The following is a 70735-nucleotide window of genomic DNA, read 5'->3' on the forward strand; positions in this document are numbered from 1 at the left end:
TGATTGTAATTATGAAGTAAATAAACCATAAAATGCATTTCATTGGATGACACAACCAGTATTTCAAGGAAGCACTTGAGTAAATTTTTAAAATTTTTAATCCGCACCTAAAATTATGTTAATAACATGCAAAATCACTGATCGACAACAAGGAGTATATGCGAAATACTTATGAATCAGCTCGGGCATGTAGTGCAGCAGAGGAGGCTCACTTGTCTTGTTAAATTATTAACATACAAACATTTTAAAAACATAGTCCTGCAGCATATTGTGCTCTTGTTGTGGAGACTGAGTCGAACATGTCTAATCTTTAATAAGTAATGACTGTTTATCTACTAGATCAGCAGTACAGGTGCTACGTGATGGTTGTGCAGTGCTGTGTTTCTGTAGAGGTTGTGGGCCAAAACTACAGCAGGTGGTAAATGACCTTTTTAGGGTGTTCCCTCAGACAAATATTTTACCAGCGATATCAGCTCTCAGTTTGCAGAGACTTGTGCAGGTGATACGGTGCACATTAGTGGGTGGTTTCTCAAGATTTTTTTCAAACTGTGCCTTATTGTCTTTTTGCAACAAACCTCCCAAATAAATATGTTATTATATAGTTATAAGGTACAACTCAATAATCCTGTTGACATGATGTTTAGTGAAGGTTGAATCAAAGCACCGGACTGGAATGTTGATTTTATTATGGGCAATGACTCAAAGATGAAGCACTTGTCACGTCTTTGCTTGTTATTGTGGACAAAGTACTTAAGACATTACTTCCTTATAGCCTATATTGCCCTGCAGCACTTTTAGTTAGTGTTGTTGCACTGGTCTGTTGATGTCTAGTTGCTGAACCATCCCTCTAGAGGAAGATATGATTTCCACATAAACAAAATGTTCTTGCTGCCTTCAAAGATGTTGTTCTGCAGGGTCTAACAAATGTCTGCACAGACAGAATGCAGGAGGAAATATGATAGCACAGATGGCGAAGTTACGTCTGTACTGTCTCTTGCATGCAGTATTTGACCTGGAAAGAGTCAGTTTGTGGCTGAAAAATGAATGAGGAAGTTAATATTTTATTGTTAAGAAACTGCTGTGTCTGGGGTTATCAACTGCAAAGGCATGGGGACAGACAGAGAAGGAGACAGAAACAGGACAAGTGAATATGATGACAGGGTATAGAATGACTGTGGGTCATTGTAGCACAAAGTTCACCGGAAAATTCATTGGATGTCCTTTATTGTTCTGTGATCTTGATTGGAATGAAGTCAAAACTGATACAAGATAAAAGACAATTTCTGGAGTTTCCATAATAATGTTAGAGAAGAGAATAATTATTTATTATCTGTTTGTAGAAAGCAATCATCTGATCAGATTTTATTTTAAAATGTCTAGAAATTGTGTGGAAATTGCCCCCCCCACAGTTACTTGGACTAATTATGGACTTTCTGATTATTACACAAAAGGAATCATTATTTTAACATTGGGGGAAATATGTTTGAATAGAGAGAATCAAAGGCCTGATGTGACCCCCAAAACATTAGTATTTTTTTCTTGTGGTTTTCTCATAATAATCCCAGTCAAAACACATAAAATCTCAGACTGTTTTCATTCAGTTGCCTCCATCAGACCCCTGTAAAGTGGGTGTGGCCCTGTCTGCACCAGTATTACGCAGAGCCCTCTCTCTATCTGCTGTTACGTATGTGCAGAATAAAAGGAGCTCATTGGCACAGCCGGAACCTACCATCTCCATCACTTCACAGGGGTGGGTGGTCTTTGTGCAGCATCCTTTTATACTGCATCAACTTCCCCATCCTGGGTTATTTTTTTATTATAACTACATGATGCATTATCTTTTTGTGCTTTGGCAAGGTCGGTGTGATCAGTATCAGCTTTTGTCACTCGCAGTTGAGATATTTCTTCCTCCTTCACCCCTCCTCCTCTTCCTCCCCTTATTTTCTTACCCGGTAGTCCAACGTGGCCAGGTGAACGGAGGCAGGCATGACGACAGATGGCCCTTACAGTCTGAGGGATTATATATTAACACCAAGCAGCTCAGATTCTCTTGCACACACAAACACAGGTGGATACACCCACTCACGTAGGCTGGTGGATACTGTTTTCGCATACACACAGGGAGGCAGAATGATGCCTGTGAGACAGCTGATTTGTCACAGCACAGCCAGCGCACAGTAGAAATAGGAGAAGAAGGAATTTAAACGATGGACGGAGAGATGGAGGGCAGTTTTTCTCCGGTTATCATGGAGGTGTGGAGCTCCTCTGCGTCCGAGGAGGAGGAAGAAGGAGAAGAGCACTTTCATTCTTGTGGATGAAGTAGTGGAAGAGGAGAGGAAATGCTTCAACAGCAATAATAATAACAATAACAACAACAGTGACAGCCTTTGCAGGGAGGTGACACAAGGTGAGATAAAGCAGCGCGTGATGTTTCAGGGGATAAGAGATGGCAGGTGGCATGCACCAGGAGAGATCAATGATCTGTAGAGCCCATGCTTAAAGGAGAAATTTTTTAAAAAATTAGATATAAAACAAGAGTTAGAAAGTGTCATTGTTAATCTGTTTATTGTATTCTGCAAGTCAAATATTGCTCTTTGGTGTGTGTGTGTGTGTAGTTGTATAGTGCACTGTTGAGGTCTTGGTTATCTGAAGTGCCTAAATACTTAATAGTGCAGTGCATGTACCGCAGGGCGCAGTGATGTCATTGAAGGTTCATCATGCAAATGATAATTACCGATCAACAGCATGTTTGCAGCTCTTCTCATTAGGATACTTTTAGTTCGATATGTAAGTGCCCTGAGATGTGTGGAGTTTTGTTACTGTATTCAGCCAGAATCTTTCCTCACTAGTGTGGTGAAGGTCACTGAGCCTGTGTGTGTGACCACACACTCTGCACCAACTCAATCAGTCCCTGTGTACATATAAGCAGTTGTTATTGGCAGAAATGTGCATCTTGGTTTTCTCTTGTACTGCTCTGTTTGATTCATGGAGGTCAGAGCTATAGATATAGGGACTAGTATTTTAACGCTGCAGTTTCAGTTTTTTCTTATTTCTTTCCCCTTGGCATAGTTAACTTAGTTTATTAATGTGTTTTATTTCATTTTATTGACTTAAGTGGGGACATTATGCTTTTATGCATAGTGAATTAAAAACAGTCAAATGAGACTACTTTGTGGTCTGTGGTTCAGAAGGACAAAGACTGCAGGTACATTAATTGTGCTGGTGCCCTAGTTTCAGTCCAGTATTGTCAAGCATCTCTCTGGTGCCAAAAATATGATTTTTCTAAAAGATTATTTGAGGGCATTGCTTGGTTTATGGCGTAGAACATGATTTAATCTTTTTACAGTATTTTTCAAATCGATGCATGTGCTTATAATGAAGAACATGGTCATAAATCTAAGATTACAAAGGCACTCACACTGATCTTTTGTCCTAACAGAGCAGTTCATGTGAGCAAGGATTCTTCTCTGTTCCTCCTCAATATGGGGAGTCCTTTGTCTAAATTGGCATGTGATAGGCACCCGCACCAATACTGCGACATGGGCACCCCTCCAGAAAGAGAGGACATTGTACACAAATTTGCGGCTTTTCTGTTATGCAACAGGATAATAAATTTGATTAAATTTCAGATGATTTAGCTTGTGCTATATATTTTGTGGATATGTTTATTACACTAAAATCCATCTTAATCAGTGATAAAAATGTATTATACATTTCTCTATGATGAAATGTGTATACACTTAAAACTGTTCTCTCTTTCACTGGTCTAAAAAAATGCCCAGGCAGCTTTATAATAAGAAGCTCTGTGAGACAAATTTTAGCCCCCTGCCAATCTTGTCAAGTGTGCCCCTTCAGAGATCAAAAGGTGATCAATGTGCATCTTGTTCTTGGAGCTCACTCATGCCTGTCTAATCCCCACAACATAACAGACGTCAGCGACGTTCATCCAGAGGGAACAGTGTTAACATAGCTGTTTAGGGTAGCTGCCTGGATTTAGCTCAGCCCAAACCCTAAAACCTCTCGCTGGCATAGCGGCATCTCTTTCCTTGATCAGCTCTGTGCTGTGGCAGTTGTGTCAAGAGGAAATAGATCAGGTATTTCAGCCAGTGAGATTGCCAATATACGGTTTAAGTGCTCGCTGAAGTATACATTCATTGATCTGAAGTTCACAATACATTCGAATTTTCAAGATGTAACATACACCAAACTAAGTAACTTAGCATTGGACTGGATATATTGTGTGTGTGGGACTGTAGATCAGTGCTCATTTACAGTACAGTATCTGGAACCTCTCCACAGTCCTGCTGATTTTGCTTTTAGCACATGTGCTGCAATCCACTTAAAGTACAATAGGATTTGAGTGGAACTGTTATCTTGAACATTATTCATTTATATAAAAGTATTTCACATCAATAACATAATTAACCATTTAGTGCTCAAGGAGTCTGAATTATGTGTAGTTTAGGCTGGACTGATATTGTTTATTTGCATGATTGTTTGGTCTGTGCTGTGATTGAAAGTTGACTAGTAATGGCAGATTCTGTCGGACATCCAGTGCTCTCATGGTTTTGCCCTTGTGCAATGTGCTTGCCTATTATACAGAGAGTTTCCAATATCATTTGTCACTTTTGTCACCTTGATGTCCCAGATTCATCTTTTCTTGGAGTGACAATGACACATGATGATGATTACCGTTAGCTGCCCACCTGACATTTTTCCTGCAAAAACCTTTTGTGATTTTTTTTTTTAGGACATAGGTTTAAGTGCTCTCGCTGTCACATGTTTTAAGCATTGTTGTTACTATATTTCTCCTTAGTATTCTTAGTGATCATGAAAACATTACCTCTACCACACTATAAATCACCTCACAGAGCTATAGATTTTATTAATGTTATTTAATTCATGGGCAGCTATAGTTTACAGTGCACTATTTCAGGCCAAGGTTAGTTTCTTTCCATTAGGCTGATTAGAAACTGATATAGCTATCCAGTCACTGTGTTTCCAGGCTGAATTCAAGTACCTCAATCTAATTAATTTACTGTATGGCAACTTCCCATGTCTTCAGTGCAGCTAAGCTCTCTACTGAAGTGAGATTACACAAGTGATTTTGATTTTGGTTTAAAGGTAATGTCGTTCAGGGATGCGCAGAAATCCAGTCAAATGTACTTCCTTAAACCAACATGAATCGGATGTTAAAAGATTGTATTCATCTTAAGTGAGTGACTCCTGTTCCAAAAGCATTTATCTCCTATTGCAGACAGTTTCCTAAATGTTACTGTTTATAATGTGAGTCCTGAATGATTACTTTTCAGTATTTGGCTCGTGTACAGTATATTAATAGGCTTTAATTAATAACCCTGGTACATCAATACCAGACCTGTTTGCACTGAGTACATGAATAATCTTTCACACCTCCTCACCCTTATTGTCATGGACATAAACAAACCATTCTCCAGGATGTAAACAAAGCTGCAGGTCAATAGCCAGTCACTGTTATCCCCTCCATACTGTACATGTCCTGCTGGTGTGAACTCTTTAGACCTGGCAGGTTCTCCTGTCGAGCTATATTGGTATCCAGAAGAACGAGGTCTTTATTAGTGTCTTATCTGGGCTAAAAAGGTTTAAGCTAAGAGGATCAGTATCTGGCTGACCACATGGAGATGTTGTGGCCTGTAGCTCTGGAAACTTTAGGGAGAAGTGTGCTCTATTTGAAGTCATTCATACAAACAGTACTGTCAGAGTTTTCGGCCTGGTTGTATTATTAGTGTTGTTACAGGTTAATATTGAATAATAATTATATGACAAAGGCATATTCAAGAGGGCAGCCTGTCTTTCCTTCTCTTGTTTACTTGATAATGTAATCTATGAATAATAATCCAGTTTTAAATACTTATTATCCATAATCCATTTTTATCAGAGGAGTACATCCAGAATTGCAACAGAAACCCTCCAGTTTTTTAAATAGTAAATCAAAGGGAAAGAGACTGAACAGCACTGGACAAGTGATTTGATGTGAAGTTAATTTTTTGAAAGTGAAGTAACCACTCAGAAGCAGTGTTATCAACAAACTTAAAACATAAAACATAAAAATCAGTTTTCAGTCTTTTGGTCATTTTATTTTTTAGTAATGTTGGCTTGTTCAGTAGCTGGTTTAAAAACAGAAACAGAGATAAGTCAAAGTCAAAAAGCTTCCCCGCTGGATTGTTATTATTGATCATATTATTATAGATACATTATTTATTATTATTAACTCCTATCCCATGAGAACCGTCTTGAAAGGCTGTGTTGTTGCAGTATCCTCTCTGTGCCGTCTACAGCTCTGTCTCTCCCTCCATTCATTAAATCCCTCTCTCCCTCCTCCCTTAGTGCTGTGCTCAGACAGAGTGGGCCAGGTCACCAAGACGTATCATGACATTAAGGCAGTCACCCACCTGCTTGAGGAGGTAAGAGAGAGACACTCAGCAGATGAACGGGATTAAAGAGGATTAAACTTATCCGACTCACTGACCATCACTGTTTGTTTTTTATCAGTCCAATCAGATTAGGTCAAAAAACATCACTGCAACTGTGATTTCCTCACTAAAGCTTTTATTGTGTAAAAAATAAAATTAATGTCCTATTAAAATGTCCAATAGATAGTGTTTAGTAGAATAAATGCTGTATTTTGTGTTACTTTGCAGAAAGAGCGGGATCTAGAGTTAGCAGCGCGGATCGGTCAGTCCCTCCTGAAGCAGAACCAAGAACTAACAGCACGCAATGAAATGCTGGATGAACAGCTTGAAATTGCAAAGGAGGAGGTATAACAAACCTCATAACACACACTCCACAGTCATACTGAATTACATGTGTAATGCTACACAGTTGTCTGCTGAGCTCAAGTTATCATGGCTTATTTTCTAGATTGCTCAACTCCGTCATGAGCTCTCAATGCGAGACGACCTCCTTCAGTTCTATGCGAGCACCGAGGAGATTGAGAACGCTGAATCTCACTCACCGTGAGTACAACGCACACATTTACTGTACATACACAGAGGCTGAGAAATGACCACTGGTAATATTTAGCATCATTACTTGTTGATATGTCATATAGTTCAACGTGGGTCTTTGACAAAATTTGTCAATATTTGCTCAATGAAGTTTTTCAAGCAACTTTGAAAAGATTTGCAAGGTCTAATCATTCCTATTTCCTTATTCCTCAAACATAAAATTGAAAGAAACACTTAATTTATGCTGCAGTGTAACACAGTGCCAACACAAAACAGGTGATAGGGTAGACATTCTGCAGTAGATACTGATGAAATAAAAGAGATCCCTAAATGTTCCTTAATGCCCATTCTGAAGAGAGTTGTGTCCATACTGCTGCTGCTCAGTACACTGAGTGTGTGTATAAGTAAACATACGTCAGAACATCTCCACTGATCCTCTCAAAGTTCCGGCTAAGCTTCCTACTAAACTCTTACCCATCAGCAGTTAATCATTACCACTGTTCATTACTGTTCTCTTTTCATTTCTTTTCCTTGTAACTGGCCACTTAAGCCTTTTAAGATTTTTTTCTTTAGTTCTTTAAAGTTGATGTTTGTCCATTAGTTTTCATGTATTCTGCATTCTTAAGAAGTGAAGCACATATAAGCAGATATAACAAGCCCCTTTTCTGTTTTCAGATCAAGAATTCATTGGTATAGTTTCACAATTAGTTTTTCACAATTAGCTCTTTACAGTTATGTTAATGCAAATGTGACTTTATTTGCAAAAGAGTAAAAAAATCATTTGTATTGTTTGTAAGTTATTTATTTCTAATAGAGAAAAAAGGTGAATTGATGTAATGCAGACACATTGTTTTTTTCCTTGTTGCAGGATAAAAAGAAATGAATCTTGCAGTTCTCTCAGCAACTTCGTCCACTATGACTTCCTGCAGCAGAAACTGAAGGGTTTAGAGGAAGAGAATCGTAAACTGAGATTAGAGGTATGCAACGTTATGAAGTTCTCATGAAAGGAAAGTTGCTCATGCATTCAAGATGAAATAAGACGCTTTCAAAAAATTCATTGTCACTTTTTATGGTCAGTCTAAAATGTAGCTTTAAGTATTATTTAGCATTTTTGTTTTAATCCTAATCAAATATTTTCATTTTACTGTAGCATTTATTCACAATATATATTATATGTTCAGTCAATATTTTGAGTCTCACATATCATTTTATCACAGCTAAGGGTTGAATCAGGTGTGCTGGTGATGTGAATTTAACAAATAAAAGAAATGGATTTAGTGCTTTGAAATGAATATCAGAGATGTATGATTAGTTATGATTAGTTTAATACAACATAATACAGTTATGCTTACTCTAGCATGAACAATGACATTTTGGCATCAACATTGCAGGCTAACGAGCTCACAACAGAAACAACAAACTACGAGGAGCAAGAACAGGAGCTGATGATGGTGTGTGTGGAGGAGCTCTGTAAGTGTGACCGTCTTGATTCAGTAACTGAAAATAATGTAACTGTAACTCAAGTACAGGTGCATTTATCTGATTTGTGTGTTTTCAGCATCTGTTAACAAGCAGGTGGTCGACTTGTCAGAGGAGCTCGCACGGAAAGTGGAGGACTCTGTGCGGCAGCAGGAGGAGATCAGCTCGCTGCTCGCTCAGATTGTGGACCTGCAAGCCCGCTGCAAAGCGGTGAGGGGGAACACATACACAAACACACACACAAATCCTCCAAGCAAAGTAGACTAATGTCAAGTCACAGTAAACCTCTTTTAACTTTATTCTCTCTGTCCCTCTAGCTCACCCATGAGAATGAGGAGCTGAACCAGCACCTGAGTGCCTCCCGTGAGAGCCAGATAAAACTGAAATCAGAGGCAAGACACTTAGTCTCAAATACTTTCAGTGACTTCAACATCATACTCAGCTTTGTTTCTCCCTCTTAATGGCTGAGTGGTTCTCAGGATGTAGACACAGAGGGCTTAAACAAGCCAACCTGCAGCACTTTCTTGTAATATATGATGTTCAGCTCCTCCTGAGTACATTGTGAGTGATACAATTTGTTCTTTTTGCCATGTAGTTTGATTGATTTGTCTCCCCCTGTCTGCAGCTCAAGGACCTACAGGACAAGTACTCAGAGTGTGAGGACATGCTCTGCGAGGCCCGAGAGGACATTAAAAACTTGCGGAACAAGAGCCTGCCCAACAGCACGGTGCAGCGATACACCGCACTGGCCTCTGTCCTCCCCATGGACTCACTGGCAGCCGAGATAGAGGGCACCTTCCGCAAAGGCCTGGACACTCCAGCACCCTCAGAATACAAGTGAGTCTGTCTGAAAAGAAGATTTTTCCTTTATGCAAGTCATCAAAGATTTGTGCTTATGGATGAACAGCAGAAAATGGGATATGCTGCAGGACTGGTTTGAGAAGTCTCTGTGGATTTTTTCCCCACCGCAAAAACTTATCACTGTTAGGGAGTGCCCTCATAGCTGAATGGTTAGGGTGAGTACCATGTGGGCCCTAGTGGTCTGAGCAGGCAGAACCTGGTTCGACTCCCGATCCAGCTGGACCTTTACTGCATGTCATTCCCCCACTTTCTCTCCCTGTTTCCTGTCTCTCTCACTGTCCTGTAAATAAAGAAAAAAGAAACTTGTCACTGTAGGAATTCATTTTAACTGGCACAAATCCAAGCTGACTGCTGCTAATGCTATTTTAATAAAACTGACAAGAGAAAGTTCTGACCAAGATGTTGGAGTCTAATGAACCTTTTATTTCGAGCAAAACAATTAGTGTAAATGAAAATGAAACAGCACACTTTCTCTCTTACCTCTGTCTCAGCCTGACCACCAAACATAGACATATACAGCTTCTTTATCATCTCTAAAAAATTAATGATAATTACCACAGCTTTCTTGCTGGAGCTTGTTTAAGACGGTGTTTGCATTGGTGTGTAATCTTTGTTTCTAGGAATACTGATCTATGACTGAAATGAATATTGGAGTGTGATCTGATGAACACTTACACCCTGTTTCTCCTGGCAGGAACCACCCGTGGCGTGTGTTTGAAACAGTGAAGGTGGTGAACAAGGTCGGGAGGCTGCGGTCTCGGTGCCACTCTCCGGGGCTTCCGGGCTCCAGCCCCGTGTCTGCTCGGTCCAGTTGTACCAGCACCCCCCGAACTAGCTACTATGGCTCTGATAATGCCAGCCTTACCCTGGAGGACAAGCCCAGCTCCAACCATGCTCAGAAAGAAGACAACAGGTGTGTTGGAGTTGGACTTTCACTATTACACCAAATGGCAAATTCCACATTTCATACTGCTTAGTATCTTTTGTTTTTTAAAAACGACTTTAAAAAAGTTAAAAAGACTTTCTTTTAACAGTGCACGATTTTGCAACATGAACTGTCTCAACCCACTAAAGGAAATGATCCACAGGGTTGAGACAGTTAAAATATTGTCATGTGTTCTCCTTGTAGTGTTAGTGGGCCAAAGCGTCTGGGCCAGCCAGGCACACCAGGAGGCCAGGACCTTGAGGCTGCTTTGCGCAGCCTTTCAGCCCGCCAACAGAACCACTCCTCTGAGCGGCCTTTCTTTGACGTGGAGCGTGAGCGGAAACTCCGTGCCTTGGCAGCAAACTGCGAGGAAGGCGAGGGCTCAAGTGGCTTCCTGACACCAAACGACAGTCTGGCCTCCAGCCCCGCAGCATCGACGGGAACTAACTATTCCAACGGCAGCTCACGGCACTCCTGTAGCTCCTCATCAGGATCCAGGTCCTACCTGCCTGACCGCCTGCAGATCGTCAAACCTCTGGAAGGTAAAAGCTTCAGCTTCATAATAAGTCTTATTAGTACTATTGGAACCTATTCTAGCTTCTGACACTGTGTTGGTAAAAATCCAAACAAGACAAGCATAGACATCCCGTTAAATACCACAGGTGGAAAGCATTTATTTAAAAAAGAATAAATTTAATACTCACAAGTGGAAACAAGGCAAAAGTTTGATTACTCAATCACAAAATACTACTTTATGATATCTAGCTACATTTGATTGACACTGTGGACCAGCCTGGACTAAGTCCAGTTGCCTTCGATTATCTCAAGGAAGTTTAAAACTTCCTTGAGATAACTATGACCTGGATGAATGAGAATATTCACAGGCCACTCAAATGACAGAACACAATGAAAACATAACTTGAAAAACTTGAAAGATAAAACCTAAACACAAAAAACAAAACAAATGTAGAAAATGTGGGTACAATTTAACTTTTTTTTTCAGGTCAAGAGAAAAACAATCATAAGTAAATCATTAACATAACTAACTAACTAACATAACTGGTTCGTAGTAGACCGTCCTTCAACTACAGTCCCTTCTGACCCTCTAATCATCAGGCTCAGTGACTCTGCATCAGTGGCAGCAGCTGGCCAAACCAAACCTGGGAGGCATCCTGCATCCACGCCCAGGCGTCCTGACTAAAGACTTCAGGGAGCTTGAGGTGGACATACAGCATGTCTACAGCCTGAACGACCTGGAGGAGGATGAACCTGACCTATCGCAGCTCTCAGGAGCACATGGCATGGGTAGGACACACATAAACACACTGTACACATGTAGCATTCAGATGGTTCCACTGCCTCTGTCATTCCTATTCACTTCATTAAAGGCCCTCTCAAAACCATGTTTTCTGCTTTAAATAGTTCAAGATAGCAGTCTTAGTGTGCCATTCATTGTGCAGTATTAGTGTAGTTACTGTACTCGTTTGTCTCTATAGCGCGTGTGCCTTGTCTTCAATCTGTAGTTTAACGTGCCTTTCTCCCTCCATGACCTCACAGTCTCTCCATCTGGTCCCAACCTCCCTCAGACCTCTCCCACACATACCATTACCACCTGCCAAGTCCTCCAACCCTCCCTCCTCATCCCCACCTTCTCCACTAGGTAAGAATATGCAGTGCCATTTCTGTATTTTGAGCATGTTGTGTTGTCGTTGTGTATTTGCGTATTTTTCACAGTCCTGACCAGGTGAATTTCCATCTTGGATAATGAATTTAAATTTGAGCTTGTACTTGATTTTGTTCTGATGTGATGGACCTGAGTTACTGTAAACTCCAAACAAGGAACTCCTGTAAAAAGAATTTTATGCATTAACCCACAACTTTGTTTTGCAGTGACACTTTCAGTAAACAAGAGTGGATATTGCTGATCTCCTATCTTCCATCCTGCTGCTTTACTTATCCCTTTAACAGCTTCTGCTGTTTACTCCCACAGCAGCAGAAAACGTCTGTCGAGGCCCTTTCTCCAACTTTAGAAGGAGCCCTCGGGGCAAAGTAAGAATCGGGGGTCACGGATGCACGACGAATGTTCGATACATGTCTTGAATATTAACAATGGAAGCACTGTACTATGTTTAACTCAGTAACATCTTGGTTAACATTGAAGATGGCGTTCTGCCTAAATTTTCAAAAAGGAAATCTTTATACTTTGTTAAAGGTCTGAGATTCACATGTTAAGAATCGTTGCCATGACCTAATTGAAATGGTCATGGCTACTTCATGGAAAAATCATGTGCTCTGCTTCTGTTAAATATACACCCATCACTTCCTACTAACGCTTTATTATGATGTAGAGCTGTCAGACTGTCTCATCTGCTCTAACTTTAACTCCCCACATATACTTGGCTTGATAGACTACATGTTGTAATGTCTCTTGCTCTTTCTAGGTTTTCATCTTAACATCATGTTTATTCATCTTACAGCAGTGACAGACAGACACTAACAACAACTTAACTGAGTTCTAGTCTGCACGTACATGGGTATTGTTTTTTTAAACATAGCCTTTTCTGTTCATTTTGACATTTTGACCACATACAGACTGCGTCATGGACAACTCAACTTTTTCAAAACTCCTTCCAAGGTTAAGATGTTCAGAAACAGTGTTTTCAGTTGGACAACAGGGAAAACTGAGTATCTCCCTGGTGCCATCATTGTTGAACCAGAACTGCCAATAACTTTTTTCCAGGTTTTTGATTGGCCAACAGTAAGGGTTATATTGCCGCCTGTTGGTTTGGAATGTCATTGACAGCACTTGACAGTATGTTTTTGTGTTTTCACGTGGACTGAGTTTAAAAAAATACCTGTGTACATGTGGACTCAGCCTAACTGAAAACATCATCTTGTTTTTTATTATTTGTGTAAGACCTTGCATGTTTGCACAACAACAAACAGTGTAGTTATTTTATCTATCGTGTGTTATTTTTATTTTTAACCATTGTTTTTTTTCTCTTGGCAGCCTTCACTCTTTCGGCCTGCCATCTTGCCGGAACTGTGAGCACGTGAGCACCTCATCTCCGCCCCACCAGCAGCACTTTGGCATTGGAGGCTGGACCACAACCACCACTACCGCCACAGGAAACATAACCACCTCATCACTGGGACTCCTTCAGCTGCTTCAAGAGCGTGGCATCTCAGCCTCTCCTTATCCTCACCACAACCTTTCCTACAGCCATAGTACAAAATCTCCATTCTCCACAGCAAAGGACAAAAATGGAGGCTCATCATCAGACAAGGGGGGAAAAAGGAACATTTTCAGCTTGAACTTAGTGGGGAAGCTTCAGAGTCTTGGGTTGCACAGAGTGGCAGCCTGGGGGATGGTGGGGCGCGGTCGCAAGGAGAAAGAAGGAGTGAGGCATCCTCTGAAAGTCTGATGAGGGCTGATCCATCACTTAACTTGTCTCATTCACCGTAGTGACTTTGCATCAAGCCATCTGATTCCCACTGTGCAGTTCAGGGCCACAACACTGGTGTCTTGAAAATAAAAGTCACAGAATGCACAGGAGCCATACTTTGAGTTGTCGATAGTGTATAGTACTGTTCTTTTCTATGAATGTACAGTAGATAAACTGTTGTGTGCGTGTGTGTGTGTGCGTTAACATCTTCATCTCAGGACAATCACTTTATCACCACTCTGTCTGACTGACACATTGCTTTTTACACAAAAAAGAAACATGATGAAGAAAAAAAACTTTTTATACAGTGTTTTGTGAATGTCATTTTACAGTGTTCCCTACCACTGGTTTTAAAAAACTTCACCACTTGTCATTGTTTTAGTTTTCCAAAGTGAAAAATCAGTAGGGAGAAGTTAAGAAAAAGACCATGTGCAGTAAATTATTATCTGTTAAAACCACAAACCAAGCCAATGCTGTCACACTGAAGATCTTTCAGATGCATTAAAATACACTCTGGTCTTCCTGCTTACTAGCTGCTACACTGAAAAAAACATATTGTATATAAGATTGTCAAATATACTCAAGTTGAGAAATTGATAAAGAAGCACTGCAATGATATCTGCTCCAAACTGGGAACAGATGATACACTGACTGAACTGAATAATGTTGATCGTGTCGACATCCTTTTAGCTGTATCCCCCTCGCTTCACCACCAGCTTTCACATAGCAGCCATCACCTCTGAGCTGTTGCAATGCCTGACCTTTGTGGACTTATTATTATCCTGAGCCAAACCTCACCAAATAAACTAAAATCAGGTTTGCCATGCTGCATCAAAGACAGTGAATATGACTTTTAGAAGCAATATGTGTATGAAAATCGTGCTTGTACAAATCTGCTGTATTTCATGTCATCAGGAATTTTGAAAACTGCTGGGATATAAATGAAATCAAAAATCATGTTGGGCATTCAAAGTGAATTCTGCATGGTGTTAAGGGGAATCTTTTGTTGAAAGAAATACAAGTAGAAGAGAGGTCATAATTATTTTAACAGCATGTCTCTTCAATCAACTGTAGCAAAAAGGCATAGGATACTGTGGATTAAAAAGGGAAGAAATCATAAACACAGGTTATAATAATTTGTGTTCTGACTTAAATCAACCAAACCACTGTTTCTCTGCACCACTGTTTGTTGTAGTCTTTGTTAGAATCACAGCATATGTATGTATACGTCAGCGTGTGTATAAATTGTACCACCTGTGAATAAAATGTTGCATTTTCATCCAGTATAGTTTATATGTCTGTGTATTTCCTCTTGACAGATAAACAGATAAAACAACTGTGATAATTCTGCCAAAGAGTTTATTTATAAAGTTGCAGGGACAGTAAAATGTTTCCTGTACATAAAATCTGAACAAAAAAAGCAAAGTGCAAGCTCTCAGGTGGCTGTTGTTGTGTCTCATTCCACATCACGGCGTCCGAAGTCCACCCAGCCCTGGTAGTCCCGATCCGACATGCACTCAGAGTTCATCATCTCTGTGAACAAACCATTCCTATATGAACCACACACAAGGGTTCAGTACAGCATATCTGCGCATCTCTTTAGATGTCTGCTCACTTTATCTTAACTGACACAAGGGAAAACAAAGCAACAATCAGAAAATAACTTTCACACCCAAACCCTGCAGGCATACCTGAGATTGCTTGCATTATTTGCTTGGTCATAATCTCTCGCTCGTCTTCTGATAGGTGTGCCCGTCTCCTCATCTGCCCAGAACGAGTCTGAGGAGGCGCCGCAGCTGCGGGCTCCTGTCTGCGGGCCATGTCTTGTGCATTCCTCCTCTTTGCCAGAAGCTGCTGTAGTGTGTTAGCCTCTTTAGCCTCTCCAGCTGCAGAGGATTCAGGTGAGGAGGCTGCACTGGATACAAGCAGTACAACCAGCAGTGCAAATACCACAATAACTTTCCCTGACATGTCTGTACAAAGAAAGAGAGAAACGTATTTGATAAAACAAAAAAACATACTTCATAATCTCTAATAACTATAGAAAATGAGAAAGTTACTGTACCTGTGAGGATAAGATAAGATCTGTTCACAACAACAGGAGCGATGCTTCTGGTGCAAATCTGGTGATCCTGAGCAGATCCCTCCTTTTATACCAAAAGTTTGCTTGTGTGAGTGATATGGCCTAAAATCAAAGACTACAGATAACAGTGTTCGCTGATTGATTGGGAGACGGATGCATTTGGGAGGATGTGCGTAAAGGAAACGGACCACTACATCCACCGACCCATTATTGTGCTTTTCACTCACCTGGAAGGGCCATTTTTTGCCCTGCAATAACTATAAAATGAGTCAATGTGTTTACACTGGAAATCCAATACTCCTTTAGAGCCCCTTTTCAACCAATACAAAGTATCTGATGTAACTATGCAGCCACAGACTTGTTTCTCACTCACAAGTATGTGAGGCAATGAGGCTGAAAACAGGTGGTGTTCTCAAGTTGCCAACTGGTTTTCTGTAATCAGATGTTTTCACTGTAAGCATTAGTAGTTACTATTATTCTAACACATGTTAGAACAAGACTGGCAAATTAATAGTTTTCCATTTCCTTGTGCTGCTGACTGCAAGTATTTCATTTTTCATTGTAAGAAAACAGAGGTAAATGTGGATAAATCTCATGTGAAAAACAGGGAATGAGAACAATTCAGTGATTGGGTGGATGTGATTATCACCTTCATCACATTATGTTGTGCCCTGGATTTTCCAAATGAGGCTCATGCTACCCTTTTAGTCAAAATACAACAGAGCGTGGTTGACATTAGAGCTGTTTACATACTGTATAGATTTTCTACAAGTGGCCCAGTTGTCGTGTGTATCTTGTTTCCCCTGACAATCTGCAGTGAGTAACTTCTATAAAGCAGAAACAATGGCCTTCAGATATTTTCTACCATCATCATCTGTCAGGTGGACTGACAGGTGGCTAAATCTGCAATGAGCGATTTGTTTCATTTATGCAAAAAGAATGAGTGACAGCGGATACAATGAAGATCAGACAATGCACATGTTAATCCACACATGTTACTTGGGGATTAATAGGCTAAACTGTGCACTTTAGGGACATGACCCTGCAGGTGGTTTGTGACATGTGAACTATATATGACTTCAGTTAGTAGATTGAATAATCCTTTGGTGGAAAAAACAATGCTGACCTTTAGATTCACAATCTCATTAGATTGAAGAGGCACACACCCATCATTGAAATCTCATAAATGTCCCAGACACGGCACGGGTCTGATTAAAGTGCACACACCCACTTTATCAGGTAAGATGCTCATTGCTGCATGTTAACTTGTGTCTTCTCAGTTATGTGAAAACCAAGACAATGCTTAATAAAAAGCTGCAAGACTTGTAAGACTAGTGACAGGCTGTGAGTCCCTTGACTTACAGTAGTGAATAGACTTGTGGTTGCGTAATTGTGTCTGTAAAACCACATTTTTTTTCATCATCTGTGTTAGTGTAGCTGCTAAGCTCTCTCTCTGTCTTTCAGTTTTTGGTCCTGATCATGTCCCAAAAAATACACAATAACAGCAATATTTTAAAAAGTGTTTTAAGTTATATTTTACAGACAGACTTTTATAGAAAAATGAAAATGCTTTTTGGTTTACTGCTGAAAAAAATATGAGAAAAGGCTGATAAAAAGCCACATTCTGAGGCTGTGGTTATTAATTATATGCTGTTGATAACAAGTTAATTAATTCTGTTCATATTTATGCTGCACATTACAGTTCTTTTTTTTTTTATTTTATTATTTTTTTTAACTATAGTTAACCCACATTTCTCTGTACTGAGCTCTCATTTTCCTAACTCTTCACAACAGGTCAACACAACAATTTCATCCAGAACATTTCACTTCACTTCTGATCAGCTCTGGTATCACAACTCTGTTTTTTTAGGTCATTTCAATTTTCTTATTGGGAGACAAATATTGCAATGCATCATAATATGGAGCATGACTGTCTTTTAATTATTTATTTGGTATGAACCAAGAATCCATTACAACAAAAAGGACCATTCTTTATTTCATGGATTGTGCTACCTTACACTGTATGTCGCAGAAATAAATCAGTGCAATCATGCAAGCATTGTCCATGTATGGGATAGCTACAGATACAGAAATATGACAGTGGTAGTTAACCCTGTCATCTACATTTGGCCACAAGTTGCCATCCACATCATCACACCTTCTGTCCTCTCTTCAGTACACCTGAAAGAATCGTTTAATCCACTCTAGCGATCTCCTGCAGATACAGTATATCCAGACATCCAACAATCATTTTGTCCAAGAGAGACATCTGTTCATTGACCTTCCATCTCCATGAGGGAGAGAATTCCTCCAAAGAGGTTGAAGAATGGAGGGTAAGGTGGAAGGAAAGGTGACACCATCCTGGGATGGGCTGTAAATGAGTCCGTGACTGAGAGAGAACAGTGAAACACCACATTGTCCCACACAATTACAAAACCATCTGGATTCAGCCTCACCTGTCCCCCTTCCTAATCAGTCACTTCCCGGTCAGTTAGGAGTTTATGCATTGTTTTTCTTTCTAAATGTAGATGTACCAGAATGTAGCAAATTCCAGTCTAATCTACATTAAGTCTGTGTTATGTTGGTTCTGAATGTAAATTTAGTTTGAATTTTAGTTTTGAAAATTAATTAAAAAATTAATGAAATTATTATTAATTAAAACAGTATGTAAATGTACCATTTACATCCTACTAAACTAACACTGTATACACAGAGGTTTGATGGTGTTTGAGTTTGAATGAGAAAATAGATCATGAATTTTGAGAGATGTGGTGATTGAATGCATTTTCAATCAAAGCAATAAAAAAAAGAGCCACAGTTTAGGCCACACTGACTGCTGCTGTGCTGACTGTTTGAGATGGTTCTGGGTTTGGGTTCTTCTCTGTGTAGAGTTTGCATGTTCTCCCTGTGTCTGTGTGGGTTCTCTCCAGATACTCCAGCTTCCTCCCACAGTCCAAAGACATGCAGGTTCACTGGTGACTCTAAGTTGCCCATAGGTGTGAATGTAAGTGTGAATGGTTTGTCTATATATGCCAGCGGGTGTACCCTGCCTCTTGCCAAATGTCAGCTGGGATTGGCTTCAGCCCCCTTGCAACCCTTAAGGATAAGCGGTATAGATAATGGAACTCATCAGGAAATGTCTGTAAGAATACTGAAAAAGAAAAACATATATGCTATTTCTGTAATATCAGTAGTACAGTTGCCACAACACAGATACATGCAAAGTGTTATCTTTCACTTTCCCTGAAGGGCGTGTTCCAGAGAAGACTGAGCCAGGTTTTTAAAATTCTTCTGTCAATCACTTAAAGATGTTTTATTCTGACTGCAAGTTAGATATGTTTCCTACGAAAAAGGTGTGACTGTGTGTGTGTGTGTGTGATTGGGTGGAGGTCAGGTGGTGAGTTCACAGTCCTCATTTGGAGAAACATCTGTTAATGATCTGTTATTTCAGTGGCTGTTAAGTCTTTTGTCTACTCTCTTTGCTTCACAGGAAAGAAAATATATATAGCTGTTCAAGTGGAAACAGAAAGTGATTAAGAAGTTTGCAGTGGTTTAAAAAAACATCTTGGTTTCCCAGCCACTCCTCTCATGTGTCTAAGGATTAGTGAAATTAAAATTTTCTCTGCACACTCTAGATGATGTGTTACATTCTCCTGATATTCAATGACTTTTGTGCAGATTGTGTTGCCTCAAGTGCTTAATGGAGAGGAATTCACCATAAATACAATTAACGACAACTGACGATAATGACGGTTGTGGTACAAGTGCAGGAAGATGCAGAGAGTGTGGCTGTTATCCAACTGTGCACTGACACTGATTATTGAGCTCTGCTGTGAGCTGATGAATCCTGTTTCCAGGCAAAGCTGTTGCTGATGCAGTGTAGGCTACTGCATGAATGTACTGAGTTGAGTAAAGTTTAGTTTTTCTTGTGAATATATAAATTAATAAGAAAAAATATATATATAACAACAGTTTTACCTGGAAATGAGATGTATTTGTGTGGTCTTGCTTTCAAGGAATTCTCTCCTATAACTCACTGTGTGTAGTTTGAAATGTCATTCTAACTGTAACTGACAGTGAAGAAAACAATTATCTGTCTGCTTAGCTGGATATGCACTGGTGATAAGTTAGATATCCATCATGCTGTCCAACTAGATATTCAACCTGTCTGTCACAGAGCATAACTACTGCTCCTGTACACACCTTACACACATTAGGTTAAAAAAACACAACCAAAAACCAAAAACTATTATCTGCATACCACTCATTGTTGTGACTGAGACCCGACGCCTTCAGAGTCCTATAAAATGCTCAGCAGTCTTAGACATAATCACTCCTCGGAGACTCAAGCTCTGCTCACCACCACCTGAAGGTCACCTCCCACGTGCGCAGCCACCTCTCACCATGACTTCCTCTCGTACCGTCCACAGCAGCTACAGCTCCCGCAGCATCTCCAGCGCCAGCTCTCTGGGCCTGAGCGGGGCGATGCAGTTCGGCCAGACCCGCATATCCACAGGCGGTCCCCTCCTGGGCCGCACGCCCAGCGTGTACGGGGGCGCGGGAGGTTATGGGACCCGCATCTCCCAGGCCACTTTCTTTAACACCTCCGGCTCCGGGTCACTGAACTCGTTTGGCGACACTGCAGTGATCAACAACGAGAAGGTGACCATGCAGAACCTCAACGACCGCCTGGCCTCCTACCTGGAGAAGGTAAGCCATGAAGACGATGCTGCACCGCTGATCTGCAACACTCCCACAGATTTGCTCCATTACTGCTGCCTGCACCCGCTCAATGCATATAATAATACATCATATGATCTGTCCATTCACACAAACACATTCACACTTGGCATGTACACACATACACACACACACACACACACACACACACACACACACACACACACACATCTACTACAGTGTAACAGTAGTCTATTAAAGCCCAGTAAATCCCTGCTGCTTGTTTTGTTTTGGCATCTTTATCTGGTGAGCCTTACTTACACTACTGAGCATTTGACATTTACCTATCACCTCATATATGCACGTGCATTCTACTACATTTTAGAGGGGAATATTATTCTTTTTTCTATGCTCTTTTTTTTAACAGTTACTTGTTCCTTCACAGATTATATCCAAAACCTATATATAATGTGAATATTATCTATTTTTTTTACAATAATATTTACACAATATCATTGTCAACAAGTTACAACATTAAAATGGTTCTGGGTATCATCAGTGACATTAATGCAATAAGGCTAATATTACATATGATAATACACTACTGACAGGGAGCTGCTGCAGTTTTGAACATTTTGTTGATCATATAACTTAAACATGTGTAAAGAATAAAGTCTCTAATAATAAAGGATCTGAATACTTCTACCACTGACAAGAGTATCAAGTAAGTGGAACAGACTGTGTGTGTGGTCTATAACAGCCAAAGCAATGACAACAAATGAATATGTGAGTTAACCATTAACTGTAGAGGTAACTATAGAAGTCAGTGTAATGTCAGAATTTACCTACTCACAGTGATTAGAATGAAAAAAAAAAAAAAAAAGTAGATGACACAGTATTTTAGTTTGGATATGGTTGGTAGAGTGTAATCTTGAACCAGTGAATCCAGAAATAAAGTGATTTACTTCCAAGTGCCGCCCAGGATTTATGAGCCAGAACTAAAGAGCTTCATAAACAGTCATATCTGTAAACTGTCATCCGTCACCTGTCATGTGGTGACGTCAGCCTGTGTGTTGTGCGTGCAGGTGCGCTCCCTGGAGGCAGCCAACAAGAAGCTGGAGCTGCAGATCAGAGAGTACTATGAGAAGAGAAGTCCCACTGCCTCCAGAGACTACACCGCCTTCTTTGCCACCATCACTGACCTCCGTGCTAAGGTACCTCTTACATTTTACACATCATGACACATTAAAATGAACTGCTGATATATTTCCTCGATGATCTGATATGTCAGCAACTGATAACACTTCTGTCTACTTTCTCTGCTGAGCAGGAAAGAACAAAAATATCTTCAGCTATTTAAAATAAAAAGGAGGTCACTATGAGGGACCAGTTTACAGTACTTTTTAGTCTTTCATTTCAAATCTTTCTGTCCTCGGTGCTTTGGTGCAGTTTGAGCTATATTATAATAATTGTCACACAGTAACTGTCATTTTAGAGATACACAACTAGTGTGTAAAATGCACATGTAACATGACAACTACAAAAACAATAATGATCTAGCAGGTCCCAACAGAAAATTTTATCCTAATACTCCCAAACAGCTTCACCTGGCAAAGTGTGCAACAGCATATGATTATAAATACATGCACAGAGAACCTGCATTAAAACTGAGACTTTTTCTGGAAATTAAAGAACCTAGAGATCACTCACAAAGCGGCTACAGATTTCCTTTGAAATCACATTAACAGTTAGTCATCTTCAGAATCCTTCAGTAAAAACCCATTGCACTCCATGTCATTACAAATACATAACATCTAGAGCAACTTACTCTACTGCAAGTTTTTGAAATAATAATAATGAATATATTGTTGAATATGAATGAATAAATAGTGTACATTATTTAGAATAAATTGTGTCTATTTTTCATTTCACCTTCCTTTAGATCGCAAGGAAGTTGTCAGAGAATCAAAGTGTCATCCTGCAGATTGACAATGCCCAGCTGGCTGCTGAAGACTTCAAACTGAAGTAGGTTTACTTTCCTCTGTTATTCAAGCTAAAACCTATGTACACTATCCAAAGTTATTGGAGAGTGTACATAGGTTTTAGCTTGAACTATATATATGTTTACTACATTTGAAGAACACATTTTAACTTTAAGAGTCCATTATGAGGGTGTACAATAAAATCAACAATCACAATACAACAATACAGACTCTGAACCTCCACCTGATACCCAACTTTGTAGATACGAGACGGAGCTGCACGGGCGTACAATGGTGGAGGCCGATGTGGCTCGTCTCCGAGGGGTCCGGGACAGCCTGACTCTGGGCATCAGCGACCTGGAGATGCAGATCGAAGGTCTGAAAGAGGAGCTGGCATACCTCAAGTCCAACCACGAGGAGGTGAGTACCATTCAGCTGCAGAGAGATTTACCTGTTGTCGTCATTGGGGTTTGAAGATACTATAAGTGCAGTGGTGCTCGCAGCTGTGAAGTACACATCTGCAGAGCAGGAGAAAAACAAAAGCTGAATGCCTCCCCTCTTTATGCTGCAGGAGATGCATCTGCTGAGGATCCAGCAGAGTGGTACTGTGAATGTAGAGGTGGACAGTGCAGAGTCTGTTGATTTGACAAAGATCCTGGAGGAAATGAGGGAGCAGTATGAAGCTGTGGTCGCAAAGAACAAGATGGAGGTCGAAAAGTGGTTCCAAACTAAGGTGAGACGGGAGAGCCTGAATGAATGAAAAGATTTATCAATGACAACGTCAAAGACTTAATTGTATATATTTGTGTGTGTGCGTGTGTAAAAAGGTGGAGACTCTCCGGACAACAATCTCTGCCTGCACAACAGAGGTGAAGACATCTTACTCAGAGCTGTCAGAGCTGAAGAGGACCTACCAGAGTTTGGAGATAAATCGTCAGAGCGTCCTCACAGAGGTCGGTCACAAATAAAATGACAGAATACAAAAGCACACTTTTGCTGTGTAGAGATATCTGATTATATTTAGATGACTTTGTATTGTGTAAACACACACAACACACACAAGGGCAGTTCTTTTCTCTGATCACACTCACAGCTCTCCACCATTCCCCTCCATCCTACAGTTGCAGTGCATGCAGCAGAGTCTGGAAGAAGTGAAAAGTCGATACAGTGTTCAGCTCAGTCAGCTGCAGGTGATCATTAACAGGATGGAGGTCGAGCTGCAGCAGCTGAGGGCTTCCATTGAGCAGCAGCAGTCTGAGTACAACCTGCTGCTGGACCTCAAGATGAGGCTGGAGCTGGAGATTGCAGAGTACAGGAGGCTGTTGGAGGGAGACCTGTATGAGAAAAAGTGAGAGATCAAGTATTTCATTTGGAAGTTGTGGGCCAACAGCTGGAGCACTTCAGTATGTTTTAAATAATGTTCTTTCTCTCCAAAGGGCTGTGGTCATCCACAGGGTGGAGGAGAAGGTGGAGGGTAAGAATCCCAGTCATTCTTTTCACCAGCTTTGTAATCTTGTAACATGTTGTCATGGTGTGATGTATTATTATTATAATGTTTGTTTTCCACCTCTGCAGAGCATAAACCCCACATCGAGAGGCGAGTGAAGACCATTGTGGAGGAGATTGTTGATGGAAGGGTGGTGTCCTCCTCAGTTGACACCCAAGTGGAAGACATTCAGTAAAACCTCTGCTGCAACTAAACCTAATTTTTTATGATGATTTGGCCCAAAAATAGTCATTAATTGATTCCTATAATATCTGCTTAATGAATGATTTACAAGAGCTAACTGTTAAGTACAGTACAGTTTGCATACTTAAATTATTATACAGCAAGGCTCACTCTGGCAAGTCTGAAGAATGAAAGTGTGAAACCAAACCAAAACATGATTAAAAGACAGAAAACCAAGATGGAAATGTGTATTCCTAATCTCAATGTGTGTTACAAATCAGAAATGTGGATTTTAGTTTCACCATTGATTTTTAATTGGCGTAATTTAATTAGAGATGTCACTTGCAAAAAACCAAAACAAAAAAATCACTTTTTGTATTGTCCATTTTAGGTCACTGACAATAATAAAAAGAAAAAGTTTTTGTTGCATGAGATAAAGGTCCGTGTTTCCTTTATTTTTTCCTGTCTGTATCATAACAATACACTGAAATAAGGCTAAATCTAACATTAATTCTACCTGCTATGTAGTCTTTGAAATGCAATTTAATTTACAACCACCAGGTGGCACCTTTGTCTTTCTCTCCAAGAGTGCTAAGACTGCACAACTTTGTTGGATCAATGACCTTATTCAAGGAGAAACAGATTGTTGCTGCATAAGAGAGATGTATAAACACTGATTTTGTCTTAGTCACAGGACAAAAAAAATAGTAGTGGATGTGATTTGTACAGAACCGTGCAGAGAAGAAGAAGAAAGAAGAAAGTAGAAGAAAACCCTCCCTGAAGAGGATACAAGGAGTAACTGATAAGTTTGTGGTAGAAGGAGATGGGTTTAACAGCTCTTTTAGATGCATGTGCAGTTTAACTCTTTGAGTGATTGTACAGAAAGTTTGAAGTTGATAACTTTTAACTTTACTTTTTCGGGTAATTGAAAATTGCAAGTCAGGACTGTTTGAGAACATGGACAGCATCGGGCTTCATGCAGTCACCCATCCAATGTGGATTTGAACTCATCCAGCACCCGCCCTATTCTCCTTAGTTGGCACCCTCATACCACTACCCTCTCCCCAAGATGGAGAGGGAGCTCATCAGTCACCATTTTGACAGTGATGGTGACATCTCTGCTACTGTGGACCATTTCTGTGTATGTTTTCTGCTCTAAATATTTTAAAACGAAGGTGTGAAGATTTGGCTCAGTGAGGCTCACAGGACACCATGAATCCACCCATGAATCATCAAAGGCTTCTTCATTTAGGTGGAGCTGAATCAAGTGGAGACTTGAGATCTCCAGTCATCTGAGCATCACTGATTCACCTGCCTTAGTGTGTTGGTCAAGATGACTCAACATTAAGGACTTTCCTTTTTTTCACTGCTTTTGTGCGCCACTCTATTAAGTCATTGTTGCAATTTATCATCAGAGCTATTAAACATAATTAGTGGTTCATGCTGTTTCAGCAGCTTTGTGCAGGACAGCATATCAAGTTTAGACAAAGAGGACCAAATTCAGTCGCTTCACTGTCTAGACTCAATTTTCAATTAGACTGCATGAATAGACAAGACAAAAACAAAAATAAGGAAGCAAAAAGAACATTTCACTCTTACAGCCACTGCCTCATATCCTACACAGACCGTCTATTTTAAGTTGAAATCTTGATCAAATATGCCCTCCCGGTGTCAAACTTCATGCTGAATTGTAAAATTAAAAAGTTGTTTTGAAGTGCTTTTTGCTGTTGCACTTACTCTGTAGATATTTGCTACACAGAAACAGAATAGGCAGTGGGTCATGGTACTACATGACTGTGTGCATCACATGAGGAAATGTAGATTTTCCCTCAAGTGACTGCAATTATCTCTATTATAACCAAACCACAAGTGCTTAATTGTGTACACATGGGCTCCATAAATTTGCCTCACAGTCTCCAAGAGACAATGAAGCTGGTGATTTAATATTATTAACGTTGTTGCTAATGACAGAAAAAGATTCAGAAAAAAGCTAATCTAGCTTGCGTTCACTTCTGAGTCTAGAATTTTCTGCTGTAAATTTCCAGACCTCTCAGAGAATCTGAACATCATAGGTGTTGCATAGTCTGTGCTGGAAAGGGTGTGTCCCATCCCTGCAGGGCATATCCAGAAGCAGCAGAAACCAGTCTGGGCCTGACATAGAATAAAAAAAAACACACAAAGGCAGAAGAGCATTGTCCAAAACAAATCACCTGATTCCTTGTGAGTCACCACAGCCCTCACTCCCTCTCCTACAAGAGATAGAGAGTGAGATATTGTTTTATTCTGACTAATGCATGAGAGTTACACACCCAAGTAAAAGCACTCTGAGCTATTTCTCAGGTCACGGTGCAGTTTGTACATACTGTTCCTGTTTCCACTGCAAGCTAGCAGTTATTTGTGTCTGTGAGGCACTTCGTACTCAGCCTTGAATGGACCTTTTGCATTCTGAGAAGTCATTCCCATTTAGATGAAAAGTGGTCAGAGTATGTGACACAGTAAATGTGTCAAAAAGACTTATTGTTCTGGTTTTTGGCAAAGGCCCTGCAAGTTGAACTCCTGCTCAAGCCACATGCATCGCACAGCAGATGTCGTTCATTAGATACAGAGCATAAATCAATCAAAGTCTGCAGAGAGGTTTGAATATCTTGTGAAAAGCTGAATAATTCCTTTTAGTGAATGGAGCATGCACAAGTTTGTCGGAGTATCTCAATCAAAACTATTCATACCTCATTCATCTGGTGAATCACACAGAAACCACAGTCACACCTTTCCCTACAGCGCCACACATACCATCACCAGTATTCATTCATCTTTACACTATCAGAGCAATTGAGTGTGTATAGCGTGAAGTGTTTGCTGCAGAATGTTGTATTAACACTAAATATGTTACATCTTGTTTTCAGGTAAATAAATCTACTGATGAAGTATTGGTTGATGACAACAAAGAAGCATATTGACAAAGAGACTGACAAAGAGGTAATGTAGGGAGCAGTGTTAAAACAGAACACTAAGTCTCTGATGCTTGCATGCTTTACTTCAAAAATGTTAAAACAAACAAACAAACAAACAAAAAAAATCTGAATTTAAACGTAAAATCAGTGAATGAAAACATTTGCAGTTATGTTAACTTTTATTAGCAGGTTTACAGATGCTCTTTTACAGTGACAACGCCCTGCTCCAACTCACACACACACCACCACCACTGGTCTCATGTTGGTTGTAGTGTGCAGCAGGGAGTAAAGTGCCCTGCTCAACAGGACTTCAAGCAGTTGACAGACCCACTTCTTTAAGCCCAGACCAAAGCTGCCTTAGGGCACTCTTATATGATTTTCTGTGTGCTTTTTTATGGCAATTAATGCCATTTAATTGCAGGAGTGGCTAAAACTCCTGTAATACAACTGTATTCAATACAGTCAGGTGAAGTACAAACTCTTCAAAATCAGTATTTAAAGAAGCATGAAAATTTACATTATACCATATGAGATTATCCTGCAGGTGTAGCTAACAGCTTGACTGCAACAATACACAGAATCTATATAACTAAGTCAGTCATGTCAAAGTTTTTCACTTATTTGGTCACTTGGTTAAACAAAGTTTGGGACAAATCCAGTGGATGCCAGGCCACTTTGCTGAATACATGAAAACTCTGACCATTCGTCCTCTGGAGACCATGAATGTTGGAACATAAGTTAATTCTGGATCAAAGTGGTGGATCAACTGACCAACAGACTCACTTAAACTGCTATGCTAACAGACACTGTGCAAGCATGGCTAAAAACTGCACCACATGTTACCACTGCTGCCATGCTGAACCATAGCATGTTAGCAGCTGTACACATTAAACAGCACACAGGTTACCATCAGCATGCTCTGATGCTAATGTGCCAAATGTGAAGAATGAACAATTAAATTCTTGCATGTTATGTTATATAAATAAGTTTGGTTTCCTTCTGTTTCACTAAGAAATGACTTGTGTGTTTCAGCATGTGTAATGATAACACATCAGCCATGTTCAGTCTGTCAAACTTAACTGAAAGCTAATTTTCAACTGTTGCTTTCCCAACAGCATGAATTCAGTTTCAGAAAAAAGGGAAGCAAATGTCTTCTGGAGAAATCAGAAAATTTTGAATTCAGAAACTCAACCTTACCTAAGCCCTGATCACATTCTCTGCAGAGCAGCGTGAGTGATCTCTTTGTCAGTGTATATGATACCTGACCTGCTGCAATCTCTGCCTACTGCCTGAGGAAAATTGGCTCAGGAATGCCTTACATCATTTTTTGACAGAAGCGAATCACTATTAAAATGTCTTCTTTTAAAAAATTTGATATATGTTCTTTATATTGTCATTGCATCTATTTGATTTTTATTAGCCTATTAAAGTGAATCACCAATTTGCATATTGCCAAATGTGTGTAAATATGTTTGTTCAGCATTCCATTTCATGAAATGTGTCTTAACCGCTATCAGTCTGCTGAAAACAGATGTGTTTCACTAAGTTTTATGCACTTATTTATGATAGTGAAGTGTGTTTCTCAATTCTCAAAATGTTACTTTGTATAAATTCTCACACATGTGAACATGTTAATTCTTATACAAATTTTAAGTAAACTTTATTGAAACTAACTCAACCAGAAACTATTGTAATAAAGTGCCTTGTTTAGTCCTTGTCACCAGTGCCACACCCGTACATTATTCTAGCTTAGAGATGCCGGATCATACAAATATAAGAATGTGCACAGACAGACCTGTGTTGTGCACTCCTATTTACACCATCTTATTTGTTTCTACTGGTAGTGCAAAGGATGCATATTTAGGAAGTGAGATTGTAAGTGGAATGTTTGAAATTGTAACTGTTGTTGAAATTGTCAACTGCAAGAGAAAAAGGCGTTCACCTCTTTATACAACTCATCCTGTTTTTAGGACTAAGCGTACAGACAAATTTGCTTATCTGTAAAAATCAAGGAGGAAGTCTGTTATTATTATTACTTTTTTTGCAACTTAGTATTTCAACTTTTTGTTTCTGTCTACACATTTGTGCTGTAGAATACAGTGGACACTTAACTTATCACAAATCTAAAAAGAAAGACTGCACATTTCTGAATGAAGTAGTGGAACTCTTAATAAAGCTCAGCTAGGCTGTAAAGAGCTGTGCATTACACACAAGAAGTTGGTGTATTGGTGTGAAAATGTTATTTCTAGAAAGACAAAAATATCTCCACTCATATCTTACTGGGGTCTCAAACTAATCAGTATCTTGGACTTAATTTATAGCTGTGTAGCACATGCTTGAGATGAGTTTGTAACCTTACAATGAAAAGCAGTGGTCAAAAGAAACATCTGCTTTGTATTACTCTGAGCTGTGTGCTCACACAGTCTGCAGCAGTTATTTATTAGTTAGAGGTAAAACAACTCTTTCTTAGATTTGACCACAAGCAAAATGTCTGAAATAATACAAGTCAGTCTTATAACTCAGCATTTGAAATAAATAAATTCAAAACTGCAAAGAAAAGTTTAAATAGTTTAATTAGACAATTAAACAAAAAAACCTCTGGGACATTGTAAAAGACTTGAAAGAGATACTGTGGTGAAATGGAAAGAAACAAACAAGAAAGAGCTTGTTCTTGTTTGGATGTGATACGCATGCCAAAGTGCAATGCCAAGAAAAGTCCTGTTAGTGCAGGCACACCTGAGCTTTCCAGCAGTGCTGTGCCCAGTCTTGAATGAGGCCAGGTCTCATCTGACATCATGTATGTCTATAAAAACTGCTTCTAACTGGCAACCCTGCAGGCTATTGTTGATCACAGCGAAAAAAATCAAAAAATAAGTGAAACTGTGAATAGAAAGAGAACCAATACTTTCCCATACTCAGGCGAGATAACACAGAAAAAAACAAAGGCGTGTGAGAAGAAATGTGTTGGATGAGAACCAAGTGAAAAAAACTTCATGATACTGATCCATTTTACAGTGTTACAATGCTTGGTACCTATGAAACGTAACAGGTTTGACCAGCACAGTATATGTGCCAACATCCATTTGACATGATCTTGTACAAGAATTATGGCACAGACACATCATCTGTCAGAACTGTCAAACTTACTGGATTTGACAGAATAACTAACCTGAGGTAAACAGTAAGAGGTGTGGCTGTGTACAATATACAGTATAGTTAGTGGAAATAAAAGACAATGGTTCACATATATGCCCTGTCTTCGTGCACTTTAATATGGACCATGGGAATAAAGCTTGAATGGAATAATGAAGCCATTATGTTGTGTATAAAGTCTGCAGATAGTTGTGAGGTTTATAGGATTAAATTTAATCCCACTTTCTCCTCATGGTAGTTGCACAAAATGAACTTGAAGGGTGTGTGTGATGGGTCAGGCTGAGCACCCATTTTTAGGTGGTGCTCCTCCCTTCCGCCCCGCCTGCCCCCACCCACACCAGACGCAAGCAGCAGCAGCAACAGCCCTGCACAGGATAAAAACGGGACAGAGGCAGAGCTCTGTATCTCAGTGCATCTCCTCTCCAGGGCAGGCAGACCTCCTGAGCAGTCTTCACACTCATCATTCTCAGCAATGTCATCTATGTCGTCTTATTCTATGCGCACCTCCTATTCTGGAGGTAGAGGCCTCAGTGGAGGTCTGAGTACAAGCCTGGGTGGAGGCTTCACTGGAGCCTTGGGTGGAGGTATGGTGCGAAGATCATATGCCACAAGTGTGCATGGTGGTGCTGGTGGCAGTGGAGCTAGAATCTCTGTGTCCTCTTACGGAAGTGGAGGCGGTGGAGGTGCCGGGTATGGCTTCAGCATGGGAGGAGGTGGAGGCTTCGGTGCAGGTGATAGCGTGGACATCGGGGCCAATGAGAAGGCCACAATGCAGAACCTGAACGACCGTCTGGCCTCCTACCTGGACAAGGTGCGCAGCCTTGAGAAAGCCAATGCTGAGCTGGAGCTCAAAATCCGCCAGTTCTTGGAGAGCAAGACTGCCCCCACTTCCCGTGACTACTCTGCTTATGAGGCCACCATTGCTGACCTGCAGGGAAAGGTATGTCACACAAACTTCTGAGTCCTGAATGTTACTCTGTAATTTATCATGTAATGCAACTATCAGATGGATATGTTTACGCACTGGATCTTAAACCAAGTGGCAATGCATGTGGATAATTTTGTCTACAACTATGACAGGCTTTCCTTGTGTTACATGCAATGTTACTGTTAGTGTTGCAACAACAAAAGAAATGTTTACAGAGTTGCAGATGGAGAAATAATTGTACTAATTATGCAACATGAAACATTTCTTTGTTGCACAGATCCAGGATGCCACCCGCGTCAATGGAGGCATCTATCTGGCAATCGACAATGCAAAACTGGCAGCTGACGATTTCAGAACCAAGTAAGCATTGAGACAGAAAGTGCCTTAAACTGAAGTGAAAAAATTGTGATGCAGCAAGAACTGCATACATTACATGTACATGCATATATTGATGTTGAGGTGCAAATGTCTGATGTCTTGCTGCTTCACAGGTATGAGAATGAGCTAGCTATGCGTCAATCAGTGGAGGCAGATATCGCCGGTCTGAAGAGACTGTTGGATGAGCTGACACTGGCCAGATCAGACCTGGAGATGCAGATAGAAGGACTCAAGGAGGAGCTGATCTTCCTCAAGAAGAACCATGAGGAGGTGGGCCACAAAAAACCAAGCATCTGTCTGAATTTGCATTTGCAATTCTGTCTCGAATGTAGAAAAAAATGCACAGCAAAAGTGCACCTATTGAAAAACTGTTTATTCAACAGGAACTGGCAGCCATGAGGAACCAGATGAGCGGACAGATCAACGTAGAGGTAGACGCAAAGCCACAGGTCGACCTGGCCAGCATCATGGCTGAGATCCGTGAGCAGTATGAGAATGTGGCGGCCAAAAACCAGAAAGAACTTGAAGCCTGGTTCCAGACAAAGGTAAGACTGTCCCAAAACCCTGTTGGTTGTATTTATTAACTTTATAATTTCTCATTGCCTGTTTAGCCTGTTGTTCGAGGGTATGTCGCGATATGCAAAACTAATCTTCTCTTGTGTCTTCTGCAGTCAGAGGCACTGAACAAGGAGGTGGCAGTCAGCACAGAAAGTCTCCAAACGTCCAAGTCAGAGATCACTGAGATCCGTCGCACACTGCAGGGTCTGGAGATCGAGCTTCAGTCACAACTTAGCATGGTAGATGAAAAAGATCTGAGGCTACTCTTCTTCACAAATACTTCCTCTACCAAAAATATTTTTCAGTTTATTCATTGCTCTTCTTCTCCATCCTTATTCTCTTCTCAATCCTCCTCCAGAAAGCGGCCCTGGAAGGCACCTTAGCTGACACAGAGGCTCGGTATTCCATGCAGCTCCAAGGCCTCCAGATGCAGGTGACGGGCCTGGAAGAACAAATAATGCAGCTGCGTGCTGACATGGAACGCCAGGGCCAAGAGTACCAAATGCTGCTTGACATCAAGACACGGCTGGAGATGGAAATTGCAGAATACAAGAGGCTGCTGGATGGAGAGGGCAGGTAAGAGAGGAATATTGCCTGTTCTTTCACCATGAAGTAATAAGCAGCTCTGGAAATTGAACCACTACAGTGTTTTTAATGGAAGCACTGCACTTCTCTCGCCTTTTGCAGTGTCGGTATCAGTACCAGTAGTTCTTCAAGGGGCACTACAAAGGTAGTAGTGGTCACAGAGGAACTGCAGGATGGCAAGCTGGTGTCCTCCTCCACCAGCATCGCATAATCTGTCTCACACAGCAAACACAACACAGAGGGAAACACCTGAAGACTGCAAACTCAACATGAATCCAAAACTTCCTTCACATACACTTGTGAATGCAATAAAAGGCTCTTTGTTTGCTGACTACCATTTTGTCCCATTTGTTTGATTTGTTTGTGTCCACTTAATTCCAAATAATGTCAAAATGGTAACAATGTCTTGCAAAATTACACATTTCATCTTCATCCTTACAAGAATTCATTTAAGTATGGTAGATATGAGTAGACAAATGTGTGATGTGTGCAAAATAACAGCTTGAAGCTGAGTACCACATTATGAGCTGGATATAAAAGAATAACGAAACTGAGGCTGTTTCTTAAAATGCATTCTGAAGCTAATTTAAAATATCTGAGTGGAGAAGAATAATGCCCTCCCTCCCTGCTAAGTAATTTCCTCTGAGATACCAGTGAGTTCAGGGCTCAAGCCCCACAGGATGCACAGTGTCCAGCAGTACAGTCATACAGCTCTGTTCAAAAACAGCATGCATGCTCAGGGCTTTTTCTCCAATACACAAAGATTTGAAACCATCTGAAAATTCAGTTATAGGGCTTAATGTATCAAAAACAAGTTCTTGGATGTGAAATCTGGTTTCTCCAGCAGTCCAGAGTCATGTTTGAATGGGAGCATGAATCCAACTCTGTGACGGACTGGCAACTTGTCAAGTTTACTCGATTTCCACCTAATGCATGGGATAGGTCCCAGTCCGTCATCACACTGGTTGAAGCTGCATCAAACAATGTTTGGCCACTAGGGCCAAAGCATGTATGTGTTTATAGAAACTGACACCAGCCAACACCCATAGTCTGCCGCAGTCTACTGAATACCATATCTTGTATAATATCTTGTTTTGCCTCTGCAATGGGACGGCCACTTCACATTAATGTTTCTTTTCCCTGGACCTACCAGTCCATCCCATACACTTTACATTCAGCTGACACATGAAAATAGCTCTTAGACTTAGGATTTACAGATACAGTTACAGTTACAGTTACAAAAAATGGTAATACACTCGGTTTGCAGTGTAATGTGTCCTATCAAGAGTTTTACAGATGTCTGTAAACTGGTGGTCTATGGGTGGGAGGTTTTTATGACTGCAGGGGAGTTTTTAGTCGTAGTACTCCAGACAGGATGGCTGCCTTGCTGTGCCTTATCAAGCTCTCTTAATACTGACCCTCCATGGGGCAGAAGGACTATAAAATAACCTTACAACCACAGAACCCTAACATAGTAGTTGTATTGGCTGACGTGATAGCAACAGTGTAATCCCACTGGAATCATATAACCACCTATGTGTAAATTTCTTGCCTTTTAGCTCTGCTTTGGTCTCTATTAACCTCTGAGAAAAATATCTGCTAGTTTTGTACTTGTTTCCTGTGCTTACATGTATCTGTAGCCTTTTCTGTCTGTTGTTTGGTGGTAGGTATACATTGTACAGTAGGACATCAGATATTGTTTGCAGCTGTTGAGTGAAAGCACTGTTAAACCATGACAATTACTGTGCTGTAAAACAAAAACTACAAACTAAAAGAGGCAAACAAGCTCCTCAGAGCTCCAAAGCTGGGAAATGATTTTCTGATCATTTTCACCACAAGTGACATTTGGTTGATAGATTGTCAATATGAAGATCTGATTAATGTCAATATGAAGATCTGAGTAACATTACACCGCCTGACAATCCTGTTTTTGCTGACCTACAGCGGTATAACTTCTCACCAAGCTGCAGTGTAGTCCAGGACACAGTGTGATGTGGGTGTGTCCTGATTTGTACAAAGATTCATTATCCATCAGTGAGAGACAATGATGGCGGTAACATGAGATACTCTGCTCATTACATCACACCAGAAACTTTAATTCAACTGCATGATCTTTATTGATTTTTGCCAATGGTTTCAGTTTTTCACTCAATCTGATCAACATCCACATCAACAGTCTTGCTGCTCTCGACCACCTTTCCATCCACAACTGTCTCCACCACAGTGATGACCTTTGTGACCACTGAAGAAAAGAAAAGAAACAACAATCATGAGCAAATCTCAGACATTTCATGTAACTTTGGTATTGTGCTCACTTTGATAATAACTTAAGAACAACATGTATGTGAAAATGGCTTACCTTGTTTTGAGCTGGGAATGGAGGGAAAGAGAAAGAAGAAGACATTAGTCTGGAACATACTTTTATATATTTTTTGGTGTAGTCTCTAGTTCCCCCTCATCTGTCCCACAATTTTCTAATTTTCAAACATTTCTCCATCATGTCTTTCTCAGGTCTCACCTGTCATCCTCCCCATCCAGCAGCCTCCTGTATTCTGCAATCTCCAGCTCCAGACGGGTCTTGAGGTCCAGCAGCATATCGTAATCCTGCTTGTTGCTGGCGATGTTGGCGTGGAGCTGGGACAGCTGAGCCTCCAGGCTTGTGACCATGTTCTGGAGGTTTGCTAGCTGTGCAGCGTAGCGTGCCTGAGTCTCTGCCAGGGTGCCCTCCAGAGATGCTTTCTGTTGGGGTCAGAGGAAGCCGGTGATTAAAATTCAGTGATGCTGATAAAACTTCTTTGTACATGTAAGAATCTGCTAAACGTCCTGTTGGTCTGAGAGTTTATCTAGTGTCATGTGTTTCTGTGCACTTGCTGAGTATTTGCTTTGCCTTATTTGCTTTCTTGCTAAGAGCTAGACTTATAAAACCCATTGACATGGGTTTTATAATGACAAGTCCATACATATATATATATATATATATATATATATATATATATATATATATATATATATAATATATTATAAGCAGATTAGCTTAGCATGAAGACTGGAAACAGCTAGCATCAGCCTAAAGGTAACAAAATCTGTCTAGAGCACCTCTCAAGCTGACAGATTTGTTCTAGCTTGTTTGTTCAGTTCATACAATAAAGTGTAAAAGCAACTTGTTGAGATGTTATGGGCTGCTGGCAGTAGCATCATATTTAAGGTGCAGACATGAGAGTGGCATCAAGCTCCTCATTTAACTCTTGACTGTACTGTTTCTATAAACAACCTTAAAGCTACCTTTACATCTACCTTGTCTTGAAATATAAGTATCACCAGCAGGATAACCAATCTTTCCTAGTGTATGTTGACATACCATGCTCAAATGGGACTGCAGTTCAATCTGAAGCCTCTGGAGTGTGCTCTTCAGGTCTTTAATTTCTGTGCGGGATGTCACCAGAATCTCTGAGTTTGTGATCACGTCCTGCTCCACCGCTGAAATCTGGGAAGAGACACAGTGTTATCTAATGTTATCTTGGAGGAATAGCAGATCACTGCTCACTTGAGTGGCAACACTTGTGACTTCTCACCTTGGTCTGATACCACGACTCGAGCTCTTTGCGGTTCTTGGCAATCACTGCCTCATAGTGTTCTCTGATGTCTGACATAACCTGGTTCAGGTCTGTAGAGGGAGAGGCGTCCACGGCCACATTGACCTGGCCGCCCATTTGACTCCTCAGCAGAGCCATCTCCTGCAGGGATCAAAGGGAAACACCTTGATCAGCCAGTGTAATAACTCAAAATAAATGTTTTTTTATCATTATATTAATAGTATAAAACACATTTTTGTTGTGGTGTATACATTCTTTTGGGTTCTTTGATCTCCGCTAACTGAGTGTGTGTGTTCAATGTGTCTGAGTGTGTGTGCGTGTTGAAAAAACAGTGGCAATGAGATAATGGAGGGTGAGAAGAATACGAGGAAGTGTGCAGAGGGAAAAGGGGCAGCACTGGAAAACAGGGAGAAGCCAGCAGATCTGTTTATAAAAGCTTTAACCTCACATAGTTTTTCCTCAGTGTTATCAGAGGTAAGGCAAAGGTCATGCGTGTGAATTGTGACTGGCTCAAGCTACAATGGATAGCTGTAACAAATGGTGACAACTTTATCTTACGGTGAAAGAATGAATGAATGAATGGTATATTTAACTCTCTGCAATTGACAAGATGAATGATGTTGAACATCGTTTCATTTATCACCAGTGTAGTATTCTAGTATACTTTCAGGTCATGTGCATACACAGTGTGGGTGTTGGCCTGTGTATAGGAGTATATAACATGGTGACAGTTGTAAACTCATTAGTATTGCTGCTTGTAAAGCCACTGTCAAAATCCTTGAAGGGGCACACCCCTACTAGGTGTCCCTCAATCTCACCTCCTCGTGGTTCCTCTTGAGCATGATGAGCTCGTCCTTCAGGGCCTCGTACTGACTCTCCAGATCCATCCTGGTCAGGTTCATGTCATCCAGCACCCTCTTCAGTCCAGCAATGTCCGCCTCCACAGCCATCCTCATGGCCAGCTCGTTCTCATACCTGGGGGTGAGGAGACGGACAGGTCAGGGAGGTTTCAGTAGGCCGTTAAGAATAGAAGTTGTCAGTTAGACATGAGTTCACTCTTTGATGCTCATGTGAGGTTTCACCCATATAGCAGGGTGGAGAGGGTGGTTGGGGCGTAAACACAAAGGAAACAGACTCACTTCATTTTGAAATCATCAGCAGCCAGTTTGGCATTGTCAATGTCCAGGACTGTCTTGGCATTGAGCCTGGAAGCGATACGAATCTGAAGAGGAAAAAAAAACAGAACAGGTAAGGTAACAAACACACAAGAAAAAGACTCATGTTTCATACAATTTTACTGTACACAACATCCCAACGGATGTGGAATTTCTGAGGCCGATACTTATATCTGAACATTTAAATATTTGGTTGGAAATTTGTTTCTTCATAGGCTCCAGCCCCCCACAACCCTTAACGGATGAGCAGTATAGATAATGGATGGATGGATTTGGTTCTTCAAGAGTTGTAACAAATAACAGCACTCAGAAAGGATGTTTCATAATTTACAGTAAACTTGGTAAAGATGATAGTAACTGTAATATTAACACATAACATATAATGAAGGAAACATACGTACACAAGGTGTGCAACATTAATGTACAGTAAAAGGTACTAACTCGATGATTTGTAGGTCATACTCTACTGTACACCTGCACTGTGAAATTATCACTGTGACACTGAGGGCTGTCATCAGGTTGTGACGCACAGTTGGAATGAATTTGGTTTGACAGTCATGAGAATTATCACCTTCTTTGCTATCTGTTTGTATCATGTGAGGGCCCACTTCAAAACTATGACAAGAATGAGTTTACTGGCTCTCTAAGTCAAATGTCATACAGTACATACCAAAGGATACTCACATCCCACACCCACTCACAGTGAATGTTAACATCAGAAACATTACAAGAGCAAGAAAACACCAAAACACACTCACGTCTCCTTCCTCTTACCTTGTCCTTCAGGTCATCAATGATGGCAAAGTAGCTGGTGTAGTCGTGGCAGATGACGGTTCTGCTCTGGTACCACTCTCTGATCTGCTTGTCAAGGCGGTCATTCTCCTTCTCCAGGGTGCGCACCTTCTCCAGGTAGGAGGCCAAACGGTCATTGAGGTTCTGCATGGTGGCCTTCTCATTGGCCCCGACATGGAGGTCCAGGCCGTCAGCCAAGTCGAAGCCCTTAGTGGGTGCTCCATAGCTCATCTGATGGGTTGATGAGGAGATGCGGGTGCCACGGCCACCTGCCCCACCATAGACGCTCAAGGTCCTTGAGCCATAGGATTTGGAGCTGAACGACATGTTGGAGGGTCTGGATATGGACCAGGTAGGATTACTGGAGTTGATCTGCAGTAGAAAGCATCACCTTGGTCTCCTTAGTTATATAGCAGCCACAAACAGCAAAGTAGGAGGAGTTAGGAGGGACAGATGAAGGGAAGAATGCGGCTGTTAAGCAACCCCCCTACTCCTTCTATGCAATCTCTCAATCAACACGGGTGTGGTGACTGGTGGGTAGGGGTTTATCCACCACTTTTCGGGTCGAACTTGTGATTCCACATTTTCATCATTACTAAATGAAAGGACATTGCAGCAGTTTGCATTTGGAGCCCTCTTTGTTTGACTGCTTTGAGTTAGAAATAATGTTTTCCCATATAAAAACTGCTACGTGTGGCTATTTCATAAAAACATCCACTCTACCAAATTGTTCACAGCAGTGACAGAAATGACACATACCCACGACAATTTCACCTCAGTGTAACTTGGGGCCAAAGGTTAAGGACAAGGCATTTCTAAGCTAGCCACAGTTATTTTTGTCATGTAAACTTGGAGCTATGATGTTTAAGATTGTGTCAGTTACAGTACAATTATATGAATGTATGAATTAATTTAAATTAGTATTAACTGTACTGTACTGTAACTGTAACTATTATACACCCAGTGGTACCCAGCCTACCTGGCCTGGAAGAAACTTACTTACAGTACCTACACAGGCAAGAGAAAATACAAAGAAAAATAAGCAGAAGATCTGGCACTGTGTCTATATGTGCCAAAACATATCAGATATTATCTGAAATTAAGCATACATTGCTTTTATGCTGTGATGGTAAGCCTTTAACAAAAACCCAGCACAAATGCCAATATGTAAACGTGTACTGTACGCTACATTTGTCTGTCATGTCAAACAGGAAGAGCTCACCACAAAGACCAAGTTAAAAAAAGACAGAATCAGAATCTTCTATTGTCATCCTCTGCTCTGTTCAGGTTAGCGCTGACATATTCCTCTGACCATTTTTCTTGACCATCTTCAACCATGTTAGTTTCTATTGAAAAACACATCAGTTATTAGGTGAATCACCATGAAATCCTGCACAGATGTTCACTTTAGTGATCCCCTGAGCCCAGAGCCACCATCAGGTTTAAATGTTTGCAGTATGCTGATGTTGGCATTCAGCTCAAAGCACTGTGCTGTACCTACAGTATGTACAGAATCACTGACATGGCTGCAGACCCCTAGTCATCTTAAATAACTAATGCTCTTTAAGCTTCGTTTGGATAGCTATCACGTTAAAAGATTTGTTTATTAATTTTGTTGTCACAACATGTGACAGCTTCACATGGCTTCCATCCCATATCACCACATACTGTTAGTTATATAAGAAATATGTTATTGTATGATAATATCTTCAACACATGCACCTCACACAGGCAATCTGGAAAATATGTAAGCACCGGGTAATTATATGCACAGTCAAGTACATATTTGTTGCTTTACTTACATTTCATATCCTTTTAACACATGACTGCTTTAACTGATGTTCACAGCATTATATGTAACTTTTTTGAATGTGGGCTGGTGTCCATGAACCGGTTGATTTTAAGGTGTTTCTCACAGTATGTGGGATTTTTATTTATTCTTCTTCACAAAAGTATAAGAAAAAACAAAAACAAACAAAAAATAGTTATTCTGACACTAAGACTGGAACATAGTTGGTAAAAATAAATCCGAGGGGGTTCCCTCTCAAGACAAATCTGATAAGTTACTTACTAAACTTGTTGCACCTGTGAAACAGCAGGAATCAGGAAATGTTGTGAAACAGTCTGTAACAAACACTATGAACTTCTCAAAGTTTAACGTTGATGTATTGAGAATATACCAGGAATTTTGTATTGGTTTATGATTATCATTCCATCCTCTTCATAACAGAGGCGTATGCCCATGCCAGTAGAAAATGATCACCTTGCTGTTGTTGTTGTTGTTTTTTTTTTTTTTTTTTTTTTTAGTTGTCTCTTTAAATAACCGGGCTGTCACTTGTCCTCACTCATTATGTCACTACCTCAGCCAGCACTCCCAGTGATAAGCAGGGTGAGGTTTGAAAAAGGGATGACTGATGGTTTTATTGTATCTACAGAATGTCATTCAGTTATTTTTTTAAACATAGTGCCATGAAGAGACACATGACACAGTTTTTTCATGTAGGTCTATCATCAAGTAGTAACATGATTTATGAGGGCTGAAGCCTCTTTGAAGTCTTTGAGTTTTAGATTCCTCAAGCTATGTTGTAGCTTTAAAGCAACATTGTGTAACTATTTTAGCTTAAAACAGCTTCAGAATCATTTTGATGGTACACTGACTTATAATAGAATGAGAATGGAGCCTCTGTCAATCCCACCCTGCACCCTGAACACTTGTTATTAGACAATGTAACTTTGGCAAGCAGATACACTCTCCTACTAACTGAGCCATAGTCGGTGGTTTAAATCGGGACCAGCAAGTTCAAGAGTAAAGCCAAACTGCAGATCACTTAGAAAGACTTTGAATTCATAAAAAAACAGTGTTCATCTCTGACATCCAGGGAGGAAATTAGAAAATGTTTCTAAAAGGAATCTGGTGTGTTTGCTACAGCGACAGTGTTTTCATCCCTGGAAGCCTGGGATCAGGAGGGATATACATTGTTTGGCCATGTTTCAGTTCAGTGAGTAGGATTACACAGTCTGAGCTCACATCTAGTGACTGATGCTAATGTTTTCTGTACAGGAAAACTGCTTAACAAAATTGCATTTTATTTCTTTAAATTAATGATTTTTTTTTTTTTTAAAAGAGGTCATTCAGGTAGCTTTACTTTTTCTCAGCAGACATTTTTTATGTAACTGAAGGTAAAATGCAAGTGTAAACACATGTTAACAATCCATTCAATGCCAGTGAGATGGAAGACAGTGCTCACAATGGCAGGGATTAATATGATTAGTTACACGTATGGTTTTCCTGCTATGACAAACTGTCTGCTGTAAAAAAGGCCTGCTGCAATTGGTCGTGTAGAATTAGCATCAATTTAAGTTCTTCCTCTCTGTTAGAAGCTTTACATCATCCATGGCCAAATCTGGTTTTCTATTCACAACTTGGCACAAATCTCATCATGTTCATTCCTTTGACTGATAATAGTTCTTACAACTTAAACCTCCTCTCCCCAAAGCCTTGTGGGCCAGACAGCCCTCCAATAATGTAGTAACCTGATAGGCATGATTAGCTCGTAAAACAACTTTCTTGACTTGATCTTAATCCTTTTATACATTTTCCTCAACAGACTGCAGAAAAGCTCTCTTGTTCTCTTAGAAACCTGAGACAAATATGCTGCTCTGCCTTCTCTCTCCATGCCACAGCAACACTGTTTGGTGTTACTGCAAGATAAACTGCGTTGATGTATAGGTATGTTTGTATGTGGTAAGAGGCGTTTCAAGGGTGGCAACACACCTTTATGTACTGTCAGATGTAATCACAGAAATGCACAGTCAGAATCAAAAATGATTGAAGAGACATGTGTAATTAACGGGGTAGACACACAAACCTACACAGAGCAGGTTGAGGATATGATCAAGTTTCGGTGGCTACGAAAATTCACTCTCCTACTTGTAATGGATTTTTTTATGTTTGTGTTTTACATTGAACTGCAGTGAAAAAACTAAGAGTCTATACACTGGTAAACAAACACACTTACATCAATATATAAACCAGCTTTTACAAACTGACTTATTGACTGACTTAATAAAAACCATATTTAAAAAAATAATAGTAGTATACACACAGACATTGAATATTGTGAGTTATAGTGTGTTTACTGAGTGACCTGTCACATATCAGTTCAGTGCAGAGTGAGTTTTTTGTGTAGTGATAATAATTTGATATGTAAAGTAATAGTAAATCCCAGTGTTATTAACAATGCAGTAAGTTCTAATTTAAAATAATCACAGCTAAATCCCAAGAAATCTCACTGAAAACAGTCCAAGGACACCCCCACCCCCCACCCCCACCCAAGAACAATATGTGTCTTTAACTCACAGTAGTCCCACTGTTTTCAGTTTTTGAGGTATAAATTGGTATTAAATAAACAGTGCAGGGCATACTGTCGGTGAGTTTAGAGATGTAGACGAGCCAAAGGAAAAATGCCCTAAGTTGTGTAATAAAAAAAAGTTACAACACTCGGACCAATCCAGGCCAAGCACAGACTCACCACCTCCCATCAGCTCTCCACGCCCACTATATTTCTCTGTCCAACACAGAAGAGTAGAACATGGGGATGAAAGTGGACACATATTAACTGCAGACATGAACATGAACAAGAATAACAGCACTGTCTTCTTCTTCTACTTACACCATGAATGTAGATCCCTTTAGTCATTCACACAGACACATTCTGCAGCTGTTTGCTGTCAGTAGATGTAGGCTGCAGTGTGCATACATGTGCAGTTGTGTCTACTGAACAATCACATATTCTATGTCTGTCCACATATATGACTTTTCAGTACACACAACTTACACAGAGCAGTATGAGGATATGAGAGAAGGAGCAGGGAGAGTAAGAGCAAGAATGTGTGCCTGCCTTTCTATGGGAAAAGTCAGCTGTATTCTAAACATCTTGAAACCTTCTGGAAATTACAGAAACACAAAATTCTTCCATTATTTTTGCATCAATACAGTTTACAGCATTCATTAAACAGATAGTGTCATTGATTCTTATATCTTTACTCTCTGCTTCTTTAGTCATGGCAGATGGATGACAAAAAAACAAAAAACAAACAAAACACTGTTGTCAAATTCTCAAAGAGAGTTTGATTCACAAACAGTTCTAATTCTCACTTTACTTTCATTGCTTCCTTGGGAGTGGCACGATGAGTCAGTTGTGACTCTTGCACAGAAATAATGCATGCTCAGTTTACACAGTAAGCAGTTCTTGCACTGACCATCACTAGATGGCGCACTTCAGCTGTAAATCTCACCCCCAAGGCTCAGAAATCTGTGTTACAGGATGGGTGTGGCTGTGTGATAATCACTGGCATTTGGAGACATATTAGTCCCTGTAGACCTTAGTACATTGTCTCTTTCTCTAGTCTGACTCATGAACTTTGTGTAGGTTACAACATGCCATGTTTCTCATTTATAACTGTTCTCTATCTTTATTTAAAAGTAAGTTCTCTGTAGCATAGGCTGGGTTACAATAGGCTTAATTTGTTGTGTTTGTTTCTCTCCTTTTGTGTGTCAGCTACACACACAAGACAAGCACAGAGGAAATTAAACACTCTCAGGAAACTTATATTCCTTAGGTAGTTTAGTTTAGTTTAGTTCAGTTGAACTTTCAAATAAAATGGAACAATTTCAGAGAGATACTGAAAGTATTTACTTGAGGGACTTGCATTTCATTTGTATTGTGTGAAATTCCATAAATGTGACACCATACTATGACACATTTCTTTAGCATATACGTGTTTTATCATTTTATATCAGTGTTAAATTCATCTGAAGAAATTAATTAAAAAGTTGCTATAAAGAAGCTCATAAAGAGTAAAGCACTTTCAGACAGAGCAAATTAAGTTCTAATATATGAATCATACTGCGAGAATGAAAGAAGGTCAGTCTATTGACACAACATGAATGGATACGAGAATGTCTATATGCACAGCAAATAATTCACTGTACAATGTGCAGGTGAATGTTTAACTTTGTCTGCAGAAGCTGGTTCCACATAGACTGAGCATACAGGACTCCAACATGTCAGACCATGTCATAGCTGTAATCCCACCTCTCAGCACATTTTGCTGAAGATGTTCAGTCAATAGTTCAGTTGGGGACCTTTGTCAGATGTGTTGCATGCTGGAAATTTATTGCACATTGCAAGCTTGAATACTTGAGCAGGATGTGATAATGTCTGTAGATGGGGTGTGGTACATTTTAAAGGAGGCTCCAAGGACCGTGTTGCTACGCAAAGGCTCACATCTGTGATTCATCGTTACCAACCCTGCACAGAGCTGCTGTCAGCGCTGTTTGTACGGCACTACGTCTCTCTGTCTGTTGGAATGGCATAACAACAGATTCTGTCTCACTTTGTTGAGTGGTTGGGTATTGAGCAAGAAAGAACTGATTAATTTTTCACACAGGGAGGATAAGGCTCTTCACTAAAAGTCATATAATTTAAGAACTGATTTACAGAACACTATCAAACACTCCTAGTGGCAAACAATCCATTATTGATTCAATCAAAGACACAAAGTCAAAGAGGTCAGTCCAGGTTAACTGTTAGCTGTGCCAGTTTCCAGAATATGGTGCAATGGGCTGTTCAGTGGTTACTGCACAAATACAGAGCTCATTTGTTTTCTTCAAAACATGTAAAGGAAAAAAGAAGAAAACGCTCCAGGGGGACAAAGAAAACTATCAAATTAATTTCTTTACTTTAGTTTTTTAATTCTATCATATTCAAGGCACAGTGGTACTTTGCAGCAAATACTGCAATGTCAGCATGCTAACATGCTGATGTATAATGTTTACCATGTTCACCATCTTAGTTGAGTATGTCAACATGCTTACATTTACCAATTAGCACTCAGCACAAAGTAAAACTGAGCCTGAATGTAATTAACTCCATCACTTCATTCCACATCCCTTCATAAACCAAAATATTGGATAAAAGAAACTGGTCTGGTCTGACCATCTGGCTTGTGGTGGACCTACATCCACAGAGTCGTCCTGCTAATGTATCAAAACAGAAAGCTCACTGCTGTCAGTATGTGCACCCTCTGAATGCTTCACACTGTAATATATCTGCACATTTGTCATTCCATTACCTATAATTCAAAGTTATCTAAAATGATCAACACATGAGGTGATCGCTTCAGTGCCACTTTTCAGATTATTTTGGGGAAAACAAACACATTACAGTTCTTTTTTGAGGTGGGGCACCAACTCAAATTCAGTGCAGAAGAAGTGGGCATGTCTCTTTTCTTATCAACAGTGGTGTTTGTCCACACTGTATTGTAATAACCACCTAAGATGAACAAAACCTTGTTCAGGTATATGTCACATTGAGGGATATCTACCTGGATAAAAATGTGTCTCTTGATAAAAAACATCAGGCAAAGGTTAGACTGTAACCTTTAGGGTGACCCTTGACAGCTACATATTGTTGGTGTGAGTGCGAGCTCCACATGAGCCCGCAACACTGACAAACTTCAAAGTGCTAAAACAAGAAACAAAGGTGTGTTGATATGTCATCTTCATAATAATACTTCATACAGGAAGTGACCGGTGTGTGAAAGACATGAGAATGCCAGCCAGCTGTCCTTCCCACCGCACTATGAAACTGATGGCAAGGATACTGTACTTATCTGCACTCAGGTGCAGGAATCCAGACCATCCAGAACTGAGAACAATAGATGCGATTCAAGCAGTAGTGACACACACACTCCTGGTAGTTGCTACGCAAACAAACAGTGGATTATTTTGATGCTGTTTTGAGTCTATGGTAACTTAAGGTGATATGTCTAAATGAAGAAATGGAACAGTGGGTTTCCTCCTTATGCCCTGAGTCTTTGTTTTTGCACTGAATAGAGACCATCCCTCCTTTCTTTACAGCAGAGAGAAGGAAGCTCAGAGCAGAACAGAACAAATGAAGTATTTAAGTGTTATTACCTCCCTGTCACAGTTCATTGTGTGGCTACTTCACATTGTTAATCATTCGTCACTTACAGGTGATTTATGACCTTAAAATATTTAATTCATGTTTTTCAAAGTTAGTTTTACCACTTTAATTTTTCTTCTCTGTGAAATCTGCTAAAAACCATGTTAAGTGTAGCATAGTGCACTGTAATTAACATAACAGTACAACATTACATGGGACACATCAAACACTAATTACGATATTGTACTGTTAAAGGTAGCACTTCCTGCAAATCAGTCATCTGCACAGATTGCTCAGTGTCTTAGCCTGAGACACTCCTTCACTAGAGGTTGTTTATCAGTTAACTTTATCTTAATTTTATCTTAACTTTATCTTAATTTTTACTTCACGTCTCTCAGTAAGCACTTGGATTTTTAGAGGGGAGAGGGTGGAGTTGTATTTCTACTGAGTCATGCACTTTATTGCTCATAATGCATAGAAAACTCCTGCAAAGGACAGGTGGAGAAACCTTAAGTTTGAGATAAAGTTAGCGGGAAAGTCTTAAAAGATTTATAGGATTTAACTATAAAATTAGTGACTTATCTCTAGACATTAGATAATGTGTGTTTATCTTAAGTTACTGGAAGTCTTGCAGGACCTGTTTGTTTTGAGTGAATAGTCAGTATCATGGACTTTGCTCTCAATCCTGCTTAGCCAGACACCGAAAGGTAGCTTTAATCTGGGTCTGAGGTATTTCCTGAGAAGCTGTACACAGTCATTACATGTCTTACTCATTCACCATAGTGATTACAATATAACTGAAAATAGGCTGCATTGATACTTCAAATTAAATTGATGAAAAAGAGAGAAGTGAGTTTCCTGTAACACTGTTGAGGAGATTTTGGGGTTTTTCAGTCAACCATGTACATGAGTCATAAGGTTGGTTTTAGTGAAAACACCCATCTATGTTCTCCAGCCATGAAGTCATCTACTTTGCTTTGACATGTTGTAAAGCAGTCATTTGTCTCTGTCCTACTGTAAACAAGGCCATGTCTCAGCAGAGAATGCGACCAGTGAGGTATTTGGTCGTTGCTGTCTGTTTCTCACCACCTGTGCCAAGATTGACACTGATAATGTTCCAATGCAATGAAGTCTCACCATAAGGTTAATTAAATTTGTGATGAATTCATTGACATGGCATGTTGTGGATCTTGTATCAGAGTGCACATTTTGTCGCGGACAACAAACAATAAACTCACCTGGATGCAAACAATAAATGATTTTGTGTATTTTTCCCCTCTGAGCTCCTACAGGGAGTTTTCTTGTTCTCAGCGAGGGTCTTAGTGCGGAGGAGTTCACTGTTTTCATAATGTGGGTGCTGACAGGTCCGCTGAGGCTATACATAACAGTTATTAAGCGCTACACAAATAAACTTGACTTGACTTGTTTTTAACTTCAATCAAGGCAAGAGCAACCTGGGACCCACATAGTGAACATTTTGATCTTTGACTCTAAATCATCTGTCTCAACTCTGAAACCACAGAGGACTCCTGTAATTATTTACTTGCTCTTATAAAAGTTACTTCCCTTTTTTAAAAAGGACATGTGTTGAAGCAAACTGTGTTAGATGTCTAAAAGAGTCTAGAATAACAGAGAAAGGAATTACACTGCATACTTGTTGTGTAGGTCACTTTAAAGGAATAGTTCAACCTTTTAGGAAATGTGCATATTTGTTTGCTTGTCCAGAGTTAGATAAGAAGATTGATGCCACTCTCTTGTCCGTATGCTAAATATAAAGCTACAGACAGCAGCCAGCTAGTTTAGCTTAGCATCAAGACTGGAACCAGTCAGATACAGTGACCACCTGGTTTTCCACTGGTTGCCTGGCAACCACAGATGATGACCATACTCCGGGACCTCTATGACTATTTCTCTGCTTGGGAAAGGAATTAGAAGTGTAGTGTAGTGTTTTGTTTTTTATCACTGGACAGAGGCAGGCTAGCTGTTTCCCCCCTACTTCCAGTCTTAATGCTAAGCCAAACTAACCATATCATATCATATCTATTTGAAGCACCCCTGGTTCTGGAGTCAAAGTGTCCTTCATTCTTCCCACATGCAAATTTAGTCACGTCACTCACATTTGGAGAAATTGTATGACTTGGATCGGTCAACATTTTCTCATTCCCAGCTTGTCACATACAGATGCCTACAGATGTGAGGTCCTCCTTGGCATTACTTTTTAATGCACTTGGTACCACTTTAGTGTCATTTTTCAATGTGCAGAGGCAGTGTATTTTTTTTTTTTTAATGAACAAAGCACTACATTTATTAATGGTAGTAGAGTTGCCAAGAGGTGGTTGGGTTGGATGGCAGGTGTACAAAGGACAAAACAAGACTGGAATTCACATCCAGAGTACCTTCTATGGTTAGGTTTAGGCAGACAACAGGCTCATGCAGTCCTCTTAACTCATATCAACTTTCAATGCGGCAGAGAACATTGGAAGTCGGTTGGACCACCCTGCATGTTGAGAAATGACACTAAAGCAGTATCCACTGCTTTAGGAGTGAGACTGGGTTGGATCAGCAATCAAATATCAAAGGTACAAACCTGTACTCATAAAAACTTCAAGAGAAACATTAACTATGAGCCCCAAAGTTCATTTTGTCACAAAACAAGGACACAATCTGCAGCTGTATATCAAGTCACTTCTGTGTCAGTTTTTAAGATTTGCAACATGGACTAGCTTCTCCTCCATGGTAACAGTGCCCAAGGAGTATTGTAGTATTTAGATAAAATAACTGAAACTAGTGGTCACAACATAAACCTATAGGGTAGTTACATAATCTGGGTTACTAGAGACTAATTGTATCAAATTTCTCATCAAACTCTCAGAAGGAGCCAAACAACCAAATGCAGTATAGTCATTCAGGTAATAAACTGAACTCTAAATTGTCTTCAGTGTGATTTCTGATGATTATAGAATGATTAAAGGTACAGTAAAGCCAAGTGACAGTTTTTCAGGTTTGCATAAAGACATAAATGAGCTTTTGGTTTTCACTATATTGATGTATTCCAGAAATAATCCTCTAATTTGTCCACAAGTATCTGTAATCAAAATCTACTTTTTTTTAAAAGGTAGATTATGTAGTACAGTTAAGTATAGAGTGACTGAGCCCTTAAACAGTACACAAGGAGCATGATTCACTTTTCCCTCTGACTGAGAGCTGACCCCCCTGTGTCTCCTTCACCACCACCACCACCACCCCGCTCCCCCCAGCTGACACCAGATGTTACACCACAAGAGCACAGAAGTTGGCCAGAACCCAACTCTGAGATAAGGAGGACACACACACACACACACACACACACACACACACACACACACACACACACACTTGTGCATGCACACACACACACATGCCTGCACACCCACCACCTACACATTTTTCTCCCTCACAAAGCTTGTGACATGAGCCAAAACCAACAAAATGAAGTGCGTATACACACACGCATGCACGTACACACACACAGGATACAGGACTGAGGAGGGATGTTGTGTGTGACATGGTGAACAATGAGTTGCTGACAAATTCCCTTAAACAGGTTTGACCTTAAATATGGAAAACAATGCCAGTTTGCAGTTCCAGGCTAGTTTTCATGTCGTGCTTAAACAGGACTGTATTAATTTCTTGCTCATTTTATTTGGTTAACCACAAGGCCAGTTAGATCAAACGCGTGAGTGACTAAATAAAAAACATTGCAATTTAAATAGCATATTATCGCTTACAATTCTCTTTTGCCTCTGAAAGAATAAGTGTCTAAAATCTGTAATTGACAGACAATGACAGAAAGCTACTATGAATATTTGATGCTACAAGCAATTATTTTGAAAACAAGGGAATCATGAAACCACTGTGGCTGTTTCTACTGGTTAACATGCAAAATCATATCCATAATACATGAATAATACCAAATACATACTCTGACTGTACTGTACTGGATAACTTGACTGTAGCTTGATTTTATCATGATGGATTATTTCTGACACTGATGGAAAATATTATTTGCAAAGTGCTTGATGTGAATGTTGACTTATGGTGGGACACGAAAACAGTAACTGTACACCTTTTCTGTTTGTATTAGGATACAAAATAACTGGCATGATTGAGGTTAGACCTGTAGGCAGTTATGTCATACACAAATAATACATGGAGATGGATACACACAAGCACACACACACACACACACACACACATGGTACATGCACACTCCACACTCCTACAAAGAGATCCCCACAGACCAACAGACACAGAAGTAGAGACACACACACACACACATTCCATAACACTTTCCTCACAGGAGTGGAAAGAAACCAAACCCTGGAGGTTCTGCCAAGCCTGTGGCTGAAGTATAAAGGAAAACTCCCTCCTTCCCTCTCTCCCTCTCTCCTCCCAGCCAGGCCCGCCCCAGGTCCGGCACTATATCAAGAGCCTGCCTCCCTTTATCAAACTCCACAGTCCTGCTACAGTCTTCAGCTGTACAACGGTCCTTTCTCCTCGTGTTCTCTCTTGACCAGCAGACAGTCAGCCATGATGTATAACCCCAGTGGTTCCATAATAATGCGACAGAGCCGCAGCTACACATCAAGTGCGCCTGTTCACAAGGCTCACAGTGTGTCAGGACTCAGCTATAGGTCAGCTCCTCGCGTCTCCGCCGTCTCCATGCGCACTGTCTCCTCTGGGTTTGGTGGTAAGCATGGGGGCTGGCAGCAGCATGGGGGTCGGTGGTGGCTTCGATCTGTCCAGCGCCCTGGACCAGAGCACCATCCATCTGAATGAGAAGGCCACCATGCAGAACCTGAATGACCGTCTGGCCTCCTACCTGGACAAGGTTCGCTCTCTGGAGGCAGCCAATGCCAAGCTGGAGAAGCAGATCAGAGAGTACTACGAGCAGAAGGGCCCTGCAGCAGAGAGAGACTACAGCAACTACTGGGCCATAATCAATGACCTGAAGGACAAGGTATAGTGTGTGCCAGCCTCAACAGCTTTAACACCAGATAAGTCAAATGTTTGCAGTGCTGTTAATGATTATCAAGGGAGGATTTTAAGGTAGAAGTATGAATCTATCTAAAACTAGAGACTGCATAATCTGTTGTGCCACTGAATACTTGGTTTTTTGATGGATAGTAAACAGTGACGTATAGTTTCTCGAAGCTTGTGGGGCTTCAAAGTGTGATGTGTCTGATGTAGCCTAGAGGCGCATGAAGTGAACTGATGTATCAGTGAGTAATAAAACCAGTCTATACTACTGCACGACTGAGTAATCAACTATTTAAGTGAAACCACCTCCCACTGTTGTTGCTATCTTAAGATTGCTGCTGCCACCATCGGCAATGCCAACATCCTGCTCCAGATTGACAACTCCAAACTGGCTGCTGACGACTTCAAGACCAAGTAAGTATGAATCCTCATACTTTTCTGCAGGCCTATCTGCACCTTGTGGATGTCAAACAAGAAGGAGAAGTTCTATTCATTGCTGATCAGTGTTTTCTCCTTTCCAAACTGTTTAGATATGAGCATGAGCTGATGATGCGCCAGTCAGTTGAGGCTGACATCGCCAACCTGCGCCGCCTGCTTGACCAGACCACCCTGACGAAGGCTGACCTGGAGATGCAGATCGAAGGTCTGCAGGATGAGCTGGCCTACCTCAAGAAGAATCACGCAGAGGTGATGGATGCGCTTCCTCCAGTCAAAATGATTACTGCTTGCCATGACAACCTGCTTCAACACACCTGTAGAGTTCCACAACTCTATCAACAGACTTTAATGCTGAGTTTATTCTCCTCTTGTTGTTTAGGAGCTGGCAGCACTGCGGTCTCAGCTTACTGGCACAGTCAATGTGGAGGTTGATGCTGCACCTCAGCAGGACCTCAACAAAATCTTGGATGAGGTCCGCGCCCAGTACGAAGCCATCACTGATAAACATCGTCGCGACCAGGAGTCCTGGTTTAATGAGAAGGTGAAAAGATTTTCCCATAAACAGAATCACTACATCCCACACTTTGCAAATGACTGGGTTTACTCCCTTAGCAGAGTAACCTGTAATTAAACACAATCTCCTGTGAAAGTAAGACAAGCGATCACCAAGCCTTCTAACTGTGACTTTATTTCTCGCTCTAGTCGGCAGCCCTGACCAAGGAGGTGGCCATCAGCACAGAGACAATCCAAACGTCCAAGACAGAGATTGGTGACCTGCGGCGCACACTGCAGGGCCTGGAGATCGAGCTGCAGTCTCAGCTCAGCATGGTGAGAAAAAAAAAACCCTTAAACGAAAGCCATCTGTTCACATCTCACTGATCTTGCCTTATATGAGCAAAATCCCCAGATCCCTGTCTTGTCAAGGGGAAATGGAGAAACAGACAATGATAGAGGGCAAAGAGGATAGAGGAGGGTAAAAGGAAGGAGGCTTTATTGAAAGAGAGAAGGGAGGGAGAGAGAGAGATAAGAATGATGGGAGCTGTGGAGAGAAGGGGAGGAGCTCCTGCTGAGGAAAACATTTCACAGACATCTGCTCAAATTCTGGAAGGCATGAAAGAGTTTGACGAAAACTGCAGGAATGTTGAACTGGGTAACCCAAAAGTCTTACTCCCATAGATTATCTGTGCCAAACTGGAGTTAATCATTCAGTACTCACTGGGAGAGCAGCACACTACTTCTGTTCAACTATGGAAGAGCAGCTAAATAACACATGTATTTAAAAGCTTATACATATTCCTCTGCTAATTATTCTTCCGTAAAGGAAAGCAGACATGCTTTTGTGTCTGTCTGACATATATAAACCAGGGTGTGGCTGGTGGTTACAGACTATAGATAAGGTATCAGTCAACTGTCACAAAAGGTTCATTACAGTAAATTGGCTTACAAGCATGAAGAAAATATATGTGTTGCAATTCATATGCATGAATTCAGCTACTTTTTTCTTTCACTCTCTACCAGAAAGGGGCTCTGGAGAACACGTTAGCAGAGACAGAGAATCGTTACAGCGCCATGCTCGCTGGCTACCAGAACACAATCAACATGCTTGAAGCTGAGCTAGCCAACATGCGAGCCAGCATTGAGCAGCAGGGCCAGGATTATAAGATGCTGCTGGACATCAAGACCAGGCTGGAGCAAGAGATTGCAACCTACAGGAGCCTGCTGGAAACAGAGGAGTCCAGGTAGACACAATGATACAAAATGCTAATGCTAATTATTTAGAAGATAACGCACATGACAGCTCCTCTCACTGTTTTTCCTCTGCTTTTTTCTTCCCTCTCCTTCATTTTAGACCCATTGGTTCAGGTGAGTGACGTCTGTGTTACCAAGACATTGCATAAACACAGTGTAGTTTCTGTAATAAAAGCTCAGAGCACTGCAATCATGATTTTTTCCCCTTCTTTTTAACAGGGGGCTCAAAGACCACAGTCACAACCACCACTGTGCGCACTTCCAGCTAGGAGGTCCAACTGGCAGGACAAGCTGTTCTCGGACACACACATACACACACAGACACACACACACACACTCTGACTAATAAAAGCTGTTACACGAGATGAGATGAGTGAAGCTGTACTGAAAAAATCTGAGATAAGATGAAAAAGAAGCCCGTGTTTAAAGCTCATGTATGAAAAAACATTTGCAATTAAGAAGAAACGCCTGATGTACTGTATGTGTGTGTTTGTGTGTGTTACCTGTCTGAAAAATAAATCTGCTGGTGAACATAAGAGTTGTGTTTTGTGACTTTGCTGGTCTTTTATAGAAAAAAAAGAAAAAGAGTCTACATCTTTTTCCATGACATCGCTCTGTTTATGCAGTTGTCATGGCAACTGCATTACATTCTGGGAGGTGGGATATGGGGTGGCGGAAATGTATGTTATGTAACAGGGGCTGTTGTCAGGAAAGGGTGAACAATGGTTAACTGCTCCAGTGTGTAAAGCATTAGGATGTAGAGAAAGAAGCAGCTCAGAAAGCCGGGCTGAGCCTGATGCTCTCGAAACTACAACAGCACAAGAAAACTTTCAGAAAAGTGCAAGTTACGTGACCAAATAAAGCACATGACCCCAGGGCTTGCCCAAAGAGGGTTTTTTAAACAAGACACACCCAAATGGTTGACTAATCTTTGCCCTGGAGGCTTTTTCAACAGTGTAACATGAAGTCTGTCACCTAGTAACAAGAACACACATGGCTCAGGACAGAAACACTGAGTGAAAATGCAAACACTGACTAACTGAACAAAGAGAGTCATTGTAGCAACAGGTGCTATGCTGCACTTTGGCCCTTTTACGAACTGTAATTGATAGCAAATAACCAATGAGCTGTTATGATAAAGTATTGTTAAGGGTGGGGTTACTCGGCTGCTGGTGACTTAATGTAGCCTAGGTTTTGTGTGGAAGAGAGGCAGGGAATTATGTCCATGTGGTGTGTATTTGTGTGGGTTAGAGAGAGTGAAGCAGAGGGGGAGTGAAAGTTGTACATGAGCCTTTGCACTCTGTACAGGTCAATAGTTACAGCTTCTAAAATTACAGTGAAATTCTGTGAAGACTTCATAATTCTCAAATGATGGTGTAATGTTAGTTTTGGAGGGGAGAGAGCTTATTAAGGATCAGATTGCAAAATCCAGCCCCCTCTGTGGAGCTTCACTCACCCATATTTGGAGCGATTTTGTTGCACATCAGCATCTCCTCCACATTGTTATAATGATAGTTGATGACAAAGCCCTTCCAGTCATGCTTGTAATTTGATATGAAAATTCAAAGCAGAAGTCATAAAAAGATGTTGCACCAACATCAGACCATTTTACCCAGATGAGTGTTAAACCCAGTGGGCCTGTCAAGGGCAAACTGTGCACAGCCATAACTGAACATCTGATTACAACCAAACTAATGCCAAACCTGATGAGTTCTTTTGAAGGTGTTACTTTCTGACATTTTAGATATGTTTGTGTGCATATGCACTATTTTGTCTTTAAAGTCTTTTACCACGTTTAAAATATGTCATGATGTCTCTTTTTTCAATAACTGGTTTAAGATTCAGTGGTTTTCTGTGGAGGATACAGACCAATAGCTTAAAGTCTCCTAATGTGCATAACAATGTTCATTATGACAGTCCAAAGCTTTTTTAAGTTATATGTCAGTAGGTGATTACAGGCTATATTACATGCATTTGAGAATATGAGAATCTAAAGGGTTTAGTAATTAACTGCATAATGGCTAGACAAAGCTTGAGCAATAAAAGAATTGTTTGACATTTTGAGAAACATGCTTATATTCTTAGTCTTTTTGCTGTCAAGATAAGGTGTCATACCGCCATCTGAGACAGGCCCTGGACCTCACTTTTATCAGGCAGCTTCATGAATGATTACTGAGCCATCCACCTCGGCTACATAACTGGAAATGGGAGCGGTTGGAGGATTTGCTTCAATTTGTAACAGAGCCTCACCTTGGCATAATAATGAGCTGTCATAAAAAATAAACTGTCAGGAAATTTTTTATTAGAATGTCTGCACGTGGCACCACAAAGGAATATGATGGGAAGCAGTGCCAAGTTGCCAACAGACAACTCTGTATGTTTGACTTGTTGTGGCTGCCTGCCATTCAAGGCCAGCCTGAGGCGAGCAGAGTGAGATCATGGGAGAAGAAAAGAAGATGTCACTCACTTGATGTCATGAAATACTTTGGATGTACAAGAGTTCAATTCAGTCAATTAATGACAAGATCAGTGCAAGAACATGAAAACCAGTGTGGTTTGGATGCTTTGATGCTCTCTGTCTTGATATTGTAAAACTGAGGAAGCAACAGGAACTTTCCCACGATGGGTGCAACCCTTTCTTGTCTTTAGTTCTAAGTCACAGTGTGTTGTTCACAACTTACTGTAACCAGTGGTTAAAGGTTCAGAGTTACACAGAAAATAATTTGTTGATTTATTGAATTAAAAAGTAGGTCTTGTAAAAAAAAAAAAAAACTCACTTGAACGTGGGCCTGCTCTTCAGTGTGGTATTTTACAAAATGACATTTAGCTTTCATATCAGTGAAATGTTTAGTTAAGTATTAGTCATATCTACAACAGTTAAACCAGAGGCTGACGTCCGTATCAGCAGGAATGTGTCTGTCTCAGGGTCAGAAAGTCCATTAAGGGGCTGGAGAGAGAAGGAACATTCTTCACTCGGCTGGCGGACTCTATTCTGGAGCAGTGTTAGGTTTGACACACAAGCTGAGAGGAATGCCTAACCTCTTTGCTAAAGGTCTCAGAAACCATATGGCACTGGATCTTTTCTGTGAAAGTTTTCAAACTGTGCCCTCTCTAGAGAGTGGAACAGGACCAAATACATTTCAGGGGCTTTCAGGTTCTGCCAAGCATGAGACAGATGTGAATTTTCATCCATTTGCATGGCTGTGAGGTTGGTCATCCTGTGCAAGCAAGAACAGTCACTGTCAGTCCATTCCCACCATTCAGATACTGTTACCAGGGTTGGGTATCGTCTCGTAACCCTTGTTGTTTTAATAAGAAAGCATGTGGGTCTGACTGGGTACTGTGGGATGGCTAAAAGGTGGGGGATTAACAGGTAGAGCTGGTTTGAGGAACCACGCCCTACTTACTACATACTGCATATTTGGGCAGGGCTCACAATGCTTACAACAGCTTAACAGTATTCTATATTCAATGAATGATACCATAAAAGACTGAGCTTATACAAAGGATATGTTTGATCCTGTAGCATTTTTCTGCATTGACTGTATGACAGATTCTTCAAATCACATTCACTTATAAAGCCTCCCATGGGCAGGGTGGATGTGTACTGGAGCATAACCCAGCATGCACTAGGTGGAGAAACCCAAACTTAGACACAGTATGTGTTTAAAGAAACACATTCTGTTGAAATCCCTGTTAAGATACACAAAACTCAGAGAGTAAGTATCCAGTGAAAGAACTACTGATCAAAACCACTCAGAGGCAGAGTGAGGCACATTTTCCCTACAAAACTGCTACTGCTGCTACTGTAGGGTGACTATGATTTTCCAAACTCTGTAAGTTTGTGTGAAGGCTTGCAATAAACTTGAACAAAAGTGCATTCATTGCACCAATTGTAAAAAAAACCTGATATTCTGTATGCAGTACTATCTAACAAATGTTAGGAGGGGGAAAAAGCTCAGCAACAACTAAAATGCCCATTGGGGCAACTAGAAATTAAATAAAAACATATTTATATATTGGCACTGATCAGTAAACATAAAGTGTTGCCAGCATACTGAGATGTACCGTAGGTGATTTGGCCACAGACTGAACAGGGCACCTCCCTTCTCTTACAAGAGTTAATACAACACTGCCACCAGCTGCTGGTCTCCTGTACTTTTAAATAATCAGGTTGTTGTTGCTCACAAACATTAGACACCTAATAAAACCTGATTTAAACCTGTAGAGACAGATGTTGCACCTTGTGACAGCCACAGTGATTTATCATGTCTGAAACTGGTGTAATGTTCAGGCAACTGCCAAAAACACATGCATCATAGTTTCTCAACACTTTGGCAGTAAGTTGAAACTTGGATGAAGTGTCAATTTGAAGAAAACATCTTACAAAGATGATAATTTAAGGACTGATTTATTTAGCAAATGCATCTGTTTTTTGAGGATATTTTGTTCAGAGCCATTAAAGCATGAGCTATGGGTTCCTGTGTTTACATTAGTATAGAGATTGAACAAAGTATATGTGATATGATGCTACGTGGGCTCTATTGTTTAAACAACATCTCAAACTGAAGTGAGGGGGCTAATTGGTTTAGTACTGCTAGCTCAACTCAATAATAGTGCACAAAGAACAATTAAACAACTCTGAAATTGTTTTAAAAGTTGTAGTTTAGTTGACCCAAGTACTCCCTGGCCACAGCAACTATCTAGCCTGACCATGCAATAGACTGGGTCAACTAAACCTTTTAAAAAGCAACTTCTTCAATTGAAATGATGTGCGACAATGTTCATGCTATGAAGAATTTTCTAGCTCAACAATACTGCCATCTAGAGGGCAAGAGCAATAATGCCTTACAGTAGGACATGGCTGCGATGACCAAGAAACCTTCAGGAGCTGCACATGTCATGTTCCCCAATACATGTTCTAATGGTTTGCAATGGCTCAACATCATTTTGTGACAGTAGGGCTGTTATCTAGACTTACAGTATACAAAATGCAGTCTAACTCACAGTGCTGTGTTAGATTCAGTGCCTCAGTGACAACCTGGATCAGAGGTTAGGAAAGTGGGAGAGGTAAGTGAGTATCCTGAGTGAGTGTTTTCCCCCAGCCCAGTGCACAGACAGTTCTTCCTTCCACCATGGTGTGAGTTACATTCTCCACTAACACACTGACAGCACCAATGCTTTGTCGTCTAAAGTCAAGATCAAGTATTATATCATTACCAACATTAAAAGTGCTATACAGAAGTTTTTGCTATTGCTGCATAGCTGACACTATCATTTATCAGCTGTTTACTTACCAAGAGCTTCAGCCACCCCTGCCTTTACAAGAGGTTAGAATATGCCCTCTAGCCAGCACCCCCTGGGTCTCTGGGTGGCATTATGAAACAGGACAGGCTGGGGCTAGCTGGTTAGCATGCTAACCTCAGTGGAAGAAAAGAAGTGATAGAAAAGTGTGTACTAGTGTGTACTAGTGTAACACTAGTGTGACTTTCCACCGCTGGAGGCAGCTCTTGGTGAGTAAAGGACTGAGGTTCGATGCTCGTTTTGAGTCTTTAAAAATGTAACTTGAAAGATAGAGGACACATCAAAGCAAATTATTTATTATCACTTTAATTTTATAGGGGAACCACAAGTACTTTAAAAGAAGGTTATACAGCGCTGTACATTTGGGAGTAGTACTGACAGACTTGATAGTCATATCTTCTCCCTTTAAATACGATTCATTTAAATGTTCTATAATCTTATAATGATACAGTGATACAATAAAAGCTTGTGTAACTGGTCCTGCAGCTTTTCTGATATGTCGATATCATTTTTGTTGGGACTGTTATTTCCTTGTCATTTTTTTCCAAAAAAGGAAAATAAAAGTTATGATCAAAAACCATACGACAGGCAGAAACTGCCAGGCTGTAATCCTGCATGACTCCCAATTCACTCACACAATAGAGAGAAAGAGAGACAGAGAAAGGGAGAGGGGGAAAAAAAAAAGAGATACAATTTTTATGTTCCAAAGGCTGGTCTGTGATGGAAATGGGCATCAGTTCATAGTGAAGAACAGAGAAGCACAAGATACAATTTTTGCACTTTCTGCAACCTCGACTCTTACTCTGCCCGACCATCCGACCCGCTAAAAGGCTCACTTCCATAGCTGTGTGCTCAGAGTCTGGCCAGATCCAGTTGCAGCCCAACCACCCATAGCTGATGGAGGCTGACCGAAGGCCATCTGACCACCCACACCATTGAGAGTCAACCCTGACATCTGCTGGTTCATCTGAGGATGTTGGAGAGATTATTGTGAGTAACACTGGAGCCATCAACATAAAGGAAAACTGCAATAATTGACTTATAACCTCCACTGAGTCCTGAGTAATAAGCACTATCTCAAGACTTATTGAGATATTATTATACCAGTTATTAAGAGATACTGTCATATTCGCTTCTTTTCTAATGCATGCTAAAGCTCACTTCCGAAAATACACTGTCAAAGTTGGGTTCAAATCAAAGCTCCAAAGTCTTTTTGCAATCTAGTGCTCAGACATTTGTTATAGAATACAGAGTGTCAGCACCCTTCCTATGCTCCAATTCTGTACTGTGTTCTACTATGTATTACACAGTCATCTTTTTAATATAAAATTTTTGCAGGCAGTAAAAAAACAATATACTTTGAATGATTTGAGTGACGTTGGACATCAGTCAAACTACATCTTTAGAAAGCAACTGCTTATTAAACTTCACAGAGACAGAAAATGTCTTCCCAAAAATGCTATAGCTTGGTTTCCTAGAGCTGTTCAAAACTTGCTTAGAAATTTTGTGTAGTAAGGATTTGTGACACTGCAAGCGTTCAAATATCATGATTGTGCTGCCATCTAGTGGTTGCTAAATACTCTGCCCACACCCTATCCAGTACAACCTCTCACAATACACTACTGTGCAATGCATCATCACAGGTGGGTGTGGTTACGTGAATGAAATCACACCTGACACAGATGCCACACACATTACACAATCCAACAATACAAGGTTTAGTGTGGAGCTGTTTATTAACCAACACAGCTAAAACTGTCTCCATACCTGACCCATGTTCCACTGAGCCTGCTGCCAGGCTGGATGGCGTACATGCCTTGAGCAGGCACCATGCCTGCAGGCATCGCACCACCCTGTGGTCCCATCATTCTTGGGGCCATGCCCATCACACCAGTGGCGGGCGCGTTTCCCATGAAGCCATTGGGCATTGTCATCCCTACCATCATGCCTGGACTGGGCCCCATCATGGCTGCCCCGCTCTGAGCCATCATGGCACCCATGACGGTTGTAGGTGGCATGGCCGTGCCCATGCTGGGGAAGGCCTGATAACCAGCAGGGGCCTGGACAGGAAATTGCATCTGGGAGGGGCCCATGAACATACCAGCTGTGGGGGGAGGACAACATACAAAAGAGAGGGGGGAACGTTATAAACACAATATAGCTTTCACTCCAGTATTGAAATGCGGGGTGTGGTGATCTCCAGAGCTTGTAAAATATTTGGCTGTACAACATGTTTGAGACGCCTGTTTGTATGTCAGGCAGAGATGTTAGGAAACCTCTTTGAAACTGTGTTGGGAAATGTGCACAAGTATCTACATGCTCCTTTTGTACTCTGCTGTAGTGATGTCACTGCTTCTTCTTTGAGTAAAATGTTACCACAGCTGAAAGGAATGATGGCAACATCTAAAAAATTGGGAGCCATAGTGTTAATAACAGATACACAGAAATTCACTCTGCAGCTGAGAACAACCTCAGAGAAGGGTAATTTCAACATAGGACTCGGGCTGGGTATTAAATCAATATTTTTGTGGTACCAACTGAAATGTGACCCGAAAACTTCCTTAATTAAATTAATATTTAGCCAATTTAAGGCCATTTCAAATAGTTTCAATTTCAAACGATAATTCTCGTATAGGTTCAGGAGTTTTGACAGCATTTAACTTTTGATAACTTCTGCTTCTTTTGCTTCATGAAAAAATAATTCTCTGGATACACATGGTTTTGTTTCTCAAGCCATTAAAAAAGTATTTGGTTGTGGGAACAAAAGCATGGTATCATAGGTAGGCCTGGCACCCAACCCTTTTTTCATATAAAAATCAAGCTGTTATTTGAAAATAAGTGGTGCTCACCAGTGGGCTGCTGGTGGGACATGCTGTTGGTTCCATAGAGGGACAGGATGGAGTCCTTGGACAGGGGCTTCTTGGCCATGTCGTCGGTTTTAGTGGTGCTACTGCTGTCACTGAACAGGTCGAGGTCTCCCTGCCCTGACCCTGAGCTGGCTCCTGTTGCTGGAGCTTGTGTCGGAGTGCTGGCCGCATTACTGGAGCTCACCTGGAGGGAGGGAAAAGATCCTGAGGATGCAGTCACCGGTGTTGGTGATGATTTAATTCAACTAATCTTTTAGATTCACTTCCGTGTGTGCTGCCCTTACATCACCAACTACAAATTAATAAGCAAATTATTACCAGCAAAGCACCAATTACTATTTCTACGTGGCTACATACTACCTAACTGTGAGTCTGAGGAGCCTGACACTAAGTTTGGGACCTAGTTGCTATACTGGCCAGCAACAGTCATAAGCTGTTATTTGCCCAGTCTGACAGAATGGTTTCCATATTTCCTCTAGTGGTAACTGAAGTGATAATAGTCTGTCCTACATAATGACACCTCATATTTCATTCGTGACCTGTTAATAGCTGGTAGAGCCATAAACAGGTTAATGATAATTAAATCCCCTACACCTAACAAGTTATTTTACCAGTACTACCTTACTACCTTGCCACTACCTGCAATGACACAGTAATGACAAAGTGACATCATGAGTTTACATAACACAAATGTCTTGTGGTTTTCGCACTCACATGGACAATAACATTCAATGAAGTCAAGAAGCTCAGCTTCAATAATTAGGCAAAACAAAATAACTCATGATACTCCATACTTAATAAATTTAGACTGTGCATTTGCTTGGTAATGTAGCAGCAGGGTAATTTACAGCAGGGGCAAAAAAATTACTTCCTGCTGAGTTATTTCTGTTTTGTAGATGAAAACAACGAAAGGCCAAATAATGTTTGTGGGAGCATCGCACACAGCAAATAATTAGTCTATTAAATGAATAGTCAATCATCAGAAAATTATTAAATAAAAATGTTGCTTAATGGAGTAATTGTAGACATTTATTAAATATAAATGCAAAATGTGCCCTTGTTCCAGCCTCTCAAATGTGTGGATTTGGTGCTTTTCTCTGCTTCTATCTCTGTAAATATATCATATCTTTTATGTTTATGTGGGTCTGAAAACCAACACTTATAAGACGTCACCATGTGTTTTAAAGACCTTAATGGTGGGCATTTATTGCCATTTCTAGAAAAATAACAACCAATACAATAATCACAAATGAAAATTATGTAAATTTCTGCATTCATTTCCTGAAGTGTGTTTCTGCTTCCCTTTCATTTGAGTTCACCCTCTCCGAGTATTGATGTTGCTGTCTTGTGACCTATTGATGGCTGATGGTAATCATTTGACTGTTTATTTTTTACTGCACACTTAATTTCAGTTTTACAACCAGACAACCATTATTGTTTAGCCCTGCTGAGCAATATTTAGAAATCAGTACTAAACCTGGACTAGGGAATTCTTGTTTGGCCTTACCTGAGAAAACTGAGCTGCGGACGTGGACACGGGGAGGGGGTTGGATACCATGGGGCCGAATATATCCAGGTCATTGTTCTGGCTTGTGCTCGTGCTACCATTGTTAGCTGATACAGCTGCTGGTGCATCTGTGACAGGAAGGTGAGAAAACAGGTTTTACAGGTGGAAAATACAAGCACACGCCATTGGGGAAAAACAACACTGTGAGACCACTTTAGCAGAACTCAACATAACTCACTGACGATTTCCCACTGATATTCTACCTGCATCTGCTAAAATCTTATGAAAAATCATCAATAAAATCCTAATACAACCTCTAACTGCTGCGAAAAGTGGTTTAAAACCAACAGAACTTGTGTTTGCTAATGAAGAATATGTGTTTTCTATGTATTTATTTAACTGCATTGCCCTCCCACAGCTACAGAACTGCCCACATAGTGAGGATAATGGTTAGTACAATAAAAAATTAATCAGCTCACCCTTAATAGCTCATTGGCCACAACACAAAAATAACAGTAAACATTCCATCCAAATAATGCAATAGCCCTCCAAGACAATCAGTGATATAAATATGTCATTTTCTTTAAACTGTAAATGAAATTGTTATAATAAAGTATCACCATTTGATTACGAATACTGGAGCTATCGCAATGAAAAGAATCAAGGCACAAGCACACAAATTAATAGACAAACAATAACCTGTAGTTTGATTATGAAGAACAACTGCCTATATATCAAGACAGGAATATCCACATAACTGCAACCCATTACAAAAACACTCACTTCCCATTTTTCCATATGGTTGAGATGCCTGTGCTGTGCCATCACTCAATATTATTTAACTGAATTTGTTCTGTTTAAGATTGAGCCTCCAAAAATTTTCAAATCTAGAAGTACATCCACTTGTAAAATGAAACAAGAAGTTACCATTTGGCTGCTAGTAGTGAGTGAGTCAGCAGCTGTGGCACTTCCTCTTGCTAACTCACAAAAAAGCATTGCAGTGGCTTACTGGTACAAACGTTTTTTACTTAAAACTGCATGATGAGTTTCTTAATATGTGTTAACCGCAGCTTAAAAGAACAGCAGACGTCATTACAGCTCAACAGACAGCATAGCAGATCCAAGACCAGCGAGGACGCTGCCTGTTAGCCGAAAGGGAACGTACAGTCACAGTGACTGCTATGTTACATACGCACCAGAAACTAACTGAAAGGGGAACCCTTTCAAAATGTCACTTTCTCTAACATCCACTGCCTGATTAATACACATCAAGCTAACAAGTTTATAGTGACAACACAGGCTGAAGAGGGAGACGGTCGTGGATTGGCACTGATTGTATCCTGAACCACAATATCACAGCTCAGTGCAGTTCCCCTCTGCTGTGAGGGCTCAGTGTTATACAATAACAGGCATACCACAACACAGAATCAACATGCTACACCAAGCCAGGGGTAAAGGCAACCGGCACCAATAATACATTAACACATATAATAAAATTACAATACACTGTGATCTTAAATGCCTTATCCATAAAAAATATCCTTGGGAATACCAATGATCAAGAATTACTTGGCACCCCAAGTCCATTAATATGTAACTACCTTCTCAACAGTTTTATAGCCACCAAGTCGTTTATTAGATCTGCTGGCAATAAACAAAAAACAATTACAAGCTAAAGCCATATTCAGCCAGATTCCACAAATAATATCTTAGTTTGCACATTCATACGGTCCATTTCAGACCATTTTTATTTTCAGGTAAAAGACACTCACCAAGACCTAGTAGGTTCACAGAAGGTTCTGAAGTCTTAGAGGGACTGACTTTGGGAACTGGCCTGGACTCTTCACTCTGGAAAAAAAAATTAGGTAGCACATTAAAATGAGGACAACAAACTCAACTTGGTACAGGTCAAAAACAATGCTGAGGAGCATGTTTGTACAGCTCTATTCATGAAAGAATGTGTATGTAATACCTTGGAGTAGGAGGACACCTTGCTCCCTCTGTCTAGCTCCCTCTCTTTCTTACTGTCTTTTGGCTGACAACACAAAAGAAACTCAAAGTGAACCACAGGCAAGTATGGAAAATAATGATGGACAGTGGAGTCCACATTATATTGAAATGCTAACGATTTTGTCAGTACATACACTGCTCCCATTGGTCACATTCTTGTTGTAATATTTCTTCTTCTCATATTTATCCCTGATGAAGAATTCCACTGCTCTGAGGTCAGAGTTAAGGGGAAAAGAGGCAACGTACAAACCAAAACTGTGTTTCTTTTAAGTTCTTTTAAGTGCATCTGCTAAGAGTGAAGGATACTGGTCTGTTTGAGGTCTTCTGAAGCTATCTGGAAGGTTGGCCTCATAAAGCTGCCTGGCCTTGGTGTTACCCATCTCCTGTATACTCTGAAAACAGGAAAGACAAAGGGGTTATTAGAGGAAAGAAACTGTTCATAAAGGCACGCTGAAATATGTAAAGATTGAATTTACATGTGATGATTAGTTTGCTCATTATTGGTGGTACTACTAAGCCAGTGAAAACAGTGGTTTAATATCTTCTGTGGCTGTAGCAGAGCTTTCTGACTTATGAGAAAATGATCCATCTGATGTTATCTGTGTTTATTGTTATCTTGCCTTGGGTTAAGAGCCCTTTAATAGAAAGCCTGTGTTGCAAGCTGGTGGCATGGAGCTTGTGAGAGGTGGGTGGTAATTGTGGTAGCTTCCAAATAACATGATGCAGCAGCCTGACAACCTATCAAGATGTATTATGGGAAATGTAGGGTACAATATTTTTGTAGCATGATCCACACTAGGCAGGAAAAGGCAGATTGTGTCAGCCTCTGCTGCACAGAATCTGACCATAGTGTTAGTGATCTGTCACTTTCAAGTCTGCCAACTTTACTGAAGTGCAATTCTATATTACTGGGGATAACACTTGAAAATGGAAACTTGTGATATTGTCACAGCTTTGAAGCACTGAAAAGGAAAGATTTACCATTAACAGAGGGGAGATATACACAAGTAAAAGGAAATCAGTTTTCCTCTGTCCCATAAAACAAAAATTCTACAATAATCTCTCACCAAACTTGCTTACACTATTTCAAGACTGACCGCGAGAGGCAGGACATCGATAGATAAGTTGTCATGTTGAATACCTGAACCAAAGTATATAAGTAAGAAAACAGTACCTGGATTTGGTCTGAGGTCCATTGGTCCAGGTTGACTGATTTCACTCTGGATATGTGTACTCCCAGGTTCCTGTGGATGCCAGCACATCGGATGCAGATAAATACTCCCAGATTCCAGGATGCCCATCTTGGACCTGACAAAGCAAGAAAGCCAGATGGGGATTTGAAAATGGAGAGATGCCTGAGGAAAAATATGCACATGCATGATCGTGTAGTGACTTTTAAGTGCAAAGAAAAGGCTCTGCATTTTTTCCTGGCATGAAAATAAGACCTCCTTTTCTGTGAAGGACCTGCTACTGTTTGTTAAACGCCGTAAGCACCCGACGACTGAGCTGAAGGCAGCGGTGAGGGAGAGACTCTGAGGGGAGCTTATGGAGGTTTAGAGAAGTTAGCTTGCTAGTTAGCCACTTAGTTTAGCTTAAGGGGAAGAGATGTCAGCTGACTAGCCTGAGCCAGTTACACACTAGCGAGTTAGCTTAGCTAAGCTAAACAACGCAGCTGCTATGTTGTTGCTCGGCGTTACCGGCAGATTCTGGGTGAAACTGTGAACTTTGCGTAGTAAAAACGAAAATTCTCGACAGTGAGAGTGTCGCACCTTTCGCCTCGCAGTCGGCGCAGTACTTGTTGTCTTCCTCTCTCAGCATTTTGGACAGGATGGCCTGGTGCTGCTCGTTCAGTTTCTGGGCCTTCTCTCTCTCCGAGCGAGTCGCCATATTCGCGGCTTTAGTTGGACTTTCTTACTTAAAAGAACTCTACTTTAATCAGTCGTCAGTTGAAAGACGTTTCTGGTAAAAGACCATAATCAGAGGGATGATCACCTCCGAGTGGGATATGAAAACACCCGGAACCGGAATCCCTTCTCCGCCCACAGGAATTCTAGAGCTGACGCGGCGGCCGCACCGGATTGGACGATGGTCCTGACGTCGTCTGACGCACAAAGTTTCTCATGAAATAAGTTTTACATTTTCATCAAAAATTCATCATCTGCACTAAAAGTTCATCCACCACTTCCCCATTGAGAATTTTAACTGAAAAGCCATATGCTTCGTTTACATCAAAAATATATTTTTTTCTTGAACACAACATAAGGTCACTACAGCCGCAGTTCCCAAGTTTATTGAAGCATGAACAAGAAAATATATACAAAACATAAATGAATATAATATACATATATACAGGAACGCGGGTGTCTGATGATCTTAAAAAAATCTACTTTTGACAAACTTAAAAAAGAATCAGTTTAATAGGTACACCCAGCTAAATATACTGCAGTCTAATGAAACCATTCTGCAATAACACCTGTCTTACGGAAGGTTATAATGTTCAGTTTTTGTTGAAGCTGTGTAAATGAGGTGTAGATTCAACTGTATGATCATTCTGGAGAATGTTTGTTGTATTCTTGAACTGCATTGTGTTATGTTGAACGACAGACGCACCTCTCTGTGTAATGTAGTACAGCTCAACAGCTCCACAAACTGCAGCCTTCAAAATGATCATACAGTTGAATCAACACCTCTTCAACAGTTTCAATAAAAACTGAACATTATAACTTTCATTATAAGTAGAATTTATAGCAGGACTGTTGTATTAAACTGCATTCATTTTAATAGACTGCCAACTGACTGTAAATTGCTCATTGCTGATTAAACCTGGCAAATGAAAACAGCTATGAAAATAGGATCACAGGAAATACGTAGTTAAGTAAGGACTTTCAACCCTATTGAGTATTAATCTAATTTTACATGAAGTACCCAGCAATTTACGGTGCTCTATGGCTCTATGGTGTGTCAAAATAGATTTCTAATACATTTGAATACTTTCATAACTTAAATTTAGACATTTTCAGAGTTTCTAAAGGGACCTGTGCTTACTCCATACATACAAAAGAGTTCTTAACCTAAAAAAACATATGTATTTTTAATAAGTATATTATTAATACTTATAGCCTTAATGTGCAACTTATAAATACTCATTGTGTAATGCACTCTACATTAACATACAGTAAATCACTAGCCCTGTTGCTTTCCCGGCACAGTTAGTCCTCCTATCAGCTTACACAAATATATATATAACAAGGAGAGTCCAGTTAGAAACAATGGTAGATAAGTGGTGCTTAAGATGGCTAATGCACCACTGCCTTAAAAGAATGTTTCCAGGCGGATCTTAAAGTTATTCTCCTGGTGCCTCACTGCAATCCCATAGCGCAGAAGCATCTCTATGTACGGTGGCCAGAATGTGTCATCTATTGTCACATAGGGGTCATGTGGTGTGGTCAGGACTTTGTTCATGAGTACCTGCAGGGGTACAGAGGTAGACTGGGGTTCAGCACATCTGCAGTGCAGGTGATCAGTTATATGGTAACATATACTGTACTGAGACAGGAAAGATTAGGAGAGAGATGATATTGTGCCTCACTCTTAAATAAAGGATATTTACATGGTATTTGCTATTAGTATAGTCTCGGTTTTTATTATTGTCATTACTGCATCAACCAACAACGAACACAAGTCAGAGTTTTCCCGCCACAACATCCATGTGGACTGGAGTGGAGTTAATTACAATGAATATTTTGACTTGTTCTAACAGGAAAAGCAAAGGAGTAATTTACATTAATGATGGCTGTTACCAGTGAGCCTACATGCACAAATCATAGTGCTGACATGGCTGACATGAAACAGTTGGCCGTTATTAATGCTTTTAATTGCACCTGCTATAATATCCCTCAAAAGAAATGGCCCATAAAGTAAAGAGTAAAGTAGGCCTTTAACCATTTAGCCATATCCTGGCTAATATAATATAATGAATAACAGAAATCTTTACATTATCAGGGTGAGAAATTTATTTGCAAAAGTTTTATTTTGTTGTTTAAAAAACCTCTAAAAATGTCTTGTTAGATTCCCTCATCAATATAAGATCTTACTATCAGACAGTCAGCACCTGTTAGGATTAACAAAGCTAAATATTTGATGGTTTCAGTTAAACAAAGAAAATTAATTTGAGATAAATGCTGATTATGTAGTGAGTGAAATCTCACCTCCAGAATTTCATTGAGTGAAATCAAATCTTCATTTAACTCCAGGTCAATGTTCTGAGGATGAAAAAGAATTATGGTAAGCAGCATTGGAGTAGTAACAATTCAAATGGGCTGTAAAAGCACAAACATCAAGTCATCAAACATAACACAGGTCACTGCACCTTCTTTTTCTTGTTTGCACTGGATTCATTCTGAGGGAGAGGAACATGCTTCTCCAGGACATCCCCCAGACACTCCATCAACCTCTCCTGGTACACCTTCATTTTCTGGATTTTTGCCTTAGTGTTCTGAAGTACACTGTGGAAAGCATGTAATATTCAGAATTTCATTATTTTTGCATTATTTCTCCTCTTTCTGCATTTCTGTTACTCTTCATGTTGCCTCTGGAGGAGATACATCTTATATCTTGGACTCATCTGGTTTAGTCTGCCTCTGCCATCATACTCACGTGTGCTCTGATAATTTCTCCTTTTCCCTTTGAAGTCGTTCAACATGATCATTGGCAGCTATCAGCACCTGCTTCTTCTCCTCCAGCCACTTCTGTTCACTAAAAAACAAACATGAAACTTTCAGAGCAATACACACAGCAAAACAAAGCGAGTCTCTGAAAAGTCTCTGCATTCACTTCTGAAAAGCATGTATGTGCTCTGAGGAAGGACAGCAAGTCATGGAAAGCCTGCAGCATAACTAATAGGTTACGCACAGTTCTTTGGTTTCTCTCAGTTTGTCTCTCTTCGCTTCATAGCAAGAAACAACCATCTCAAGTTCAGAGCACAGTTTGAGCATCTGTGGAGAACAAAGTGAGAAAAATGGACTGTGTAAATCGAGCAATGCATCTAATCTGGTGTTTTAATGAGACATATTCTTCAATGTTGCAGTTTACACATAAACATACCTCCTCTTTTCCAGCCTGAAGTAAAACTTCAGAATTTGTTGCCAGCACTGAATGGTATAAAATAAGTTAATACATTTTTAAAATGTTAATTTTGTCTTATTAAACATTGGATAGAGCAGATATAACAATTACATTTCACTGTGATTTGGAAGAATCACAGTCCGATATGGACACATAATCGGAAATGTAATCTTGAATGAGCAGTAATGCTTGATGCACCAGTTTAACTGGCATAAAAACTGTGGTAGTGATTTGTGATATTCATACTTGAGCTGTAAAGATATTACATCATGACTACAGCTTCTCTCAGTGTTTATGGAGAACTTACATTTCGGCTCTACTGCCAGCCACTGTTTCAATTCAGCTTCTGTTGCCATCAGTAGATTCACTGACTATTGGAGATGAATATTCACAGCAGAAAAAAAACATAGAGACACATTCACAATGAAAAATGATTAAATTATCGATTACTTATAAAAATAAGTTTAAAAAAATAAGCAATTGGCCAACTGACAGAAAATTAACTGCCAACTATTTGATAATT

At 40.4% G+C, this 70735-nt stretch overlaps 8 protein-coding genes across 8 annotated transcripts in view; 4 read left to right on the top strand and 4 right to left on the bottom strand.

Annotated features, from left to right (window-relative positions):
- The first annotated feature begins 1858 nt into the window (after positions 1-1858).
- On the top strand, positions 1859-14981 carry hap1 (huntingtin associated protein 1). Its single transcript, XM_018664622.2, is given in 15 exon segments — positions 1859-2288; positions 2290-2407; positions 6367-6443; positions 6681-6797; positions 6901-6995; positions 7855-7963; positions 8378-8456; positions 8545-8675; positions 8783-8857; positions 9091-9302; positions 10021-10239; positions 10456-10793; positions 11368-11556; positions 11809-11911; positions 13262-14981. Coding segments are annotated over 15 exon segments (2358 nt in total). The 5' UTR covers positions 1859-2207; the 3' UTR covers positions 13677-14981.
- Positions 14117-15913, bottom strand: LOC108875609 (cholecystokinin). The gene is made up of 3 exons (XM_018664630.2): positions 15763-15913; positions 15389-15670; positions 14117-15230 (listed from the first exon to the last, which is right to left on the bottom strand). Exons 2-3 carry the CDS (start codon positions 15666-15668, stop codon positions 15154-15156), a joined length of 357 nt encoding a protein of 118 aa, XP_018520146.1. The 5' UTR covers positions 15669-15670; positions 15763-15913; the 3' UTR covers positions 14117-15153.
- A 4182-nt stretch (positions 15914-20095) lies between these two features.
- LOC108875607 (keratin, type I cytoskeletal 19) lies at positions 20096-24549 on the top strand. The gene is made up of 9 exons (XM_018664624.2): positions 20096-20490; positions 21546-21674; positions 22403-22485; positions 22706-22862; positions 23014-23175; positions 23270-23395; positions 23564-23790; positions 23879-23916; positions 24018-24549. Exons 1-9 carry the CDS (start codon positions 20185-20187, stop codon positions 24122-24124), a joined length of 1335 nt encoding a protein of 444 aa, XP_018520140.1. The 5' UTR covers positions 20096-20184; the 3' UTR covers positions 24125-24549.
- A 6050-nt stretch (positions 24550-30599) lies between these two features.
- krt15 (keratin 15) lies at positions 30600-33001 on the top strand. The gene is made up of 7 exons (XM_018664684.2): positions 30600-31155; positions 31421-31503; positions 31635-31791; positions 31905-32066; positions 32193-32318; positions 32438-32655; positions 32767-33001. Exons 1-7 carry the CDS (start codon positions 30688-30690, stop codon positions 32873-32875), a joined length of 1323 nt encoding a protein of 440 aa, XP_018520200.1. The 5' UTR covers positions 30600-30687; the 3' UTR covers positions 32876-33001.
- A 1756-nt stretch (positions 33002-34757) lies between these two features.
- On the bottom strand, positions 34758-38623 carry krt98 (keratin 98). Its single transcript, XM_018664685.2, has 8 exons — positions 38207-38623; positions 37397-37479; positions 37076-37232; positions 36237-36398; positions 36023-36148; positions 35183-35403; positions 35024-35034; positions 34758-34906 (listed from the first exon to the last, which is right to left on the bottom strand). The coding sequence occupies exons 1-8, from the start codon at positions 38549-38551 to the stop codon at positions 34809-34811; spliced, it is 1203 nt and encodes a 400-aa protein (XP_018520201.1). The 5' UTR covers positions 38552-38623; the 3' UTR covers positions 34758-34808.
- A 12013-nt stretch (positions 38624-50636) lies between these two features.
- On the top strand, positions 50637-53936 carry krt94 (keratin 94). The gene is given in 9 exon segments (XM_051070801.1): positions 50637-50925; positions 50927-51193; positions 51545-51627; positions 51744-51900; positions 52031-52192; positions 52354-52479; positions 53170-53390; positions 53501-53514; positions 53620-53936. Coding segments are annotated over 9 exon segments (1242 nt in total). The 5' UTR covers positions 50637-50763; the 3' UTR covers positions 53670-53936.
- A 5058-nt stretch (positions 53937-58994) lies between these two features.
- Positions 58995-67114, bottom strand: LOC108875702 (stromal membrane-associated protein 1-like). The gene is given in 11 exon segments (XM_018664803.2): positions 58995-59671; positions 60472-60497; positions 60500-60808; positions 61554-61755; positions 63079-63206; positions 64851-64926; positions 65051-65113; positions 65223-65298; positions 65395-65480; positions 66263-66396; positions 66858-67114. Coding segments are annotated over 11 exon segments (1353 nt in total). The 5' UTR covers positions 66976-67114; the 3' UTR covers positions 58995-59536.
- A 249-nt stretch (positions 67115-67363) lies between these two features.
- cenpk (centromere protein K) overlaps positions 67364-70735 on the bottom strand; it is a 4217-nt gene continuing 845 nt past the window's right edge. The window contains exons 4-10 of the mRNA XM_018664804.2: positions 70520-70583; positions 70192-70238; positions 70000-70082; positions 69745-69843; positions 69458-69593; positions 69297-69350; positions 67364-68556 (exon numbers count right to left, since the gene is read on the bottom strand). Of these exons, the coding sequence (XP_018520320.1) occupies positions 68401-68556; positions 69297-69350; positions 69458-69593; positions 69745-69843; positions 70000-70082; positions 70192-70238; positions 70520-70583 (639 nt within the window). The 3' untranslated portion in view covers positions 67364-68400. The remainder of the gene's footprint in view (positions 68557-69296; positions 69351-69457; positions 69594-69744; positions 69844-69999; positions 70083-70191; positions 70239-70519; positions 70584-70735) is intronic.

This window comes from Lates calcarifer, linkage group LG5, assembly GCF_001640805.2.
Source record: "Lates calcarifer isolate ASB-BC8 linkage group LG5, TLL_Latcal_v3, whole genome shotgun sequence".
In the NCBI taxonomy this organism is placed as follows: domain Eukaryota; kingdom Metazoa; phylum Chordata; class Actinopteri; family Centropomidae; genus Lates; species Lates calcarifer.

Excerpts from the sequence above, each read along its gene's own strand:
- LOC108875609 (XM_018664630.2), bottom strand. The coding sequence starts at position 15,668 with ATGTCAGGGAAAGTTATTGTGGTATTTGCACTGCTGGTTGTACTGCTT. Across the intron at positions 15,231-15,388 it reads AATAATGCAAGCAATCTCAG|AGATGATGAACTCTGAGTGC; the intron begins GTATGCCTGCAG and ends GTTTGTTCACAG.
- LOC108875607 (XM_018664624.2), top strand. The coding sequence starts at position 20,185 with ATGACTTCCTCTCGTACCGTCCACAGCAGCTACAGCTCCCGCAGCATC. Across the intron at positions 22,486-22,705 it reads GCTGAAGACTTCAAACTGAA|ATACGAGACGGAGCTGCACG; the intron begins GTAGGTTTACTT and ends CCAACTTTGTAG. Across the intron at positions 23,396-23,563 it reads GTCAGAGCGTCCTCACAGAG|TTGCAGTGCATGCAGCAGAG; the intron begins GTCGGTCACAAA and ends TCCATCCTACAG.
- krt15 (XM_018664684.2), top strand. The coding sequence starts at position 30,688 with ATGTCATCTATGTCGTCTTATTCTATGCGCACCTCCTATTCTGGAGGT. Across the intron at positions 32,067-32,192 it reads AAGCCTGGTTCCAGACAAAG|TCAGAGGCACTGAACAAGGA; the intron begins GTAAGACTGTCC and ends TGTCTTCTGCAG. Across the intron at positions 32,319-32,437 it reads TTCAGTCACAACTTAGCATG|AAAGCGGCCCTGGAAGGCAC; the intron begins GTAGATGAAAAA and ends ATCCTCCTCCAG.
- krt98 (XM_018664685.2), bottom strand. The coding sequence starts at position 38,551 with ATGTCGTTCAGCTCCAAATCCTATGGCTCAAGGACCTTGAGCGTCTAT. Across the intron at positions 36,399-37,075 it reads TCAAGAGGAACCACGAGGAG|GAGATGGCTCTGCTGAGGAG; the intron begins GTGAGATTGAGG and ends TGATCCCTGCAG. Across the intron at positions 35,404-36,022 it reads TGCAGTCCCATTTGAGCATG|AAAGCATCTCTGGAGGGCAC; the intron begins GTATGTCAACAT and ends TGACCCCAACAG.